General features: G+C 34.6%; 2 protein-coding genes across 2 annotated transcripts; one reads left to right on the top strand and one right to left on the bottom strand.

Moving 5' to 3' along the window:
• Positions 1–4,919: 4,919 nt before the first annotated feature.
• On the top strand, positions 4,920–36,064 carry LOC111515269 (uncharacterized). Its single transcript, XM_023171495.2, is given in 7 exon segments — positions 4,920–5,165; positions 11,601–11,894; positions 19,817–20,204; positions 20,207–20,629; positions 20,632–22,539; positions 30,248–30,549; positions 35,230–36,064. Coding segments are annotated over 7 exon segments (3,966 nt in total). The 5' UTR covers positions 4,920–5,069; the 3' UTR covers positions 35,785–36,064.
• An 18,241-nt stretch (positions 36,065–54,305) lies between these two features.
• LOC141484622 (uncharacterized) lies at positions 54,306–55,492 on the bottom strand. Its single transcript, XM_074179661.1, has 3 exons — positions 55,308–55,492; positions 55,027–55,248; positions 54,306–54,970 (listed from the first exon to the last, which is right to left on the bottom strand). The coding sequence occupies exons 1-3, from the start codon at positions 55,356–55,358 to the stop codon at positions 54,875–54,877; spliced, it is 369 nt and encodes a 122-aa protein (XP_074035762.1). The 5' UTR covers positions 55,359–55,492; the 3' UTR covers positions 54,306–54,874.
• Between the last annotated feature and the right edge of the window lie 16,597 nt (positions 55,493–72,089).

Consider the following 72,089-nt stretch of genomic DNA (forward strand, 5'->3'; position numbering starts at 1 on the left):
ATATACGGGGTGTTCCATTTGAAAAATCAAAGAAGCTGCTACTTTATAGTAGAAGCGACAACGTCGCTTCGTCTAAAATATTTTAGGCGTGTAGGTCATATTGACTTATGCATACTGTGGAATTTTCAGGTTGATCCGTTGAATAGTTTGCCAGAAACGGCTAATTAACGCTCATCATGAAAAGCCCTGTATACAGGGTGTCCATGGACTTCCTCTTTTCCTCTCGGGAATGTATAGATGGGGTCAAAATATCACCAGTACTTCATATAACTTTTTTTCCTAAAAGTCTTCGTAACCAAGTTACGGGCCCTCGAAGTTACAAAATGAAAAATGTTTTTCTTTGATAACTTTTCAAGTGAATATTCAAAATCATCCAAATTTTGGTAATTGACTAAACAAATGAATTCCGTCGATGAGCTTCCATGCAGGAGTCAGTTGTTTTGCTACAAAGTCAGGAACGGACTACCCCCGATGGTCCACACCCCAAAACTTTGAAATGACAGATATTTTTCAATATTTTTCAACAAAATAAGGTTACTTGGACAATTTTATGAATAAAAGTACTCGTGTGGAAAGTCGATCGGAGCAACGAGTCTTGATAAAAATGTAGTTCTACTCGACGACATCAAACCCGCTCGTCCACCATTATTTGAAATGAATAATTATCAAAGCAGAAATAATAATGATAACGTTAATTCAACAACATTTATAACAGGAATAATACAAAGTATGCTAAAATGAAGTCGTAAACAAAAAGTACAGTACCTATACGGAAGTTTAAGTCACAATTGTGATAGCGGATATTTTTTCAAAAGAAATATCAAGTTCTGTAGATTCGTGGTGTTTTCAAACTAACAAGCTACTCTACCATGAAATATCGAATTCATTCCATATTTTGTATGTACATAATACGTGTGGAATAATCACGTTTCGTGTTGATCAGTTATCTGAATCTCATGAAACTCAACATTCGAATGTTTCAAATTCTTCTTCACCGCTAAACTGTTGAGGAGTTTCACTGATAATTATAATTTTATGGGAGAAATTCTTTAACACGAATCTAAATTTAGCTGAAAAAACGCACATCGGAAAAAATATTTACTATACTAATAAAAAGCAAACGAATGAACTACAAAAACGGCTGCACATGATCAGGTGAAAAATATCCAGGGAATAATTATGTTCCATTTCTTTCACAGATGTTGACAAAAAAACCTTTTAGAAAGTTTTGATAAAAAATGAGAAACTGGAATGCGATTTTGTTTTGTTGAGTGGTGCGTTGTCATATGACTATCATTGTATTGTCAATATTCTATAGGATATTTTGAATTTTTTTGATACGGCCGAACAGTTTACATTCAATGAATATGCAGATATGCATGTATTTTATGGACGAGCATTTTGTAATGCTGCAGAAGCTCGTCGTCTGTATTCCGAGCATTTTCCCAATCGAACGGTACCGTCAAGAGAAACATTCGAGCGTGTCGATCGCAGCTTGAGGGAGACAGGTATGTAATAATTGATAATTAATTTGAGCACGTTGTTTTATTTCGATATTATTGTAGGTACAGTTTTGCCAAAACGAGGTGGTGAGGGCGCTCCTAGGACTGTACGTACCGTTGTATTGGAGGAAAATATTTTGGAAGCCGTCGCTGATGATCCTTCAATGAGCATCAGAAATCTATCAGAACAGTTCCATACATACAAGTCCACTATTCATAGAATAATTAGGGAACAACTGCTCCACCCATTTCACATCCAGAAGGTACATGCCATGACACCTCAAGATTTTCCAGCACGACTGGAATATGCCAATTGGTTCATGGATAGGCAAAGAGAGGATATGACTTTTATTATTCGAGTTTTATTCACTGATGAAGCAGGTTTCAGTAGAGATGGAGTTATCAACTCTCATAATCTCCATATATGGGCCGAAGAAAATCCCCATGGGATATTGTAAACCAAACACCAACGGAAATTCAACGTGAATGTTTGGGCTGGTATCATAGGAAACCATCTTATAGGACCATTCGTTCTACAGGACCGATTGACCATCGTGCGTGACCATCTGAACCATATTTTCCACAATAGATGGATTGGTAGAGGTGGGCCATATTCATGGCCATCGCGGTCTCCGGATTTAAATCCATTGGATTTCTTTCTGTGGGGGCATCTAAAAAGCCTTGTTTACGCTACACCTATTCACACAAGAGATCTTCTGTTCGTAGGGGAATCATCAAGAGGAATCATCAAGACTCTATTAGACCTTTTGGGCTCTGTAATACGAAGGAAGGTCTCGAGAAGGAACTAGACATCATCAAAAATGATCTTCAACGGAATGGCTACTCCAAAGCGATGGTAGAAAATATTATAGCTGAAAGACAACTAGTCCAGTCATTATAGTAAGTTCACCTCGGAATTCGAGATACCCAGCTGTAAGTCTGTAAATACTTGTATATTGACACCCTAAAAGTTGTCTCAAAACCTACATATGGTAGGGTGTAAGCAACTATTAAATTTCAAGGTCAAAGGTCACAAAAATCGGTTTTTTGCGCTTTTTTTGGAAATATCTCATTTCCTATGGGTTTTTTGCTATTTATATTTATTATCAATATTGTAGAATTGTTCACCATTATACGGTGAACCGTTTTCGAGATAGAGGGCGGAGAGCGCGCGGTCACAGCATCACTTCAGGTCAACGGCGCCTCCGGTCTAAAACGCGCCATATATAGTTGATGAACTATCGATAAATCAATGATTATAAATATTTGTCAATTTTTATTAACTATTATATTATATTTTATCCTAACTCATCCACTTTTTATTCAGTATTAATTTATTTAACAACACTTACCTGCCCATGTAATTGCAGAATTGTTAATGAAATTATAGGAATTATATTTCAATTTTAACCTAATTAATATTTATAACTTCTTACATGATGAAAAAAAAACAAATAAATTATGAATTAATCTTTTTATTGAAAAATATCATTGAATACATTTATTTTTATTGAAAGTAAAGAAATGGAATAAAGGGTACAAAAACTACAATTTATAATTTTAATCATCTTCCTCTTCATCGTCGTCTTCTGGCTGCTGGTAAATTTCAAACTGGTCTTCATTATCGTCTTTAACGACATTTGTCTCAAGTTCTTTCATGATTTCGGGGTCAAAGGTTCCATCTTCGTTAATGTCGCTCTGATATGGTAGAGCATTGAGACAAGCTTGCCCATTACATTGGCCACAAGCTAAAGAGCATTGCAAGCCCGCTTTCCTGCATCCGCATCGCGAACCACAACCACTCTTGCAGTTGCAGAAAATTGTATTTAGCAAATCTTCTGGAGCAGGTGGTGAAATTGTCATGATAGGCTCCAGAAAATCGTTTCGCGTTGCAAATCATGTCCTAACCAAGTTTGAACTTGATAATAAACACGGTTGAAATGTTGATGAGCAGCTGCACTTGTTGGTGGAATATTTGAAAGCTGCACAGGTTTATTAAGTTTTGTAGACTTGACGTAATACATATAACGAAGATGATTGAGACTTTTCACAGATTTCGGAGCATTATAGACTGCCAATAAGGTTTGAGTTCCACTCTCTAATAATCTCTGGGCCGAACAATTTTCTTCCTCAAATGCTGCAGCTATTTCATCCAAATTTGTCAGTTTCTCAAAAACTTTTGAAAATGATTTTTTTCCCTTTTTAAAAAGCGCAGAAGTTGTGTCACAGCCACTTAATGCGTGCAGAAATAAAATATGTTTTTTGGAATGAGGATAATTATCAAAACTTTTAGTCGAGTATACCTCCGTTTTTACATTACCTTTCCCAACTTCTTTAAAGAAAATTTCTTTTTCGTAAGACAGTGTACGCCCAATTAAAATGACAAGTAAATCAATATCTTGTCCTATTATAACTGCAGTTTTTTTAGACTTTGATTCTTCAATTGCAGTTTCAACAATAAGAACATCCGCATCATCTCTGGCTTGTTTAGTAGTAATATTTGCAGCTTGTAATTTTTCAATTAACATATTAATGAACTTATCTTTGTTATTTCGATTTGATAAGAATTATTCTTGAGTAACTGGTACAACCATTGTTTCATCGAAACATACTTCATACGTTTTTGAAAGTGCAGCAGGTCTTCTCTGCTGCTCCATAGCTTTTACGTTCTTACTGTAGTCTGAATATCCGTCAAATACAACAATTATTTTGGAACTGTAATGCCTTCGTAAATAATTCATGTATTTATCAAAAATAATAGAAAAAGTATCTTCTCTGCTCCATACAACATGATGAAGAAGAAATCCGCCATCAATAATGAACGTCACATTATTTTCATCGAGAACAAAATCAATTGGGCTCATGTTGTCATACAATGACGATTTTGAAATTATTTTTAAATTATTTTCTATTTAAAATGTCATTAGTGTAAATGGGAATGTAATTATATTATGATTTAAGTTTTTCTCTTTATTATTTTTCAATTTTAGTAAACGGTTATCAGTATTATTCAGTATATATCATCATACATACGAATAATATACAAATATCACAATACTTTTATGACAGAACAATGTTCACGATAACAAATACAATCAAACATCAAACAACTACTGTTAAAAATGGGAACAATCGTTACTCGAAGTCACACGAATTTTCTAAGTTATATAACATATATTCATCTGTGGAATGAAAACAGTGATTCAAAAAAAATGACTTCAGTTTCTGCTGTTGTTGCGATTGTAAAATGTAGTAGGATCTATTTTTATGAATTTCAATCAATGTTTCATAAATAATATATCTAATAATATTCATATATCTTATGTGCATTATGTGAGTTTTGAATTCTCAAGTTGAACTCCTGTGTTTCAGAATATTGAAGTCAACCACCTGAGAGGAATATGGCATCGAGAAGGAAGTACTCATGATGGCGCTATATGGCGCCACTTTAATACTCCTAGTTAGTCTGGTCAGCTCGACTTCACTCGCCGACCAAACCAAATGTCCTAGTCTAGCAGCCAATCCGTCTTGCCATTGCTTCAACTTCGAAAATGGGATATTTCTCGAATGCCGGCAGCTACCGCTGAATCACTCAAGTCAGCCTTGGAAATCATTGGTGGTCCAATTCAAAGCCTCAGTGTATATGACCCAGATAAAACTCTGGTGAGTCAATAATGAAAATCACAATCTATTTCTACACGCTTCACCTGTATCTATGTATGTATGTTTGTTTGTAACTCTCAAGCTCGGGATATGTATTTGAAAGAATTATCAACATTATTGATATATCGACATTATTGCTTGATATATTTGCGGGCAGATGGCGCTGTACGTAACGTCTTTGATGTGATTCGAACTCACTTCACATGTATGTCTTTATTTGAAAAAAGTATTGTTTTTTATTAACACCCACGCCTGCTGCCCTATTTGTAGCCCTCCTTTGCGCGCCTGCTGTTTTCCTTGGATTTTTGGTAGCTGATTTTCAGGTTCCCTCTCCGGAAAAGGAAAATATCAATGGTCATTTTTCTAAACAATATACGGCTGATTGATCACAAAGTTTACATTAAATATATATAAAGAGACTGAAAAACACGCTTTTATAAAATAAGAAACTGAAAAATGGAAAATAAATATATAGTGTGTCTCACTCCTCATGGAAACACCCCCGTATCTTCCGTAATATTCAAGGTGGAACGATGAAACTCTCAGGACTGATGGAAATACTCAAAATGCACCTATCACCTGAATGGGGTTGGCCTGTAACGTGCCTTTTTTGTTACGGGTTTATGCAGTCACGATTTTTATGACAAGCATTTATCGGTTCACCACAGTGGAGACGGGGTGGGTTCAAAGTATGTTGATAGCAATATTTGGGCGCCAGGTGCCGATATAGAATGCCTGAGAATGCCAATGTATCAGATAAGTATCGAACGTTTGCAAAACAAACAAAAAACTACTGGAGGTCAAATCTCCAGAATTATTGATTACCAATTTTGAACCATTAAGATCTATTGAGATGGTCTGTTCTACCTAAATTCATTAAATTTTAACGTTACCGGAATATAATAAGAAAAGCCAAAAGTGATTGAATGTTTATACTGCCCCCCGTATATAAAAACGAGACATTATGATCTATATATCGGTTACAAGTGAATTAAGAAGCTATTAATGATAGTAGCAGATCGGTCTAGATTGGAGTCCAATCATAATACTTCCGAGGTCCATCCGGTAAATTAATGCATTAGAAATAATAATAAATGGGAACGACTATAGAGGCCATTGAAATGAATTAGGTAAAGTAACTTTCTCAATAAATTCCTTAATTTTTTTTTTCATGGTAAACTAGGTAATCCTCTCATTTTCAATATATTTTATGATAAGAACACATCGGATATCCAACTATACAATAAAGTACCACCGTTTTACCAAAGCCTGATTTTGGAAATATTACTTGAAAAGAAACACAATCATGAAATTCATGTGTACAAGCAACTATCTGTCTACCAGAAAGAAGATGTTGCTTTACACTTGGAAATTCTTTGACGAGTTTATAAATTCCCTCTTTAAAGTGATTACAATAACTATGTCTAGGCAAACCGAGAGTAATTCATCATATACGTGACCTACCTTCTTTTCAGAAGAGTTGTAATATGTTTTACCGTAAAAATGGGGTGTTCCATCGCGAGTGGCGGACAGTGTATATCACTTTGGCCAACCCCATTCAGGTGGTAGGTGCATTTTGAGTATTTCCATCAGTCCTGAGAGTTTCATCGTTCCACCTCGAATATTACGGAAGATACGGGGGTGTTTCCATAAGAAGTGAGACAAATTCGGATTTTTCAGGACTGAAAGTTTTTCAGGAAAAAAGTGTAATCATAGTAAGTTGGTAGTCCTGATCACGAATCTGAAGGAATTTTGAGCCTATTTTGCCTCCTAATATGTTTTACCATAAAAATGGGGTGTTCCATCGCGAGTGGCGGACAGTGTATATCACTTTGGCCAACCCCATTCAGGTGGTAGGTGCATTTTGAGTATTTCCATCAGTCCTGAGACTTCCATCGTTCTACCTCGAATATTACGGAAAATACGGGGGTGTTTCCATAAGAAGTGAGACAAATTCGAATTTTTCAGGACTGAAAGTTTTTCAGGAGAAAAAGGTTATCGTAGTAAGTTGGTAGTCCTGATCACGAATCTGAAGGAATTTTGAGCCTATTTTGCCCCCTAATATGTTTTACCATAAAAATGGGGTGTTCCATCGCGAGTGGCGGACAGTGTATATCACTTTGGCCAACTCCATTCAGGTGGTAGGTGCATTTTGAGCATTTACATCAGTCCTGAGACTTCCACCTTTCTACCTCGAATATTACGGAAAATACGGGGGTGTTTCCATGAGAAGTGAGACACACTGTAGATCAAAAAACTAAAAAAACACCCTTTTAAAGAACATCGAATTCAATCATATAAGCTGCTGGGCAGCTTATACAGGCAAATACCTGTTCACACTATTTAAGACTGTCAAGTAGTTTTTGATTTGTTATCAGAATTCAGAATTTGATAATCATGATACCCTTTTCTTGCACAAATTAATTTTTCTCTGTATAGTTTACTGTAATATTTACTTATTTCTTTGTAGTTGTCATCCTGCTTAGCAATTGAGATATACAAAGTTACATTATGTTTCAATTTTTGCAATTCAGGTGTCATAATATAATAATTGCCCTTTCTTGTTTTTATAGTGAATATCCTTAATGGAAAGGAAATTTCAAAATAATACAATAGTATCTCTGAGAAAACATTGTAGGTCAAGTTTGAACAGTCTAGTGCATACATTTCCGACCATTTTCCGTTGAACTAGATATCATCTACAGGATTGCTACACAATATGTATATCAGTTTGAAGGTGATTGACATTGTTTCATGATGAATTTCACTAGTTCGGACTTCCATTGTCCACTATATGAAATGATTTGAAATCCCTGAAACAACTAAAAAAGAATAATTAAAAATGAATAGTTGAAAATAACAATTATATTGAGCAAAATAAACCTGAAATGACATAATAGTGAAATAAACTACAAGTAAAAATATAACAATTGAATAAATAAAAACAAAATAAAAATAAAGGAATGAAAAAAGAAAATAAAAATATAAAGTGTAGAGATTTCATGTCACGTTAGTTCACGACGTTTCGATTGTTAGTATCTACAATCGTCTTCGGGTGATGACTGGACTGATTCCTCTGAGAGATGACTATTTATAGGTCGTTGAAATACTTTCACTTATCCCTGCTTTCCATTTTCCGCTTCACTGGTTCCGTGGGAGATGACCGTTTTGGCGGGAGTTGGCCATTTTTTCGCTTGATGATGGGTTTCCATATGTTGCGTATTTCTACGCTGGCCTGGCTGAATACGTTGTTGGACAACATGTATGCGGCTTCCTTGAATTTTCTCCTAAACCAATGTTCCTCTCTGTGCAAGATCTCAGCTTGGGACCACTCGATGTTGTATTGATGGGTCCAAACATGGTCTGCTCTTCCTGATTTGCTGGTTTCCCCTCGCTGTGTGTGCTTCTTGTGCTCGGCAATGCGAACATTTCCGCACTCACAGGGTATCCGGTAAATGCAATTCTTGGAATCGCAGTCCGCGTTTGGTGGCCTGGTTTTCGTGACGCTGCTTCGGATAGTGTTACCGGATCTGAAACAGGTTCTGATGTTGTACTTGAAATCAATTCTTTTTATCCTCTCCGATGATCCTCTGATGTAGGGAAGTGCAAGCACTAGTTGTGATGGCTTCTCTTCCTTGCGAGGCTCCTGCTGTTTTTCAGCCAAAGTCTTTCCTACCATTGCTTTGGAGTAGCCATTCCGTTGAAGATCATTTTTGATGGTGTCTAGTTTCTTCTCGAGACCTTCCTTCGTATTACAGAGGCCAAGAGTACGGCAGAAGAGTTCAGATAGAAAATTAGAGAACAGCTGAATCGAGAACCAGTTCCAACATCTAACATCAGCAATGAAGAACGTATAGCTCTGAACGGCCTACGTAGATACAACACTATCAAGATCCTACATGCAGATGAAGAAAACGCTACTGTGGTAATGGATACCGTTATCTACGAACAGAAGATCGAAGCCGTTCTCCAGAAGGGACGATACACAAAGATCGTACGGGACCCTACTGCATCAATCGAAAGGAAGTTGTACCAGATTTTGAAAAAACACCAAGTCTATTTTTCGGACAAGGAAAGATCATGGCTAACACCGCACCACAGTAAACCCCCTCACTTGTATGGACTACCCAAAATCCACAAGAAGGACGTTCCGCTTAGGCTACTCAAAACTTGTCTAGATTTTTATTTCCTCAATACAACCATTACAAGGAAAAACATCGTCTTTTGTGAAGAATTCAAAGCATTTTGTCGAACTACTAGGGTCAATTGAGGTCACACAGGAAGATCAAGTAATTAGTTTCGACGTGGAAAGCCTTTACACCAACGTTCCGGTCGAAGAAACACTCCAAATCATATAGAGAAAGTTATCCGAAGACGGGAACCTGAAAGAGAGAACGAATCTACCTATAGAAGTAATTATGGAATTACTAGGATGCTGTGTACGAAACTGTTATTTCCAACTGAAGGACGAATTCTTAACCTAAGATGAGGGACTGCCAATGGGATCGCCACTTTCACCAGTCAAAGCCAACATATATATGGAGTGGTTTGAAACTCTGGCCATTGAAGAAGCCTACAAGAAACCCCGAGTCTGGTTGAGATATGTTGACGACCCCTTCATAATATGGAACCATGGGAATACTGAACTAGACGCCTTCCTGAAACACATCAACAGCGTGGGACCTTCCATCACTTTCACAATGGAGAAGGAAATCCACAACGAATTACCATTCTTAGACATTTTGGTGAAGAGGACCGACACTAACTGGGAAACATCTGTATACCTAAAACCCACTCATACGGGACAGTATCTGAACCACGAATCCAACCAGCATCAATCGACTAAAATAAGAATCATCAAGACTCCATTAGACCGTGCTTTTGGGCTCTGTAATACGAAGGAAGGTCTCGAGAAGGAACTAGACATCATCAAAAATGATCTTCAACGGAATGGCTACTCCAAAGCGAAGGTAGAAAAGGCTTTGGCTAGAAGACAGCAGGGGCCTCCTAAGGAAGAGAAACCGTCACAACCAGTGCTTGCACTTCCCTACATCAGAGGATTATCAGAAAGGATAAGAAGGATTGGGTCCAAGTATAACATCAGGACCTGCTTCAGATCTGGGAACACTATCCGTAGCAGCCTCACGAAAACCAGGCCACCAAACGCGGACTGCGATTCCAAGAATTGCATTTACCGGATACCCTGTGAGTGCGGAAAATCCTATATTGGTGAAACTAAGAGGCCATTGAATGTTCGCATTGCCGAGCACGAGAAACACACACAACGAGGGGAAACCAGCAAATCAGGAATAGCAGACCATGTTTGGACCCATCAACACAACATCGAGTGGTCCCAAGCTGAGATCTTGCACAGAGAGGAACATTGGTTTAGGAGAAAATTCAAGGAAGCCGCATACATGTTGTCCAACAACGTATTCAGCCAGGCCAGCGTAGAAATACGCAATATATGGAAACCCATCATCAAGCGAAAAAATGGCCAACTCCCGCCAAAACGGTCATCTCCCACGGAACCAGTGAAGCGGAAAATGGAAAGCAGGGATAAGTGAAAGTGAAGACGATTGTAGATACTAACAATCGAAACGTCGTGAACTAACGTGACTTGGAATCACTACACTTTTTATTTTCATTTTCTTTTTTCATTCCTTTATTTTTATTTCGTTTTTATTCATTCAATTGTTATATTTTTACTTGTAGTTTATTTCACTATTATTTCATTTCAGGTTTATTTTGCTTAGTATAATTGTTATTTTCAGCTATTCATTTTTAATTCTTCTTTTTTAGTTATTTCAGGGATTTGAAATCATTTTATATAGTAGACAATGGAAGTCCGAACTAGTGAAATATATATCAGTGTATGAAATGGTGAAATTTCACTTACTCAGAACAATGTCATCCTCAATGTCAGACATCCGATGTTTCAGATTTCTCCTCACCACCAATTTGGACCAGATTATAGGATGAAGAACTCAATTCATTCATGAAATTACGATGTGTAGAGTTTCTATGAATGGTATCTGATCCAAATGCATATCAGTTGTTTGGAAGAAAGTGATTTTCGTATGATTCATTGTTCATATTGAAGCAGTCGTTCCGAATGTATTTTTTCTTGTAACTCAAAGTTCATATGGAAGTACTCATTTGGGAGTGCTTCTCTCCAATTTTCATCTGTATCTTCGGAAGATCTTCACATCTTTGTGAAGAGTTTATTTTGAGCTTGATACTTTCTTCCTTTCTTCGGAAGTTTCGGAAAAGTAGACAGCCAAAAATCTTTCTTTTTCCGAACGATGGAGAAGAAAAACTGATGATTTATTTTCTCAATCATGGCATTTACATTCCCCAAAAAATATCGGGGATATAAAACTTTACTTCAGGAGACTACGGCGTTTAAATACTGAAAATACTTTCATTTTGTAGGTTAGACTACCGAAAAACTTCTTTCCTGAAACATCGATCATCAAGCACTTACAAATATCTCAAAGTAATATACAGGAGCTGCACGACGACTGCTTGTTTCAGTTGAAACCACAACTCGAATCTTTCAGTTTAGTTTCGGGACGCCTGAAAGAAATCCCGCAGAAAGCTTTTAAGGGTCTGAATAAGCTGATTGCACTTGATTTGGAGGCCAACGAAATAAACGACCTGCCTAGTTACAGCTTTTACGGACTTCGTTTGATCAAGTTGAATATGAAGGGAAATGAAATACAGAAGGTGAGTTGGATAGCATTTGCTCAATTGTTTTGGGAAAGAGATCAAAGAAGGCTTGATATTTCTTATATTCGATATTTTTCTTTGCAAATCATTGGGACGCAGGTTTGTTATTTCTACTTTTCATTAGAGCTTTCATGATTCAATGTATTCAATATTGACGGAGTTTCTTAAGTATAGTTTTAATCAACACATCATCAATGAAAAGGCTATGTAGGCTAACAAATTGAGATTCACCACCTTTTGGTGTGGCTGTAGAATAAATGGAACTCGTATCACGCCACTACTGAACCCACTGGCTTAAGTTAATATACAGGGTGTAACATAGGTACGTTAAAATTTTCAATTGACGTATTCCTGAGATAATTAAAAAAAAAGTCTATATAAACTTGTGTACAAAAATGCTTCGTTTCGGAGATACGGGGTGTTAAAATTAAATTTTTTTGCTCGCTTTTTCAAAATAACTCTCGCAAATGAAAAAGTTATTCGCACAAAATTCGGTACCTGGGGTTTTTTTGACGTGGGAAATCATAATTTCGTATTAATTTTCATGTAACATCTAGAGAGCACTGCGTGCGCTGTCATTATTTATTTCAAATTCCCCTTACTTTTTTGACAATGAACTTTTGGTACTTCCCATGAAAAAACCTAATTCTCACACCTTTTCCAATTAAAAAAGTACACCTCCTCAACAATGCTGGAGGTGATTGTTTTCGAGATATTTACAATTTTCTATATCGATGCATATTACTTCATAGCCAAATTTGATTTCAATAATTTTTGTCACTCTCCGCTTGCAAATTAAGTTAATTGAATCGAGTAGACTTTCTATAGTTGGACTGAATACTACTTCGTCAGTAACTTCACAGGAATTTAATATTACCAATAGCACGAACTGCATGTGTGAACTTTTCTAAATAATTTTTTGGTAGGTGTTCTGATTGAAGTGTTTCTATCAAAAAGATTTTCAATAACAGTTGTACAAAAATAATTTTTAAAGAATTTGATTTCTAGGTAGCCATAGAAATATCAAGCTTATGACAGTTTGGTGACTTTTATAAGTAATTGATAAATGGTTATTGACGGTGTTTTAAAAAATCGCCAAAGATGAATGCAATTATTGATTATTCAAATGAAGTTCTTATGAAATTATTTATTATGCACGGACAGTGTGATCAAATCATTGCCAAAACTTGTAGAAAATTCAACCAAATGTAGGTATCCTGAATTAACACCAATGAACGAGAGAAAGTTTGTAAGATTACAAAATATTTTCCTTAACTATGGCTCCATGTTAAACGCGCCTTCAACATTACCAAAACATGTTACTTCAAATGAGGACAATACTGTTATCGTTTTGGCATATTTTTATGCATATCCAGAAGCTTCCATTCGCAGTGCAGAAAAAGATTTAGGTGTATCACATGCTTCAGTACAACGAATTTTGAAAAATCACGGAATGCATCCGTATAAATTTACCAAAGTTCAAGCTCTAAAAGCAGAAGACTTTGAACGTAGAATGCATTTTTGTGAATCCCTTTTGATTCATACACAGGAAGATCGGGAATTTTTGTCAAAAATAATTTGGAGCGACGAATCAAAATTTACGAGGGATATTATTTTCAATAGAAGAAATGAACATTTTGGGGCTGATCATAATCCTCATGTTACAAAAGAAATTGGATTTCAATAAAAATTTGACCTGAATGTTTTCTGTATTCTGAAGAACAATAAAATTAGCTTTTTTATTTATGAAGACACACCGAATGCAGAGAGATATCTCCAAATATTGAGGACGACTGTAACCGGTTTTCTTGAAAATTTGCCTTTAGAGGAATATAGGAACTCATGGTTTCAACTGGACAGAGCGCCAGCTCATTCCACCCAGGAAGTTTCCAGGAAACTTGACGAACTCTTCGACGATCGTTGGTTAAGACGTTTAGGGCCGTGGGATTGGCCACCGAGATCACCCGATTTCACGCCACTTGACTTTTTTTATGGGGTGTTTTGAAAGGAAGGGTATACAGTACTCCAGTGCCTACCAAAGAAGAATTGCGACGGCGAATAGTGCGGCGTATTGAAGATCTAGATCCCCAGGAAATTGAAAAAGCAACCACAATTCGCGTACAAAAAAACATTTTGAAGTGTTTAGAATGTAATGAACAACATTTTCAGCATTTATTGTGAAAATGTGATATTTTGTTTACAATTTTGTTATTTTCAATCATCCTATTCTGTTATTGTCTGTACTTTCACATGTTTTAGCCCACAAAATCTTACTTCTTACCTAGAAATGACTGATTTTTGGTACAGTTGTTCCCTGGAAACTTTGAGCCATAGTTAAGGAAATTATTTTGTAACCTAACAAATTTCCTCTCTTCATTGGTGTTAATTCAGGATACATTTGGTTGAATTTTTTACACGTTCTGACAATGATTTGATCACTTTGTTCATGTGTATAATAAATAATTTCATAAGAACTTCGTTTGAATAATCGATATTTGCATTCATTTTGGAAGATTATTCGAAACACCATCGATAACTCTTTGTAAATTACTTATAAATGTAACCGAACTGCTATAAGCTTGATAATTCCACTGCTACCTAAATCCAAATTCTAAGAAATAATAATGTTTCTACAAGAAGCGACTTTATTGGGAAAACTTGACGATTTAGGTATAGGGACATGATATATCATCTTGAAGCATTTTTCATCATCTTTCAATTTACCAAGTAATATACAGGGGGTTTCATTTTGAAAAATGAACTTTTGACTACTTTTATGCACAATGGAAATAATAGTAATTTTAGCACGCCCTGTATGATATGGAGTCGATTTCTTTGTGTTATTTGAATATTTCGAGTTTGTCCAAACTATTATCAAAATATCAACTTTTCATGAATTAAGAGTACTGATGTACTTAATTTCAATTAAGGCTATGTTTTGGACCATATTTAGCACAATTTATTTTTTATCTCGAAAACAGATAGAGATAGGTATAGGACATTATCAACAAAAAAGTATTAAAATACTAGAGCGATTCCAAAAATGTATTAATATACGGGGTGTCCCATTTAAAAAAAATTAAGTTGCTAGGACTTTTTGATGGAAGTGGCAACGCTGTAATGCTGAAAATATTTTAGATCGATAGAACAGGTAAGGAAATATGGGAGGTTGAATTTTCAGAAAAATCATGCTTTGCATATATATATATATATATATATATATATATATATATATATATATATATATATATATATATATAAAATCTAGAAAGGTTAATGCAGTCAAGCTGCTGGAAAATAATTCCATGAAAATCAAAAAATAAATAGATAAGTACTCTTTGATCATTCCCATATTGATTTCAATATGGGAATGATCAAACACCAATAGGTGGTTCCACTTATGTTTCGCTTGCGTTTACGCAGCTATTTTTATCAAGTACTTTCTTGGTTTTTTCTCATTTTGTCTTCAATCGAGGACCGCCTGCCCGGTACTGACGATGCCCAATAGGCTGAAACAGCTGTATACCGGTGGCTCTTAAATTGAAATCAATATGGGAATGATCAAAGAGTACTTATCTATTTATATATATATATATATATATATATATATATATATATATATATATATATATATATATATATATATATAATATATATATATATAAATTCTACAAAAACGATTTGAAGCTTTATATTTTCTATTAATTATCTGCGAGCGCTTTCGACAGTTGGTAGTACTGTCATCTTCTGGCACTCCTCAAACTGAACTGATCATCCTGTTGTCTATCTCTTCTTTGTGTTAGATCTCTAAGAATGTGTATGGCTTTGTTTAATATATTGAATGTGAGGTCTTCATTTGTACTTGTTCCTCGATAAGTGATTTATGACTGTTGAATTTATGGATGTTCAAGTTTTCCCAAATGTCCATGCGGTTTCCCTTGTTGACTTGTTTTATGAGTTTTATGTTCTCTGGTGGGGGGAAATTATGTTTGTTTTGTATGGCGTGTGTTGCAAGGTTTGATTTATATACTGTTGGATTTATGTATGCCTTTTTGTGCTCATTGTACCTTTGGATCAGTTTTTTCTTGGTTTGGTCGATATAGAATGTGTTGCAGTCCGAGCATTGTATACTGTATATCCCGTTTTGGTATTTGTCTTCTTCTTTTTCATAGTTATTTATTTTTTGTGTTATCTTCGTGTTCGGCTTGTATGTGATGTTGATGTTCAGTGGTTTGAAGATGTTTGTTAGTTTTTTGGTTTGGTGTTCTACGTACGTAAATGCTGTCCATCGTTGTATTGTTTTGTCTGTTGGGGTGGCTTGATCCTTGTTCTGTATTTTTTTTAATTCTGTTTTCTAGTTTATCTATTGTCTTTGGGTGTATCCGTTTTCGTTCGCTATTTGGTATATGATTTTCCGTTCTTTGTTTCGAGCTTTTATATTTATATATATATATATATATATTATATATATATATATATATATATATATATATATATATATATATTATATATATTATGAATATATATATATATATATATATATATATATATATATATATATATATATATATATATATATACATATGGACAGCAGCTCTAGCACTATTTCCATTCTGGTAGTACAAACTCTTCATTTCAATCCGTTCTCGAAGCGAATAAACCATTGCTGCTTCTCAAGAATTCACAAAAATAGAAACATCAATTGTAACTTCAAATGGTAGGCAAAATGTGTCGCCCTGTATACTATATTGAGGTGTTTTTTTATTTTTCCTGGAAATCATCGTTCCAAAAGTTATTCAGGGTGGCTCGTTTTCAACTCAAATAAGTTGTAGCTCCCAAACCATAAGCTTCAGACCATATGTTTTATACTTTGTTGAAATATGCTCATCATGAAGCATCTGACAATGCAGAATTATATAGGGTGATACATTTGAAAAAATTGGTGACATGCTATGCGAATGCGATAGAAGTAACATCAAATGTGAATAAATGTCAAAATGAGTCCTTCTGTATATTATGGTAGACGTGTTTCTTTTTCTGCAAATCATTGTACCAAAAGTTATTCAGGAATTAAATGGAATGAACTGTATAATAGTTTCTTAAGGCTAACGGTATTGTTGTCGATGATTAAAGATAGAGTTCCAATATACAGTGTCACACATAAAGTCCGCATCAAATGGGATTTTTTTTTGTTCATCTCTCCAAGCAACTTTTGATATCTCCATTAGGTTGTGCTTTAAAAATGATGCCAAATGACATGCATATGACCGATCAAGTGATTTTTCTTTCCTGTCCAATTTGACATTTTTTCCAAAAAATATTCAGAAAAGCAGTTATTGCTCGAAATTTCGAAAATCGTTTAGGAGAAAAGATGATTGTTTTTTATTTTTCACCCATATACCAATTTTTAGCTCTCTAGTACAAATTTAGTTTTTTTACATTTTTTCGAAAATTTGACATTTGCCGATTTCCCAAATTTGACCAAACCTCAACAAAGTTAGTGCTTTATGCCTAACTTATCTTTCCAACGCATTTTTATTACCAATTGCAATTCTAAATACAACTTATTTCGCAAAAATTTAAAACACCAGAAAAATTATGCCAAAAATGATGCAAAGTTGATACAGTTTTTAAAAACAGATAAATTATTCACTTTATTTCTACTATTTGCGAAATAGCTTGATACATAAGCATAATTAAAAAACAATATCAATGAAAAGTCACTAATTTATTCTTTACTGCACTTTTCAAACAGTTAAAATTTGATTTACTAATTACGAAAAATTACAACGAAATTAAACTAAGGGTACTGTGGAAACAATTGAACTGAACTGAAAAAGCGAAATATTTTATTGTCATATGACATTTGTTGAATAACTCAAAATAGTGTTTATCAGTTTTAGATTTAAAATAGTTTATTCGTTGTCTAGTGTGTTGTTAAAAATGCTGAATCTCCAAGAGAAAATTGAAATCGTTTTAATATGCGGCGAGAATACCGGTCACCGACAAGTAACTGATATTTTCAATGCCAGACATCCTGCAAGAAATATTCATCAGTCAAGAGTTAGTAGGATAATGGCTAAGTTTAAATCTACTGGCTCGGTTGAGAGTAATTTTAGAAAAGCACATCTGCCTTCTAGACATACTGAAGAAGTGAAATTTGAAATATGTTTGGATGTCGTAGAACGTAAAAAAACAAGTATTCAAGATATTGCAGATAGAACAGATGTTAACCAAGAAATTGTACGACGTATTTTACACGAAAATAAATTTACGCCTTATAAACCGAAATTTATCAATACATTAAAGGAAAGGGACTTCGATATGCGCTTGTATTTTTCTTTTTGGTTTCAAGGGGAAAAAGAAGAAAATTATCATTTTCCTTATCAAATTTTATGGACAGATGGAGCGACCTTCTCCTCAAATAACGTTGTGAGCTCGCAAAACTGCAGGTGGTGGGCAAAAGAAAACCCACATTTCGTAATCGAATGTCGAGATCAATATTCGTTTAAGACGAATGTATGGTGTGACATATTAAACGATCAAATTATAGGACCATACTTTTTTAGACATAATTTAAATTCTGCGGACTACCTACACTTTGTGAATACCGAAGTATCTGAAGTTTTGGATAATATGCCCCTTCAAGTAAGAAATGTTGTGTGGTATCAGTGTGATGGTTCACCTATTCATAGTACAAGGGTGGTTAAAGAGCGTCTTTTGGAAATATTTAGGGGCAAAGTAATCAGTCGCAATATGGAACACTTTTGGCCGCCTAGATCTCCTGATGTAACCCCACTAGATTTCTTCTTGTGGGGTTACTTAAAACAAAAGGTGTATAAGCAAAGACCTTTTCGAGATATAAACCATTTAGAGGCAGTTATTCGAGAATGTGTTGTAAGCACGAAACCCCGTAGTATAAAGAATGCAATTAAAGATGTTTTAAAAAGGATAATTGATTGCATTGAACGTGGTGGAAGGCACACCGAAATGTGACTTTTTATTTTGTATTTCTATTGGTATTTACATGGTTTAGGCATATGTTTCGATTTGATTTAGTGTTCTTAATTTAAATTATAACTTAATTTCAACAGATGTTTGTTAGAATTTTTTACGGTTCAGTTTTCTAGGCAACAAAATCTAAATTGATTTCTGAGGTAATTTGGTTCATTCATACCTCATAAAAGATATTTAGTAAATGTGAAATTACTTTCGTATAATTCCTTCCCTTAGTTTAATTGCGTTGTAATTTTTCGTAATTGGTAAATCAAAGTTTAACTGTTTGAAAAGTGCAGTAAAGAATAAATTATTTACTTTTCATTGATATTATTTTTTAATTATGCCTATGTATCAAGCTATTTCGCAAAAAGTAGAAATGAAGTGAAATGTTTATCTGTTTTTAAAAACTGTATCAACTTTGCATCATTTTTGGCATAATTTTATCTGGTGTTTTAAATTTTTGCGAAATAAGTTGTATTTAGAATTGCAATTGGTAATAAAAATGCGTTGGAAAGATAAGTTAGGCATGAAGCACTAACTTTGTTGAGGTTTGGCTAAATTTGAGAAATCGGCAAATGTCAAATTTTCGGAAAACTGTAAAAAACACTAAATTTGTACTAGAGAGCTAAAAATTGGTATATGGGTGAAAAATGAAAAAACAATCATCTTTTCTCTTTACCGATTTTCGAAATTTCGAGCAATAACTGCTTTTCTGAACATTTTTTGGAAAAAATATCAAATTTGACAGGGAAGAAAAATCACTTGATCGGTCATATGCATGTCATTTGGCATCATTTTTAAAGCACAACCTAATGGAGATTTCAAAAGTTGCTTGAAGAGATGAACAAAAAAAAATCCCATTTGATGCGGACTTTATGTGTGACACTGTATATTCTAAAAGTATTTCTATTATTTTGCAGATTTCTGAATACGCTTTCGCCGGTCTAGAAGATTCCTTATCAGAATTGGACATGGCAGAAAACAAACTTCAGACTTTTCCAATCAAATCGCTGCGAAGACTCGAGAGATTGCGACATTTACGACTAGCCTGGAACGAAATCCGCGCCATAGACGATGACACCTACTCCAGACTACCGTCACTTTTCTACTTAGATCTGAGTTTCAATAATTTTGAAAACCTTGAAGAACATTCCTTCAGAGTCAGTCCCGCCATCCGCACCCTGTCCTTGTACTATAACGTCATCGAAAATATCCACCGTGACAGTTTCGCCATGTTGTTTGAATTGCAGTCGTTGGACTTGAGCCACAATAAAATTGTTTATTTGCACCCGTCGTCTTTTCAGAAAAACAGAAAATTCGCTCTATCGACCTGAGCCATAACCACATCCACTACATCAGCGGGCTGTTCGTCCACTTACCGGATTTGAGGGAGTTGTTCCTCTCTGAGAACAATATTCTCGAGATTCCTTCAGATGCCTTCACGGAGTCAACGAATTTGTCAGTGATTTACCTCCAGCAAAACGCTATTCGAAGTATCGATACCGAAGCTTTGACTACTTTGATTAATTTATCACAGCTACATTTGAGTTCTAACTTCTTACCGCATATCCCCCATCGCTTGTTCCAACACAACTCTAATTTGACATCGCTCAGTCTCGACAGTAATTGGTTGTCGGAGTTGGAACCCACCACCTTCGACAAGTCCCTCAACTTACGTGAGATAAGACTCCACAACAACAAACTCCAATCCGTACACCGAGGAGTGTTTGAACCCTGCCGTCGCTGCTGGAACTGCATTTACAAAACAATGAAATTGTCTCGATCGAATCTGGAGCATTCCGCACCCTGCAGAGTCTTCAACACGTGAATCTACAAGGGAATATAATCACGGAACTGGGCGATGTGTTCATGCACGACTCCCCTTCTCTTGTTTCAATACAACTGGACTCGAACCGTATAACTTCTCTCCACAACGACTCGCTAGTGGGCCAATCCAGTGTTCAAATAATATGGTTGGGGCACAACCGCATCAAGAGTATAGACCGTGCCATTTTCCGCGATCTAATGATGATACAAAGGGTTTATTTAACGAATAACAGCATTTCCCACATCGAGGAAAAGTCGTTCGAACCAATGCAAGCATTGAAGTTTCTAGATCTCAGTATGAATCGGTTGTCCCAAATAACTGTAACAAGTTTTGCCGAGCTGCACGAGCTAGAGGAGTTGTACTTGTCACGTAATTCACTGAGCAAAATTGAACCAAAAGCGATGACGAACCTCAAGAAACTGAGAATCCTCGACTTATCGCACAACCCTCTGGCGGTGCTTCATAACGATATCCTACAAGAGGGTTTACCTATAAGGACACTCAATCTTTTGAATTGTTCAATATCAACTATAGAACCGGGTACCTTCAGGAGACTCAATAATCTTAATGAGCTCAATTTGTCTGGCAACAAACTAACTTCTGCTGACTTGGAACATCTGGATATACCAGGATTGCGAGTGTTGAAGCTGTCTAATAATAATTTCAGTGATTTACACAGCTCCGTTCTCAACGATTTACCCTCACTGCAAATTATCTCCTTGAACGAGTGTGGAATACGAAAAGTTCCGGAGAATATATTTTTTGAGAACAAGAATTTATTGAAAATAGACTTGAGTGGTAATTATATCGAAGAACTAGGGTACAACATGTTTTTGAGTTTGAACGTTTTGAAGGAATTGAAGCTAAGTGGTAATTTGTTCAAAACCATTCCCTACACTGCCTTTCTCAACATATCTACTATGGAAACTTTATCCATCGCTTTTAATAGCGTGACTCACATTGACGTTGCTCGTCTGAATGGTCTACCGAATCTCAAGGAAATCGATTTCAGTAATAATATGATATCTTCTCTGACTGGATTTGCTTCGGCTAACTTGGTCCACTTGCTCGCCGTAGATTTAAGCAGTAACAGTTTAGCGGCACTGCCTGCTAATTTTTTTCACCATTCCACACTGCTGCGTAGAGTAGATCTATCGTATAATCGTTTCAAACAAATCCCGAATTCTGCGTTGGCAGAGAATACTCTCCCCGGACTGAGATGGTTGAATCTAACGGGGAATCCACTCGTGCGGATACACGATACAGCCGTAGCTCATAAATATCCCTCTTTGGAAGAAGTTCATATAAGCTCAACAAATTTAAGTATCGTAACCAGTAAGGACTTCGAAACATTCCCTGCTCTTCTCCACATACAACTCGGGCGAAATCGCATTTCCAGGGTGTCTCCGGGGGCGTTCGGCAATTTACCCCACTTGCAAACCCTCGACTTGGGAGTGAACGAGTTGGAACTGATGCCGCAAGAAAGATTGAAGGGCTTGACACACTTGCGACTGCTGAATCTCACTCACAACAAATTGAGAGAATTGGAAGAATTCTCGACCGACCTGAAATTACTTCAGATACTTGACATTTCATTTAATCAAATAGCTCGCATCAGCAAGACCACATTCCTACATCTGGAGAACTTGGCAGAGCTGTACCTTTACGGGAATTGGATATCGGCGGTGTCTGGGGACGCCTTCAAGCCTTTGAAAAAACTCAGAACGCTCGACTTGAGTAAAAATTACTTGGAAAACATTCCTTTGAATGCCTTCCGGCCACTGGAAACGCAAATACGCGATCTCCGAACTGAAGGTAAGCAATTTGTTCAGATCAAAATATTTTCAAAACGGTTTTATTGAGAGAAAAGATAATAATGATGTAGATGATATACTAAAACTTAAAATATAATTCGGAAGGTCCTAGGTAGCAGTAATCACACCACTCTCCTCAGCAGTCTACGGTATTGAATAGAAAAAAAAATAATGAAATCTCTGGACGTAGCGTAACCTGGGTATACTGTGTGACATAGACTTATGATACACCCACTTTTTCTCCTTTATTTCTCTAGCGATATTTATGAACTTCGGAACATTGAATATGCTCACTAGACAGCACTTTTTTGAATATTTGTAAAACAAATTCAACTTCCGGCTTTTCCGGAAATGACAACAACTTTTGATTTTCAAATGGGACATCCTATACAGGGTGTTCCTTAAACACATGCAAATATTTAAGGAGGTAATTCTTAGACCCATTTCAAGGAAAAAACGTCCTATGGACGTATGTCCTAAACGCCTTAACTTTTGAGATACAGGGTGGCAAAGTTTTCAAAAATAATGAGTTTTTTAATAATAACTGAGATAATTTTGTTGACATCTTTGGCATATTTGTTACATATGTTCCATGCCTCAAGGCGCATTCCCTGATGTACAATTTTCTTAATTTTCTCTGCCAGTGGCGTACGTACGAGTTCTGAAATGTATATTTTTGGCGAAAAAATTACTACGCCACTGCTTTATCTTGAATTAAAAATTATTTTTAAAATCTCCATACATTTTTGAGCACATTTGATTTGTTGGGTTTTCTTTGTCCGACGCATGGTTTTCGCTCAAAAAATTAAAAATCGCTTTACATAAGGATAAATTCCTTAAAAATCTGATGCGGTATCGTGCATCGACTGAAAGCAAACTAAGAGATCAGATTTGTTGCAAAATAATTGAGGATCTAAAAGGTATTTGTTTGTTGTTAGATGCACTGTTCTCAATTAAAATTACGTCATAACGCAGCATCGCTTAATAATTTTTGAAAACATAAATTTAGTTATCCTGGAATAACTGACGTGTAGCAGAATGTATTTACTGCACCTCTTGGAAATATGGAGTTTGTCGATATGTGATTTCTTTTAAAGATTAAAAGCAGAAAAAACAGCGTACCCACCATAGCAATAAAAAACGAATTCTCTGTATGTACAAACGTCAGTAGCTAATATTGATGTTGGTTTAAAGTAAGGTGTTGGTGTTAAAAACTGTCACAGCGCGTTTTGATTGATTTTGAAGTGTTATTGAAGTTATTTTGGTAGTCCGCTGTTCTGAATATCAGTAAATATGGTAAATTATACGAATGCGGAAATGGCGCAAATGCATTACGTATATGGCCTTGCCGATGGTAATGCAACAGAAGCCAGGCGCATTTATCAGGAAAGATATCCTAATCGTGCCTTACCAGATAGCCGAACCTTCAAATATTCATCGTCGACTTGGGGAAACAAAGAAGATCGCTAGAACTCTGGATATTTGTCATCAAATTGTTTGGCGTATTTTGGTTGATTTTTTGTTATACCCATACCATATTTCAAGAGTGCAGGCATTGCTCCCCAGAGATTTTCCACAGCGTGTGAACTTCAGTCAGTGGTATCTACAAAGTATTGCACTAAATCCGCAGTTTGAGACACAAATTTTGTTCACAGACGAAGCAAATTTTTCTCGGAATGCCATTCAAAATTTCCATAACAATCATGTGTGGGCTGAAGAAAATCCCCATGCAATAACCGAAACCCATTTCCAACACCAATTTTCGGTTAATGTATGGGCAGGAATTATAGGTGATCATCTAATAGGCCCATTTTTTCTACCAGGACGCCTTGATGGTCGTTCTTATTTACACTTTCTCGAAGAAGACTTACCTGGGTTATTGGAAGATGTGCCACTTGCGTTAAGGAATCGAATATGGTACATGCACGATGGCGCCCCTGCTCATTTCAGTGTAATTGTCCGAATCCATTTAAATACAGTTTATCCTAATCGTTGGATAGGTCGCGGAGGACCTCAGCAATGGTCAGCAAGATCCCCCGATCTCAACTGTTTAGACTTTTTTTATGGGGTCACCTTAAAACTCTTGTGTATAAAACTCCCGTTAATACTTTAGAAGATTTAAGAGAGCGAATAGTTGCCTCGTGTGAAACTATACGAAATACGCCGGGAATATTTGAACGGGTGCGTAATTCCATGCGTAGAAGGGCGGAAGCATGCATACTAAGTGCAGGTGGCCACTTCCAACAATTTTTATAATCAGTTTTGGTATTATTAATAATTAACAAATTTGTGCTATTCGTTTAGACCTATTGTCACAAAATAAAATAAAACTCGTTTTTATGTTTTATGTTTTCAAATATTAATGCGTTATGAAGCAATTTTCAGATTCTCATTCATTTCATAATTGATCTAATTTCTTAATTTGCTTTCTGTCGATTTTTATTTTTTTGAGTGAAAATCATGCATCAGACAGAGAAATACCAAAAGGTCAAATTTTCTCAAAAATGAATGAGGATTTTAAAAATGATTTCATTTTGAAAAGAAAGCATTGGCGTAGTACTTTTTCCCCAAAAATATACAATGCGAAACCCGTAGGGATGCCACTGTTTGAAAAAATACAAATTTGTGTACATCAGAAAATGCGCCTTGAGGCATGGAACATATGTACCAAATATGCCAAAGATGTCTACAAAATTATCTCAGTTATTATTAAAAAACTGATTATTTTTGAAAACTTTGCCACCCTGTATCTCAAAAGTTTAGGCGTTTAGGACATACGTCCATAAGACGTTTTTTCCTTGAAATGAGTCTAAGAATTACCTCCTTAAATATTAGCATGTGTTTAAGGAACACCCTGTATATTATCGCAAAAACGGTTAGGGAAGATTATGAGGAATCCAACGATTTCAAGTGTGATGGTGTTATCTCTAATGACTACGGAGATTTCGCCATTTATTTTATACAAAAGCTCAATGAGTAGGACAGAGAAACTTTTTTTGGAGGGTCCATCCAACTATCTGTCTCACACTCATTGAGAGTATGGATAGAATATATGGCGATATCTCCGTAGTCATTAGAGATAACACCATCGAACCTGGTATCGTTGGATGCCTCATGATCTTCCCTAATCGTTCTTGTGATAATATATAGGATGTCCTATTTGAAAATCAAAAGTTGTTGTCATTTCCGGAAAAGCCGGAAGTTGAATTTGTTTTACAAATATTTCAAAAGGTGCCGTCTAGTGAGCATATTCAATGTTCCAAGTTTCAGGAATATCGCTAGAGAAATAAAGTAGAAAAAGTGGGTGTACCATAACTCTGTGTCACACGGTATACAAATACTACGCCTAACAAATTCATTATTTTTTCATCTGATCAATACCGTAGATTTGCTGAGGATAATGGTGTGATGACTGCAATCTAGAACCTTCCGAATTATTTCTTAGTTTTTAGTAAATTATCTACATAATTATTATCTTTTTTTTTCTCAATAAAACTGTTCAACATTTTTTTTACTCATTTTAATTTCGAATTTTCAGTTCCTGGTTTTGTTACTCAATGCTTCATCATCTTGAATTCACTTCTTTTTCAAAGTGTAATACTACTGGTCAAGTTCTGTCACCATATTGAAGTATCTAGTTGCGAAAAAATATGTAGTACGTAATTTTGTAGCTGTGGCCATCTTTTTAGAGAATCGTCCAAGTCTGACAACAACTATGTAGAGGATTGTCTCATTTTGGACTCCCACAGCAGAGATATTGTTAATATTGATCATATTGGTATAGATGGTGATTTTTATATTTTTTTCAGATTTTTGCATGTCAACGTTCAAGGCTTCATAAACAATTCAAATCAAAGAAGTGATGGTTAATTATCACAATGTTGACATTTTGTGTTTGTCTGAGCACTGGATCACAAAAGACAATTTCAGTAAAGAATATTTCACTAACTATATAGTAAATTGATGGATGAAGCCGTTACTACGTGGTAGGAAATCATAATGAAGAAAAGAGAAAACATAGAAAGTTTCATTGAACGAGAAACATATGTTCAGAAAATTGAGTCAGTCATTCGAGATGAGAACCTTACTGTCATCAAGAAAGACCCAACGAAAAATAGTCAAAATGAACTGAAAAATTTCCTCTCAGATACTAAAATCATTTTTACGGAATCAGAGAAACGGAGAATCACCAACATGAACCCCTCTTGCCCTAAACTGTATGGCCTGATGAAAACACATAAAGAGGATAACCCCATAAGACCGGTAGTTTCCTATATAAATAGCCCGGTAAGAGAACTAGGAATACGTCTTAACAAGTTGTTCAAAAATATTACCAATTTCGTCCCACCTCACAACATTAAAAATTTACTGACTTTAGTAAGAAACATAAGGAACCAAACCACGCCACATAATTCAATTTTAGTTTCATTCGATGTAAAGAGTATGTTCTCCAACATACCGTTCAACGAGTGTGAGTCCCTCATTTTAGAAATATTAGATCAAGCCAAAGTGGACTATATCACTTCCTTTGAAGTTTCAACAGCTTTCAATGTGTGCCTGAATCAGAGCTACCTACAGTTCAACAACAAATTCCATAAACAGGATTCAGGTTTACCAATGGGCTCACCCCTCAGTCCACTTTTAGCAGACATATTTATAAACAACTTGGAGACCACTATAGTAAACTCCGACCTGGGTGAAAAACATATTTATTTTTGGTACAGATATGTAGACGATATTCTTGCCTGTTTCAGAGGTACTACACGATAGCTGAACCAATTCATGACAATCATGATCAATATCAATAGCAACATTCAGTTCACACTCGAAACAGAGATAGAGAAACAGATACATTTCTTAGACCTGGTCATTACACACAATCAGAATAAATTCGAGTTTAATGTTTTCAGAAAACCTAGCTATACAGACATCACCATCCCAAACGATTCTTTCCATCCAGACAGTCATAAATTAGCAGCCTACAATTCAATATTGCACAGAGCATTCTCACTGCCTTTGTCTGCAGACAATCTAGCTGGGGAAATTGATACAATTACACAGATAGGTCATAATGATGGTTTCAACGCAGATACTATCCAGAAGTTAGTCAGGAAACAAAGCCGGAAATTCACTCACAGATCAATATATCCTCAGGTCAAACAACCAGATATCAAGAAATGGGTAACGCTAACATATTTTGGAAAAAGAATAGAAATAATCGCAGGTTTCTTCAGAAAAAACAATGTGGAAATAGCATTCAGGCCACATGCCAGGTTATCTCATTTTCTTTTCAATGCCAAAGATAAGGTCGACAAGTTGGAAAAATCTGGAGTTTATAAGCTTAAGTGTCCGGAATGTAATAGTGTTTAGATAGATAGATAGATAGATAGATCTTTATTTAAAAATAGATAACCCTAATATACATATATATATATCCCAATTAAATCAACGTTGTATATATACAACATTAGACAAACACAAAAAAAGAAATACAATGCAACAATAATATACGAAAATCACAATTTTAAAAATCTGTTTTAAAATCTGTTTTTCCGTTAATCAGCTGCCACCCCCATACTTACGACAACTCTCAGAAGTTGAGAAACTTGTGCGAGCTAAGGACTAACGAGGTCTTACCTTTTAACGTGTGATTCCTAACACAGTTAGGTTAGGTTAGGTATTATATCTATTTCATCTTAATAAGTTCTTTCAATTGTTTTTTAAACAAATTCAACGATTATGATGTTTTAATGAAGTCTGGTAGTTTATTAAATTCTTGGAAACCTTTGAAAAATAAAGAGTTCATAGTACTGCGATAAGCAGTGCTGCTAATGTGAATGTCATTTTCACCCCGAGTGTTATAAGTGTGAATGTCTCTATTCAATTATCATAAATGTATGAAAGTAAACAGGAGCCAGGTTATTCAATATTTTATATACAAAAATCATTGTGAAATAATACATTCTTTTTTCGACTGAGAACCAATTAAGCGTTGCTAACATAGATCTTATGGGGGTGAGACGATTAGTTCTCAGAATTATTCTCATGCCACGATTTTGAAGTTTTTGTAGCATATTCAGCTTAGTAAGATCAAACAAAACAGGGCTGATGAGCAATGATCAAAATGCGGCTGAATAATTGAATTATATACCGTGATTTTTGTTTCGGTTGATAATTCCTGGGCTATACGAGAGAAAAAATAAAGTTTTTCTGAAATGTTTTTATGAATATAATTGAAATGGGTATTGAAGTTCAGAAAGTTATCCAACTGGAAGCCCAAATACTTGATATTAGATACAATTTCAATTTGTTCATTATTGATGTTTAGGTTAAGGCTATTAATATTAATGGTATCATATCTGTATTTACTTGTGAATATCATAGCCTGACTTTTAGACACATTCAATTTCAATTTATTCAAACTCAAATACTTGCTAATTGATTGTAAAACATTATCCATTTTTTGAATAGCCGTATCTAGGCAGACGTCACTACAAGCAATTAAGGTATCATCAGCAAAGAGGTTAATGAATTCGCATTCCACAAAGAGGTTAATATCATTAATGTATAATAGAAACAATAATGGGCCCAAAACACTTCCCTGTGGAATGCCAACATCATTATCTAACTCAGACGAAACTTCAGACTTGAAACGTACCCTTTGGCTACGTTGCTGGAGGTAGTTATTTAGCCATTGTTATACCTTGCCCCTCATCCCATATTGCTTGAGTTTAACCAACAATATTTTACGATCAATAGTTTCGAATGCTCTCTTCAGATCAAGGAACACAGTAATTACATATTTCTCATTATCCAATTGAGTTTTTATATGGCATAAAGTTAATTGTAACGCGGACTCGCATAAAAACTGTTTTCGAAATCCTGACTGATTATTCATTAAAATACAATTTGACTCAACATGATTTATGTAAGACAATGCGGACTAAATTTCCAAAAACGGTATGCTGAACATGAAAGGTCCTTCAGACTATGAAAAAATGATTTGACGTTTTCAAACCATTCGTTGGCAACCACAAGTTTCCGAATCTAAACGATACGGAAATTCTGCACTATGCAAGGAAGGGTTGCAAACCCAATTATTCAGGATCCTTGGAAATTTACAAGCATGAAAATTGCGGGCGCAACCTGTTAAATAATCAAATCGATTTAATTTACTCTCCGGTTTTTAAATTGGCACATCCGCATTATGAACTGTAAATTCAGGTACTCAATCAAGTACCTGAATGGTATATATTGGCGAATGTAATGAATCATTGTTAGTTTTGTTGTATTAGTTTGAGAATGTCCATATATGACGAAACTGCAGTAACGTTGATTACAATTATAAGTGGTAAAAAACATAGACATTTTCATTTCTCTTTTCATTATTATTATTATTATCCTCCTAGTCAATCCCTGTCATTTGATTCGCATATCGAGGTGGTTGTGTAACAATATGTAATCCGCCATTTTATAGCTGCGGTTATTTTTAATTCAGAATGATTCAGAATTTATTAAATTGTATTGTCTTCAAAACTAAATTTAGTTACCAAATTTCAGATCAATATGTCATCAGGAAGTTCAATTGCTAAATTTTTACCCACACAAATAAACAGGACGAGCTGAATAAAACCCTTTGTTTATTTGAAATCAATAAAACCAACTATCCAACGACATAATTTCCTGAAAGTCATCATTTCTCCTTCCAGAAAACCCACTATCCTGCAGCTGCGATTCGCAGGAATTATGGGAATGGCTACGTGATCATCAGAAACTGGTTGAAAGGGCCAACACTGTTGAGTTACGTTGCGAACACCCTCCCGAACTTAGGGGTAGAGTGTTTCTCGATCTCGATCCCGAACAATTTTGTGATGAACCGATGGTCATTAAACTTGGAATTCAAGATATACAGCCCTTCTCAGTGCTTGTGTCGTGGCAGAGTAGAAACCACTCAGGATTGAATGGATACCAAGTAGCATATTATTCGATGGACAGAGTGGATGAAATGGAGGTGAGTTTTTGCGTCAGAAACGTTACACAATAGTTGTTTTATCGACCTTTTTTGGGTAATTGGTACCTTCCACAATTTATAACAAAATATAAAAATTATAATGGAGAACTTTATACAAGGGTAGAAGGGCAAACTTTTAAGTTTACCCCGATAAGTTACTGCGTAAAAAATCAAAGTATTTTCCACAAAGAAAAATCTTCTATTTATCAGTAACTTGTCGTATTTAACAATTTTTCCTATCAAAAAAATTATTAAGAAATAACACTTTTACGTTTCGGAGGCCAAAATCTGCCTCCGTCTTCAGAAATGGATAAAAAATAAAAATTCGAATATATACGCAGTTATCCCTTTTTGATAGCTTATTTCTTTACTTCTTCGACAGATGTCATTGAAGTTTTGAAATATGAAATTATGTCAATGTTGTTGATTGACAACTGAAACATTCGATGTAATACAAGGTACTCTCCGATATCAGTTTGTTGCCATTTCGCCACTATCCAAAGTTTTCTTCAAGATGGGTAGCCAAGTACGGTCTATTTCTAAGGAGCTATTCGAGATACAGTTCTCTCCAGACATGAGAATATACGCTGATTCTTTTAGCTTACGTCTCTTAGAATGAGCCTCATTGGTAATCTTTCTTGTCCTATTCCATTCCACCCGATGTTCACCGTCTGATTTTAAAATGTGTTCTGATAATTTTTATCCTGTCAATTGTCTATTTTTTATATAATCTCGATGTTCATTCTCACGCACTTTCAATGGTCTTGAGGTTTCACCAATGTAACTTTTACTACAAGAACAAGGTATTTTATAAATACAATTTTTTGTTTTTTCTTCAGTGTTGTTGGGTTTTGTATGTGTGAGTATAGATCTCAGTGTATTTTTTGTTTTGAAAGTAGTTCTAACATCATATCTATTTCCAATTCGTCTTATTTTTTCAGATAGTTTTGGAATGTAAGGTATAACGTTAGTTGTAAAAGGTGTCGTTGACAGGATCAAAATTATCAGAACACATTTTAAAATCAGACGGTGAACATCCAGTGGAATGGAATAGGACAAGAAAGATTACCAATGAGCCTCATTCTAAGAGACGTAAGCTAAAAGAATCAGCGTATATTCTCTATCTGGAGAGAATTGTATCTCTAATAGCTCCTTAGAAATAGACCGTACTTGGCTACCCATCTTGAAGAAAACTTTGGATAGTGGCGAAATGACAGTTGTCAATCAACAACATTGACAAAATTTCATATTTCAAAACTTCATTGACATCTGTCGAAGAAGTAAAGAAATAAGCTATCAAAAAAGGAATTACTGCGTATATATTCGAAATTTTTTATCCATTTCTGAAGACGGAGGCAGATTTTGGCCTCCGAAACGTAAAAGAGAAGTGTTAGTTCTTAATAATTTTTTTGATAGGCAAACTTGTTGAATACGACAAATTACTGATAAATAGAAGATTTTTCTTTGTGAAAAATACTTTGATTTTTACGCAGTAACTTATCAGGATAAACTAGAAAGTTTGCCCTTCTACACTTGTATAAAGTTCTCCATTATAATTTTTATATTTTTTTCAGATTGTGGAAGGTAACAATTACCCAAAAAAGGTCGATAAAAAAACTAATTTTTTCTCCACAAAAAATTATTTTCGTTGAATACAATAGTTGTATTGTTAATAATGCCAAACTACGAGTATATCTACTGCAACTGGTTCGAATAATTAGTCTAAGTTCCGAACCTAAATTGACCTTCACCGAGCTGATAATAAAATGAAATATATTTTATAATGAATTTAGTATATTAGAAAATATGTTGAAAATGGGTTCGCTAAAAAATCCTGGGCATACTATTTTTAATTATTTTTTGAAAAATGATTTTCAATTGAATTTTGCAACATCAAGATAATAAGAAAATGTTTGTCCTTACTTAAAGTAAGAAACGTATAGAATGTGCAGCCGCTGGGTTGTCTATTATTTACTTTCTTTCTTTTCGTGAAAATAAAATCTCAAACATCAACATTAAATATAAAAAATTACTTCTAGGGGGATGTCGATACTTCTATAGCTGATGAAGGTACAGAATGCCTAGATTCTAGTGCCCATTCTAGTAAAGCAGTTACTGAGGGTAATAAAAGTCATGCTGACGTCACATTCCACACTTCTACGGATTTGGATGATTTTTTTTATTATTCACGTTATCATATTTTGAGATTACAAAGACTTGTCTATTATAGATACAGTGTGACCCATTTTTAATGGAAACACCCCCCTAAAATTTGAAGTTGTAAACCGATTTTAATATATTTTCATTTTAAATGTCAAGTCTGGAAGGTCTACCTTGGGACAAAATTTGAAATGTTTATTGAAGTTTCAGGGCATACTACGATATTTTCTCTTAGTCGAAAATCTGGATTTTTATTAGCGATATTTTTACTGAAAAAATCACTACGCCACTGGATTCAGAATGCCTCTAAACAGGTGTGACCGAAATTTCATGACAAAATATTCATTAATAACAAAGTTATGACAACTCAAAACTTCGAAAACTCACACAGCTAACAGTCACACAAAAAAACACCCTATATCAACAGATATAGCCATGAGAATATTTTTTCATGATTTCAACAATAAAGTGCCGCCAGATAAAAAAGAAAACAAATTGTGTAAATATTTTTAATGAGAATAACGGAATTACATTCAAGTTTTCACGCAAATTAACTAAAACTAAGACCTAATATTTCAATTTAAATCTTAGTTGTAATGGAAATGATATTACAGTTTAACACTTGTGAAAGATTCAAGTGTACTATTGTCAACAATATTTACCTTACAGTTCTTCGAATTATTTTGTGTCATGGCTGCAAGATTGAGCCTAAAAGAGAAAATTGAAATTGTACGCCTTTCGGGAGATGACGTTAGAAGTGCTAAAGAGGTTTGTAGAGTATTTATTGAGAGACATCCAGACCGTCCTCGTATTAGCTGCGGTACGGTAAATAAAATAAATGAAATATTCAATGACACTGCTGCAGTATCAAAAATGATGTTAAAAAGTATTCTTGTACAAAGACGAAACAGGAATGATCAAATCATTTTAGATTATTTCGGAAATAATCCTAATGCCAGTATAAGGAATGCCACTTTAGATTTGAATATTCCACGAGAAACTATTCGGAGATGTCTCAAGGCGCAGAATATTAAACCTTTCAAGCCAAAATTTTTACACGCACTTCAAGAAGGCGACAAAGCAAGACGCCTGGAATATCGTTTATGGGCCCAAGGGGAATATTTAAACAATAGAAATTTCCTAAAAAATATTTTGTATACCGACGAAGCCACTTTCACTACAAATGGAGTAGTGTCAACACAGAATTGTCGCTATTGGGCAGCGGATAATCCTAACTGGGTAATAAACTGTAAAAGCCAGTATTCCCAAAAAATCAACGTCTGGTGTGGGATATTGAACGTCCTTTCTTTTTTGAGGAAAACATTAATGCGCAGAGGTTTCTAAAATTTTTAAGCACAGAGTTTTGAGATGCTATTCACGAGCTGCCAATCAATGAACGATCAAATTTAATTGTCCAGTTAGATGGGTGTTCAGTTCATTATGCCAGAGCTGTGAGGCAATGGCTAAACGAACATTTTCCAAACCGATGGATAGGCCATGGTAGTCCGTTTATAGAGTGGCCACCCAGATCTCCAGACCTCACAGTTTTGGACTTTTTTCTCTGGGGACTTCTCACAAAAAAGGTTAACAAAAACCGCTCAAGAGATAGAAATGATTTTTGTGCAAGGATTCGACAGGTATGTGCAGATATTAGCCCTCAAGAAGTAAGGAACGTAATCAGAAACATCCGTAAGCGCTACGACACATGTATCGAAATACGTGGTGGATTAGTAGAGGCTACTAGAATATGAGTTACAATTAATCGTTGCACTGAATCGAAACATTTCAATAATTAGTTATTAGTTACGTTTATTAAAAATTTTTGATTCATTGTAAGTTGAATTGTGTGAATGTAATTCAGTTATTTTCATTAAAAATATTTACGCTATATGTTTTTTTTTCATGTGGCAGCACTTTATTGTTGAAATCATGAAAAAAATGATATATTATGACTGTTAGCTGTGTGAGTTTTCGAATTTTTGAGTTGTCATAACTTTGTTGATAATGAATATTTTTTTAATAAATTTTGATCACACCTGTTTAGAGGCACTCTGAATCCGATTTTCGACTAAGAAAAAATATCGTGGTATGCCCTGAAACTTTAACAAACATTTCAAATTTTGTCCCAAGGTAGACCTCTTAGTACTTGACATTTAAAAAAAATTAATAAAATCGATTCACAACTTCAAATTTTGGGGGGGGGGTTTCCAATAAAAATGGGACACACTGTATATACGATCGACAATATTCTTAGAAAATTCACGGGAGAATAATCAATTTATAGACATTCTATGCACATTCTTCCGGGAATAACCCTACCATTTTCATTCAAGCATATTCTATGAATATCTGGTGTTGTGGGATGTTTTTCGAAATTTTTATTGTATAACATACTGTATCAGAAAGTTTTCAAGCGTTTAGTTCATCTACGAACATTTATAGATTTTTTTTCAAAGTTATCTTTGACAATGCTTTTACACACCTCATCGATGATTGATGAATCTATCCTCTTCGTTTCAGGTCCTTGGTAGGAAGTTGGACCGCTCATCAAGATCGATGAAACTCTCCAAACTTTATCCAGACACTAGATATGTGATATGCGTCCTAGCACTCGGAAACTGGGCATTTCCTCCAAGAGAAATAGCCGAATCACGACTGGGAATTCGTGAACTCGACAACGATACGACACGGAACGATCTCGAAATCTTCAGTGATTCTATACGGCCTCTTCTTGTGGACTCGTCCACCAGCAAGTGTGCTGAAGTTAGTACTTTGGCTGCACCCGGCAGCATGCACATAGGTCTGGGAATGCTTCCCGATCACGCTTTTGGAGTACAATCCATCCTAACTAGACGATTGGGACTCATAATTGGATGCTGCATGGGATTTGTAGTATTCATAGTGTTGGTTTCTGTGTTGGGGTACCTCAAAGTGAAGAAACAAAGGAGGGCGATAAAAAGAGACCAACCGATACCTTCTGAGTATCTCTCTTACAGACATTTCTCGATACAGAGTGGGGGAACTGGGGCACATCCAAATTTCATTACGAATATAAACACTACTGCTCTTAATTAACGTTTTTTTATGAAAAGTTCATCAGTGTTCAGTCACGTTCTCGTTGTCTATTTCAATTTAAATGAATGAGCGGCTGAGAATTCACCATCACGCGTTTCGTGATTTCATTTCGTGATTCGTCATTTCATTTCATATCATTCATTATTCAAGGGATCCTCAGAATAATGTGAAGTACAGAGGATTTCAAATAGAAATAGCATTATGAATCCTGTATTTTGAAATGATGATTTTCATTAGTTCAACGTGACAATTATATGATCAGAATAATATTCTTCCTTGTTTTTTTTATTTGATCTTCATAAACTTCATTTGAAGAACATATCACATGTTTCGCTAGCACAGTAGGTTTGTCAAGTGATATGAATACTTCAAGTTATATCCAACTAAAAACATCGAATAGAAACCAGGCAGCGCAAGATGGCATAAAAACGAGAAAAATGAAATGGATGAAAAAATTGCAAGAGGGACAACGCAAATACAGGGTGTTCCTTAAACACATGCTGATATTTAAGGAGGTAATTCTTAGACCCATTTTAAGAAAAAAACTTCCTATGGACGTATCTCCTAAACGCCTTAACTTTTGAGATACAGGGTGGCAAAGTTTTCAAAAATAATCAGTTTTTCAATAATAACTGACATAATTTTGTAGACATCTTTGGCATATTTGGTACATATGTTCCATGCCTCAAGGCGCATTTTCTGATGTACACAAATTTGTATTTTTTCAAATAGTGGCATTTCTACGGGTTTCGCATTGAATATTTTTGGAGAAAAAGTACTACGCCAATGCCTTCTTTTCAAAATAAAATCATTTTTAAAATCCTCATTTATTTTTGAGAAAATTTGATCTCCTGGTATTTCTTTGTCCGACGCATGATTTTCGCTAAAAAAAATAAAAATCGACAAAAAGCAAATTAAGAAATTAGATCAATTCTAAAATGAATGAGAATCTGAAAATTGCTTCATAACGCATTACCAATTCCCTAATAATATTTGAAAACATAATCTGCAGAAAAATAAATTTTTCACAAAAACGAGTTTTTATTTTATTTTGTGACAGTAAGTCTAAACGAATAGCATAAATTTGTTAATTAGTAATAATACCAAAACTGATTACAAAAATTGTTGGAAGTGGCCACCTGCACTTAGTATGCATGCTTCCGCCCTTCTACGCATGGAATTACGCACCCGTTCAAATATTCCCGGCGTATTTCGTATAGTTTCACACAAGGCAACTATTCGCTCTCCTAAATCTTCTAAAGTATTAACGGGAGTTTTACACACAAGAGTTTTAAGGTGACCCCATAAAAAAAATCTAAACTGTTGAGATCGGGGATCTTGCTGGCCATTGCTGAGGTCCTCCGCGACCTATCCAACGATTAGGATAAACTGTATTTAAATGGTTTCGGACAATTACACTGAAATGAGCAGGGCGCCATCGTGCATGTTCCATATTCGATTCCTTAACGCAAGTGGCACATCTTCCAATAAACCAGGTAAGTCTTCTTCGAGCAAGTGTAAATAAAAACGACCATCAAGGCGTCCTGGTAGAAAAAATGGGCCTATTAGATGATCACCTATAATTGCTGCCCATACATTAACCGAAAATTGGTGTTGGAAATGGGTTTCGGTTATTGCATGGGGATTTTCTTCAGCCCACACATGATTGTTATGGAAATTTTGAATGGCATTCCGAGAAAAATTTGCTTCGTCTGTGAACAAAATTTGTGTCTCGAACTGCGGATTTAGTGCAATACTTTGTAGATACCACTGACTGAAGTTCACACGCTGTGGAAAATCTCTGGGGAGTAATGCCTGCACTCTTGAAATATGGTATGGGTATAACAAAAAATCAACCAAAATACGCCAAACAATTTGATGACAAATATCCAGAGTTCTAGCGATCTTCCTCGTACTCGTCTCAGGATGTTCCTCAATTTCTTGCAGCACCGCTTCCTCAATTTCAGGAGTTCTTACTACACGAGGTCTACCTTCCGGAGTCCCTTTCTTGAAACTACCAGTCGACGATGAATATTTGAAAAGGTTCGGCTATCTGGTAAGGCACGATTAGGGTATCTTTCCTGATAAATGCGCCTGGCTTCTATTGCATTACCATCGGCAAGGCCATATACGTAATACATTTGCGCCATTTCCGCATTCGTATAATTTATCATATTTACTGATATTCAGAAAAACAGCGGACTACCAAAATAACTTCAATAACACTTCAAAATCAATCAAAACGCGCTGTGACAGTTTTTAACACCAACACCTTACTTTAAACCAACATCAATATTAGCTACTGACGTTTGTACATACAGAGAATTCGTTTTTTATCACTATGGTGGGTACACTGGTTTTTATGCTTTTAATCTTTAAAAGAAATCACATATCGACAAACTCCATATTTCCAAGAGGTGCAGTAAATAAATCCTGCTACACGTCATTTATTCCAGGATAACTAAATTTATGTTTTCAAAAATTATTAAGCGGTGCTGCGTTATGACTTAATTTTAATTGAGAACAGTGCATCTGACAACAAACAAATACCTTTTAGATCCTCAATTATTCTGCAACAAATCTGATCTCTTAGTTTGCTTTCAGTCGATGCACGATACCGCATCAGATTTTTAAGGAATTTATCCTTAAGTAAAGCGACTTTTAATTTTTTGAGCGAAAACCATGCGTCGGACAAAGAAAACCCAGCAAATCAAATGTGCTCAAAAATGTATGGAGATTTCAAAAATAGTTTTTAATTCAAGATAAAGCAGTGGCGTAGTATTTTTTTCGCCAAAAATATACATTTCAAAACTCGTACGTACGCCACTGGCAGAGAAAATTAGGAAAATTGTACATCAGAAAATGCGCCTTGAGGCATGGAACATATGAACCAAATATGCCAAAGATGTCTACAAAATTATCTCAGTTATTATTAAAAAACTGATTATTTTTGAAAACTTTGCCACCCTGTATCTCAAAAGTTAAGGCGTTTAGGACATACGCCCATAGGACGTTTTTTCCTCAAAATGGGTCTAAGAATTACCTCCTTAAATATTAGCATGTGTTTAAGGAACACCCTGTATACAGGGTGTTAATTAAGTATGTACCATAAATTCAACAAACGATTCTTCAGGTAATTATAAGACGAAATGTTCATATAAACATGGGTCCGCAAATCCTTCGTTCTCAAGATACACGGTGTTGAAATAAAATTTAAAAAAAAGTTATTCGTAAATATCTTAAAAATCCTTCACCTAATTTTGTTGTAATTTGGCAATGGTAGTTATAACATTAAGGAGCTAATTTGACCCGAACGTCATTCAATTTATTCAGTCCAGTGGCGTCTTGAGCGGGATTTGAACGAATATTTTTGACTTAAAAATGAACGCCACTTACTGTTGTGCAATTTTTATCATTTCTTTGGATTGAGCAATTAAAATACAACTTTTTGGTCCCCTGAATTTTTTTCGTATGTTGCTTAGTTTTTAAGAAAATAAAGTCGACCTAATTACATCCCTGGACCTCACAATGAATAATATGAGGAATCAAATGTTTCTTTTGGAAATTATAATTTTTACAATTTTTCATTACTAATCATGTAACAATTACAACAAATATTGAATAACATCAACACCTAGATTGACAAATTGCACTAAATTAAGTGTTGGAAATGGCCTCCTTCGGCTTCAAAACAACCGTCCAGCCATTGAATTTTTTATTATGTCACATGAATTAATGATTTTATTCCGTAAATCCTCTTCACTTTGAATAGCAGTTTTGTATACCAACGCTTCAAGGTGTCCCCAGAGAAAATAATCTAAGGGATTCATCTCGGGCGAGCGAGGTGGCCATGATGATGATAATGAACTGACCGAATCGACTATGTCAACAAAACCCCTGATTTCTTGCATTTACAAAATTTTGAAATGCTGAAACGTGATCCAACTAATTATTTCCAAAGACAAGTGGAATTAACGTTGATGAACCCCCAAGTGCTCAAATTATATTCATTCATAAAACTGCACAGAGTTATACAATTAGACCAGTAGTTTCCTTTGTCACTGCACCACTAGTGAAATTATCGGTTAGTAAAAATTATCGAATATTAACAGCCAATTCTTCAGTTCACGTGGAGTAGTTAACAGCGGCTTTATTTCTCTATATTGTTTCATGTGGCCTTTGAGAGCGCCGACACTTTAAGTATGCACAATACCAGTTACTTCGACTATACCGATGCTGGTAAATATTGCAAAACCAGAAAATAATATATTGGCTTCAAAATACAAATTAACTACTCGATATTAATTGGAAAAACAAATCAACCACCCATCAGCTAAGAACTATCCAGTCTTTTTCGTTTTTATTTATTTATTATAACAGAAGTATTGATGAACAATATTAAATTCGAATATTATCACGAAATATTATATGCATACATTTTCTCATATATTACTTCGGGGATATATGGAACAGTTACTATATTATTCAATCTTCAATCTACTTTAATTCTATGAAACAACAAAGGATATAAATTATCAATGAAATTCTCCAACTGGCTCATTAAAAAGAGTAGCACCAGAAAACTTCAAACGCTTCGCAACCATCGTACAACCTCATCATAACGAAACGAAAACATGAATTACTCGTAACCGAAAAAACCAAGGCGAAAGCAAGACCTTCTTCAAATTGACCTCATTAGTGCTCTTTGTGTTGAAATTATTCAGAAGTGGGGCTGTTTTAGAGTTTTTGGTGATGATGAAATATTCACATAAAGCCGAAGTAACAAAAGACTGGGACAAATATTAAAACCAGCAGTCCTGAAAGAATACTCTTTCTTGCATTTCATTAGTTGTGACTTCCATTATTTGATATGATATAAAATGATTTGAAATCCCTGAAAGAATCATCAAAAATATAACAAGTATAGAAAGCAAAAAAGCTAAAACAATGAAATAAAATACAAGCAATAATTGAAATCTCGAAAATAAACAAGAAATGAAAATTAAAATTGGAAGTCAAGTCACTTCAAGCTTGATATCTTTCAATTCCAATTTCTTGTTACTTGGTTAATTTTCAATCATTTATTGAATCTTTCACAGATTTCAAATCATTTTATATCATTTCAGACAATGGAAGTCCGAACTAATGAAATTCATCATGAAACAGTGTCAACCACTAGTTGGGACTTCCATCGTCTGATATTATATAAAATGATTTGAAATCCCATTTCCACGACAGATTCTCTTTTGATGTATGGGTAGGCATAATTGAGATTATATTATTGGAATATTTTCTCCCCTTAGGTTGAATGGAGATGCTTACCTACATTTTTTGGAACATGAGCTTCCCCAACTTATGAAAGGTGTTCCCATTGGTCTCCGAAATCACTCTTGGTTTATGCACGATGGAGCTCCTCCTCATTTTAGTTTAATAACAAGACATTTTTTAGACGTAGCATACCCCCAACGATGGACACCTGAAATCACTAGTTTATGCTATCCCCATTGAAAATGAGGAAATGTTGAGGGATCGCATCATAGCTTGCTGCGAAACGATAAGAAACACTCCGGGCATTTTCCAACGGGTGCGAAATTCTCTGATGAGGAGAGCAGAAGCTTGTATTACTGTTGGGGGTCGTCACTTTGAACAGTTGTTGTAATAGTTGTTTTGTTCAATTTTCATATGTTTATTTTCCTAATGACATAGTACTTCTCCGAATTGTTTTTTTAACAAACTCCGAAATGTAGCACTTTCTAATTGAATAATTGAACCTGACAATTTTTTTTAATTTGGATTGAATAAGCAGTTCGATAATGCTCAGTTTAGAAGAAGTCTGTACGGGTAAAACTGCGTATAAAGTTTGATGAAAATAACTAAAATTGTAAAAAATTTATGACAAAAACCCACCATGTTTTGAAAAATTTCAACAATCTGTATTTCGAAAACGAACCAAATATCAATTATATGTCATCTGCTCATCAAAGTATTCATTTATAACCAGCAACTAAAATGGAAATTGAACAAGTTATCAAAAAAGTTTGTAAGAAAAAATCATCCGGTATTGATGAAATTCCTGGTCATGTTATTAAAAAGGTTGCCAATGTGATTTCTGAACCTTTGACACATATAGTTAACTCCACTTTCATTGAGGGGAGGTTTCCTGATATACTGAAAATGTTAAAAGTTTTGCCAATATACAAAAATAAGGGCTCTCGATCTGACTGTGCATCTTACAGGCCTATATCGCTACTTAGTCAGTTTTCTAAGGTTATTGAATAGTGTTTCTATCAAAGATCATATAATTACTTTGAATCATTCAGATTATTTTCTTCTAGTCGGAATGCTTATAGAAGAAATAAATCTACAGTTGATGCAATTGATCAACTCATTGAACATTCCCTGGAAATTTTGGAAAACAAACAGTAGACTTTAGGATTATTTACACAAAGTGCAGTTTTGTGGTATACGTGGCTCTGCATTGAATTGTATATCAATGTATATCAAGAAGGGTACCTCAAGGCTCTGTTTTAGAACCCCTTCTATTTTGGAAATGTTGTTCAAAAGCTTCGATTACTGTTATTTTTGCGGACGATACTAACATCTTGGTATCTGCGAGAACTATGTCCGAAGTAATTGTCAAAGCTAATGAAGTACCTGATCAAATTTCTGAGTGGTGTTCTATAAATGGTCTGCTGTGTTGATATTGATATCAAACTTCCCTGGAAGTTCCATGTTGATAGTGTCAAACTGAAGCTCAGTAAACATATATATTATTTACTTCTTCGGTTAAAACAAACAGTCTCTCTTGATGTTCTCAAGATTTTATACCACAGTTCAATTCAGTCAGTAATTTTCTATGGTCTTCTATGTTATTCAGAAGAAGGTTATCAGAATTCTGGCTGATGTATTTTCAAGTGCAGGCGATTATTCATTCGTTATAGTTTATTTACAATGCTTAGTTTTCATATCTACCAAATAAATACTGATATATATATATATATATATATATATATATATATATATATATTTATTTGTTTGTATATATATATATATATATATATATATATATTATATATATATATATATATATATATATAACATATAACATATATAATATATATAACAGAATAATTAGTGACTGGATTAACTATAAATCGATTTAATTCGTGAGGTTGCAGTCAATAGCTGGGCTGTTACAAAGAAAACTCTTTGTTATATGTCAAGCTTTCAGTATATTTCACACCTTCGTCAGGACAACTGACACCACACACAAAATTAATTGATGTATTCCGAAATAATAACCTCAAAATATCTGAAACAAATGTGACTTCTATATCCAAATCATACAGTAAACCAAAAGCTCCAATTTCAAATAAACAAAAATCCAATTTAGTATACAGAATTTCTTGTATGGATTGTTCTAAAACATATATAGGACAAACATCTAGACCTCTAAGTAGTCGCATCACTTCCCATAAGAGTGACTGTAGACGAAATGTTAATTCTTGTGCATTAACAGAACATGTTAATTCGGAGGATCATAAAATGAATTCTGAAAATCCAAATATTTTAGATAGAGAAACCAATACAACTAAAAGAATATTTTTGGAAATGATACATATTAATAACGAAGAACATTCAATGAATAAACGAACTGATAGACTTGATAGACTTAGCAAAATTTACACGTACCTACTGAAGTTTGATAAAGAAAATAAAAGATCTAATAATTCGAGTATCATTCAGAATTTTCCCACTTGACATTGTCAGTCAACTTTTATCAACTGTCATTTATTAATGTTTTTCTATCTGTTTTTGACCCATTTTATTCTCACGTTAGTAAGTTCTCCATATTTATATATTTTTTACAAGATATATAATTTTATTATTGTAGTTGTCCTGACGAAGGTGTGAAATATACCGAAAGCTTCACATATAACAAAGAGTTTTTTTTGTAACAGCCCAGCTATTTACTGCAACCTCACGAATTAAATCGATTTATATATATATATATATAATATATATATATATTATATATATATATATATATATATATATATATATATATATATATATATATATATATATATATATATATTATATATATATATATATATATATCAAGAATGAAATAATTCGTGGACACAACACTCAAAAAATAGGGGCAAACTACGGACATGTGTTTCTGGCTATTGGCCTCATCAGCGTGGTGCAGCCAAGTGTAAAGATGGGCAACACTTGTTTGCCGAAAGCAGGAAACAACACGTACGCACGGAGTCAACAGCAGAAGCCAACCGCACATTTATAGTTCCAGTTAGAAGACCTAGAATTCCCAGGCTACATCTAACATGACCACGTAGGCAGCTATAGCTACCTGCGTGACATCCGGGTCCAGGATATAAATGCAGATAGAGATTTTATCGAGTGTGTATGATACAAATCAAGAATGGAATAATTCGTGGACACAACACTCAAAAAATAGGGGCAAACCACGGACACCTGTTTCTGGCTATTGGCCTCATCAGCGTGGTGCAGCCAAGTGTAAAGATGGGCAACACTTGTTTGCCGAAAGCAGAAAACAACACATATGCACGGAGTCAACAGCAGAAGCCAACCGCACATTTGTGGTTCCAGTTAGAAGACCTAGAATTCCTAGGCTACATGTAACATGACCACGTAGGCAGCTATAGCTACCTGCGTGACATCCGGGTCCAGGATATAGAAACATTCTTGATTTGTATCATACACACTCGATAAAATCTCTATCTGTATTTATATCCTGGACCCGGATGTCACGCAGGTAGCTATAGCATATATAATATATATATATATATATATATATTATATATATAATATATATATATATATATATATATATATATATAATTAATATATATATACATCAACCGTATAGTAGATTGACAATTTCAAAGAATCACCCCATATGCATTGGGGTTAAGCTATATAATAAGCTCAGTGAGGATATTAAATCCTCAAATATCATATCTTTAAAAGGCGACCCAAGATTTTTCTATTGCATTTCAGAAAGTACAATAAGAGCATAAATAATTTCATTACTTCAAGTGGTATGCTTTGAAGAGAGAAATTCTCTGGACAAATGTAACGTGACGTTTGGAGCATTTCATAGATTTGCACGAACGTGCGAGTTATTTACTGGTTGTGCATTTACATTTTTGTTCATTTTATTTCGCCAACGTGTGTTTGTGCGATATATAAGCTGTATTTTTATTTACAACGATAACTGGGGTATAAGTTACAGCTGTTTCCGTTTTGTGACCATATTCGTTTCTGGTAAATATGATTTAATTGGACACTGAATATCTGCATCTGTGTAAAATTTTAAAGAGAAACAGGGCTTTTGTACGAGAGCGTTGAAGAGCCACACAAAAAATTTTTTTTCGATTTGTATAATTCTGACTTTCATCTCAGGATTCTGACTTGTGAGTCAGAATTCTGACTTGTATCTCAGAATTCTGGCTTGCAAGTCAGAATTCTAACTTGCAACTCAGAATTCTCAGATGAAAGTCAGAATTATACAAATCGAAAAAAATATTTTTGTGCGGCCCTTCAACGCTTTTGTAGTTTTCAGTTGGACAAAGTGCGCAAAAATTGAAAAAGTTATTTAAGTGATCAGTTTGTGTATTATCTGTGTCCAAGCAAAAACAATTGGTGAAGATCAAAGGGTTGTCTAATACGACTTTCTTAATTGTAGTAAGTGTCGCTCAGCGATCAGCAGAACGAGACTCAGCATTTCTTGTGAAGGCTGTAAAAACTTGTTTCACGCTATCTGCATCACAAAAACCGACAACCTGATAAAATTTTGCTGTACCGGGGCTATCCTGGAAATGCTCGAGTTGCATGAACTCATGTATTGTAATAAATGAAGTGCGTTTGCATAAAGTTATCGAAGCCAAACTAGATACTGCTGTTTCTTCAATAAAGAGTCATGTTACATCTGTGAAATCTGAAATAGATACAAACGTGTCTACTTCTCAGCCACGCAGGTACTCAGAGATACTGAAAAATAAATCAAACACAGCTGTAATCATTCGCCCTAAAACTAATCAGGAAGTATCAAAAACAAAGGCCGACATTTTGCATCATATTGATCCAACTTCCGAAAATCTTCAACTGGCTAAGGTCAAGACGATTAAAGATGGAGGAATCCTCATCAGTTGCTGTAATCCTTCTGATAATGAAAAAATTAGAAAAGTGGTTGAAGGGAAAATGGCTGACTCCTATGATGTTGAAGAAGTCGCTGGCATGCATCGTCGACTACGAGTGGTAGGTATGGCGTAAAATTATCCAGAACATGAGCTTAAGAAACTTCTGGTAAATGGTAACTCCGAAATTTTTTCACATGATTCAGAATGTAAAAATATTGAAAATATTTCACACGAAAAAAACTCTAATATCTGGCAGTCAATTATTCAGGTAAATAAGGTAGCCTATGAGCGGACTCTCAACTCTAGAAATGTGTTCATTGGTTATGATAACTGTGCTGTTTATGACGGCATTGATGTGTACCGCTGTTACAAGTGTAACGACTTCAATCACTCCCCTCGCAACTGTCATAAATCAATTTCCTGTCCGGTTTGTGGGGGTGTCCATGAATTAAATCAGTGTCAATCATCCGTTAAAAAATGCTCTAACTGCATGAAACTAACTAACAAAGATGTGAATATTGATCATGCAGTCTGTGGAAAAAAAAATAAATGCGTCTCGTACGCAGAAACTTTGAAAATATTCGTGAATAGTCTCTTAAATTATCAATAGCAACTACAGGGTAATTGTCCTATTCCCTCGTAGCTTCAAAGGCAGGTGTTAGTGATGATACGAACACTTCATCAAATTTTTACCAAAATACTTGGGGATGGAAGACAAAAACTGGTCAGATACCGAATTATGTATTTCAAAGCGACTATCGAGTTTTTGCACTAACCGAAACCTAGCTCAACTCATCTATCACTAATTTCAAATTATTTCCAGATAGCTTCAACATATATATAATGGATCGCAATTTTAAACATACTTCCTTAACAAGAGGTGGATGTGTCCTTATTGGAGTACATGAAGACTTTATTGCTTCAGAAATCAATCTATCGGATTCTAACTTCCCCTCGCACAAACTGATTGATATAGTTGTTGTTAAAATAACCTATCACATAAACATATTTTTCTGCTGAACGTTTACATACCTCCTCAGACTCCCCTAGCTGAGTTTGAACAACTCTTTGAAGCTCTGGAATTACTACACATATTACAAAATAGTGCAGTTCTCATTGTAGGAAATTTTAATATTAGCGATTATGCTAGCCATCTTAATCATGGTACAACTAATAGGGAAATTTCTTTGAAGGTGATTGACAATGTTTCGTGATGAATTTCACTAGTTCGGACTTCCATTGTCTACAATATAAAATGATTTGGAATCCTTGAAGAAGAATTGAAAATGAATAGCTGAAAATAACAATTATATTAACCAAAATAAACCTGAAATGGAATAATAGTGAAATAAAATACAAGTAAAAATAGAACAATTGAATGAATAAAAATTAATGAATGAAAAAAAAAAATAAAAATAGAGAGTGGAGAGATTCTAAGTCACATTAATTCACGACGTTTCGATTGTTAGTATCTACAATCGTCTTCGGGTGATGACTGGACTGACTCCTCCAAGAGATGACTATTTATAGGTCGTTCGAGTACTTTCACTTATCCCCGCTTTCCATATTCCGCTTCACTGGTTCCGTGGGAGATGACCGTTTTGGCGGGAGTTGGCCATTTTTCGCTTGATGATGGGTTTCCATATGTTGCGTATTTCTACGCTGACTGACTGGCTGAATACGTTGTTGGACAACATGTATGCGGCTTGAGACCGCTTGATGTTGTGTTGATGGGTCCAAACATGGTCTGCTATTCCTGATTTGCTGGTTTCCCCTCGCTGTGTGTGTTTCTTGTGCTCGGCAATGCGAACATTCAATGGCCTCTTAGTTTCACCAATATAGGATTTTCCGCACTCACAGGGTATCCGGTAAATGCAATTCTTGGAATCGTAGTCTGCGTTTGGTGGCCTGGTTTTCGTGAGGCTGCTACGGATAGTGTTACCGGATCTGAAGCAGGTTCTGATGTTGTACTTGGAACCAATTCTTCCTATTCTCTCCGATAATCCTCTGATGTAGGGAAGTGCAAGCACTGGTTGTGACGGCTTCTCTTCTTCGCGAGGCTCCTGATGTCTTCTAGCCGAAGTCTTTTCTACCATCGCTATGGAGTAGCCATTCCGTTGAAGATCATTTTTGATGATGTCTAGTTCCTTCTCGAGACCTTCCTTCGTATTACAGAGCCCAAAAGCACGGTCTAATAGAGTCTTGATGATTCCTCTTTTAGTCGATTGATGGTGGTTGGATTCGTGGTTCAGATACTGTCCCGTATGAGTGGGTTTTCGGTATACAGATGTTTCCCACTTAGTGTCGGCCCTCTTCATCAAAACGTCTAAGAATGGCAATTCGTTGTGGATTTCCTTCTCCATTATGAAATTGATGGAAGGTCTCACGCTGTTGATGTGTTTCAGGAAGGCGTATGAGTGGGCTCGGCTACTCAAGGCATTTTGTCGAACTACTAGGGTCAATTGAGGTCACACAGAAATATCAACTAATTAGTTTCGACGTGGAAAGCTTTCACACCAACGTTCCGGTCGAAGAAGCACTCCAAATCATACAGAGAAAGCTTTCCGGAAACGGGAATCTGAAAGAGAGAACGAATCTACCTATGGAAGTAATCATGGAATTACTAGGATTCTGTGTACGGAACTGTTATTTTCAACTGAAGGACGAATTCTTTACACGAGATGAGGGACTTCCAATGGGATCGCCACTTTCATCAGTCATAGCCAACATATATATGGAGTGGTTTGAAACTCTGGCCATTGAAGAAGCCACAAGAAACCGCGAGTCTGGTTGAGATATGTTGACGACACCTTCATAATATGGAACCATGGGAATACTGAACTAGACGCCTTCCTGAAACACATCAACAGCGTGAGACCTTCCATCACTTTCACAATGGAGAAGAAAATCCACAATGGATTGCCATTCTTAGACGTTCTGGTGAAGAGGACCGACACTAAGTGGGAAACATCTGTATACCGAAAACCCACTCATACGGGACAGTATCTGAACCACGAATCCAACCACCATCAATCAACTAAAAGAGGAATCATCAAGTCTCTATTAGACCGTGCTTTCGGGCTCTGTAATACGAAGGATGGTCTCGAGAAGGAACTAGACATCATCAAAAATGATCTTCAACGGAATAGCTACTCCAAAGCGATGGAAGAAAAGACCTTGGCTGAAAGACAGCAGGAGCTTCGCAAGGAAGAGAAGCCGTCACAACCAGTGCTTGCACTTCCCTACATCAGAGGATTATCGGAGAGGATGAGAAGAATTGGTTTCAAGTACAAACCTGCTTCAGATCCGGTAACACTATCCGTAGCAGCCTCACGAAAACCAGGCCACCAAACGCGGACTGCGATTCCAAGAATTGCATTTACCGGATTCCCTGTGAGTGCGGAAAATCCTATATTGGTGAAAGTAAGAGGCCATTAAATTTTTGCATTGCCGAGCACAAGAAACACACACAGCGAGGGGAAACCAGCAAATCAGGAATAGCAGACCATGTTTGGACCTATCAACACAACATCGAGTGGTCCCAAGCTGAGATCTTGCACAGAGAGGAACATTGGTTCAGGAGAAAATTCAAGGAAGCCGCATACATGTTGTCCAACAACGTATTCAGCCAAGTCAGCGTAGAAATACGCAACATATGGAAACCCATCATCAAGCGAAAAATGGTCAACTCCCGCCAAAACGGTCATCTCCTACGGAACCAGTGAAGCGGAAAATGGAAAGCGGGGATAAGTGAAAGTACTCGAACGACCTATAAATAGTCATCTCTCGGAGGAATCAGTCCAGTCATCACCCGAAGACGATTGTAGATACTAACAATCGAAACGTCGTGAACTAACGTGACTTGGAATCTCTCCACTTTTTATTTTTATTTTCTTTTTCATTTCTTTATTTTTATTCATTCAATTGTTCTATTTTTACTTGTATTTTATTTCACTATTATTTCATTTCAGGTTTATTTTGGTTAATATAATTGTTATTTTCAGCTATTCATTTTCAATTTTTCTTTTTTAGTTGTTTCAGAGATTTCAAATCATTTTATATAGTAGACAATGGAAGTCCGAACTAGTGAAATTAATAGGGAAATTACTATTGATTTGAAAGGGTTATATTTTTAGGAGTGATTAATTTTTTGGGAAAGAAAGTTTTTGGCTTTCTACTACTCCATCTGATACAGATGGAGTAGTAGAAAGCCAAAAACTTTCTTTCCCTAAAAATTAATCACTCCTAAAAATATAACCCTTTCAAATCAAATAAGATTCCTCATGGCTGGGATTAAATCAAATAGGTGAATGAATGTCATTACGATGTCATCGATGACATAAGCAGATCAAGCTTATTCCGTGACATTCAAAATCGTAATTCATGAATGAAGTGTGTGTATTTTCTATAATGTTATCCAATTTGGTACTGAAGAGCCTTAGGGCAAGTGTCTTAAGGCGAAACACGTGTATACCAGTTAGGGTGACAGTGTTCCATGTGAGTACAATTTATTACCATTCATTCAAAGTAGAACTCATGTGAATGATATCTGATTCTTATTCCTCCACGAATGTTCGATATACAAACTGAATAGAGAAAAGTATCTTCTTTATAATTCAGTGTTCATATAAAATTATTTGTTTCGAAAGAATTTTTTCTTTCGTGTAATTCAATGTTTATATGAAAGTAGCTGTTTCAGGAGAACTTTCTTTCAGTTTGTGTCTGTAAGTTACTTCTTTGCATGATCTACACATCCATGTAAAGAGTTACTTATTTTCAAATTGATTAATCCTTTCCTTGAAAGATTCTCTCATCCATTTTTTGTATCAGATGGAGTAGTAGAAAGCCAAAAACTTTCTTTCCCAAGAACTTACTATTCTTAATAACTTTTTACAAATTCTTGACCTATCTCAAAATAACTTTGTATATAATAAACTCAATAGACTTCTTCACCTGGTATTTTTTAATGGAGAGTGTCATGTGGAGAAATCAATGGATCCTTTCGTAGTCGAAGATCAGTATTATCCTGCCTTGGATATTACTCGTGTACTTGAGACGAAGGCTAACTACAAAAATAAACTGCATTCCTGTTTCCAGAATAATTATAATTTCAAAAGAGCCAACTATTCACAACTGTAAAATCAAATATCTCATATTGATTGGACCTTCTTGGAAGTTCTTGATGACTCAGAAGATGCATCCGCATATTTCTATGAAAAACTTTATAATGTTTTTGATCGCTGCTGCCCCAAGTATACAGTTGAATCCAAAATAAATATCCTCCTTGGTATGATAGAAGCATTATTAGAGATTTGCAGGCTAAAAGCAGAATCTAGTTTCAAATCTACCGAATATAGTGCTTCTTCCGGTATTCCACAAGGTTCAAATCTGGGACCGTTACTCTTCAATATATTCATTAATGATATTGCAGATGTTATAGATGTGTATTTCCTTTTATATGCAGATGATCTAAAACTATACTGCCTCGTTGAGAACATAGATGATTGTGTGAACCTCTCAGCAAACGTAGGACGAGTTGTAGAATGGTGTTATCGAAATAACTTGCCACTGAACCCGGATAAATGTAAGGTTATGTCCTACAGTTTGAAAACAAATATCTTGATCTTTGATTATTCAATGGAAAACGTTTCCCTGGTGAGACCAGAAACATTTACTGATCTTGGCGTCACATTTGACACTGCACTATTATTTAATAGGCATATCGATAATGTTGTAACCTCCTCCTGTCGTTTGTACGGATTAATTGCACGTCACAGTAGTGATTTCAAAGAAACTTCGACCTTTGAAACTTCATTCTATGCTTTCATAAGATCAAAGTTAGAATACGCGTCAGTTGTGTGGAGCCTCTTTTTATCAATATCACATTGATAGAATAGAAGCAATTCAACGACGATTTTTAAAAGTGCTAAGTCTAAAGACCGATGGCATTTATCCTCCAATAGGAACAACCCACTCTGAACTGCTACAAAAACATAACTTTTGCAGTCTCGAAAAAAGGCGTGAATATTATAGTGTTACACTAACCTATAAAATTATCAAAAGCATAGTTGACTGCCCAACATTACTAGAAAAGTTTAATATTTGCATTCTGTTATGTTCTGTAATGGATATGATAAACTCAAAACACAGAATACGTTAAATAATAACTCAGTGACGCTCAAATAAACCCAGGATTGAGACTTACCCCTTTCTCGTTTTTTGCTGTTGAATCCAAACTGCTTCAGGGAAACTATTATGGCAAAGTAGGGAGGGATCAAGGAGTTTTAGGAGAAGCAGTGTTGAAGAAAACTTATTTAAACAAAGGATCAATGCACACATTAGTCTATACTATACAATAGAATCACCAGCGCGTATCTTATTTCTTTTCCGATCCAGTCTTTCCGAATATTTCTTATTTCAAAACTAAACTACTCAACTAAGTAGATTTATTCTATCAAATCCGAGAACGGTGTTGCCGAAACTTAAATTGATTTTCCTTAAATATATACATGCCAAAACACATTCCTAGAATCTGTTCCAGACACCCGAGTGATTTCTGTATAAAAACACCTCGCACAAATGTTCTGGAAAATCCTCCGATCCATACCATGTGTAAAGTGACAAATTCTGTTAGCGATAATTTAGATATATTTAGTTGCAAATTGTCAAATATAAAATCCCACTTCCTAAACTAATTGTTTTGTCACCTATAATAAATATAAAATGTGTAGTCTTTATAGTCACTTGTTTGTATTGTTTGTGGTGTTTGTAGACTTTAAAGTCACTTGTTTGTGATGTATTTATTATACTCTGTTATTACCTGCTCTTTAATTGGGCTATGTCTTGAAGAGTATTGTATTACAAATAAATAAAAATATGGCACAAAGGGCCCAAAATTATTTTTAACTTTTTAGTCTGTTGTTTTTCAAAGCGTGTTCATTAGTTCTTAAAACTATATTTATTTTTCATTTTTTAGTTTCGTATGCTATAAAAGCGTGTTTTTTAGTATTCTCAAACAATTTGACTGTATTTCATTATGACTATAGACTAGCATTATAAATGAAATCGGAATTGTTTGTTGATCGTGTCAGAACATACAACACATTACCAAATTTTCCTGATTCTATGCTTTGAAACGTTCAAGGTGCACAATTGTTACGATTAATTTCCATCTGAACTGATAAAGTCAATGACGTAAGTGTTTGACATTTAGTTTTGAATCGTTTATCTTCCATATCGAATCACGATATCCATTTTCCAACAACATTTATCTGAGAGATTATTTTTACAATGAATATAAGATGACTTTCAAGTTATCTTATTTTTATGAACCAGATACCGCGAAGCGAATTTTATAATTTCATGTCGCGAACGTTTTTCCGTCGCCATTCATCTCAATTCCATCGTCAGCGTTTCATCAAAACAGCTATCATTTCCAACTATCGTTTTTCATTTCTATCAACACTAGAGGGTAGTTTTATTGGAAGACACTTTATTGTGTAATTCTTACAATAAACAATTAATATAACCCTCTAACACATGATAGGTTCACAAAAGAAAAACGTACAATACAGAAAATAGCAGCCACTAACGGTTTCCCGAGGGGTATTGTAGATGACATAATTAGGAAAAAGAAGTTTAGGTTACGAATGAACGAAATCTCGACTTTCAGAAAGGACAAAAACCAAGATAAATACATCTCAGTTCCATACCACCAATATACGAAGAACTTTGGAAAGATTCTCAAAGAACTAGGTATGAAGGTGGTTTTTAAAACAAGTCATATAGTACAGAGCCTTTTGGGAAGTCCAAAAGACAAAGTCGAGAATTCGGAAAAGTCTGGAATTTACGAAATTGAATGTAAGGACTTTGATGCAAAATATTATGGACAGACAAAAAGATCTATAAAAGTAAGATATAAGGAACACATAGCACACTTAAAATATGGAAGACCTGAAAAATCAGCAGTCGCTCATCATATTTTGCAACAAAACCATTCCATAGACTTCAGTTCATTAAGATTAGTTAGACAAGTTAATAACAACAGGCAACTAGATGCCTATGAGAATGTAGAAATAAGTAAACATAATAATATTATGAATAACGATAACGGACCAATACCAAATAGCATACTATATAGCTTGTTGAAATAATATTGTTGGGTTTACTGATTACTACATAAGGACACATTGCAAAAATAAATTTATTTCTGATCGGGATATCATAAGCTTATATCGTCATAGTTACGCTATCAATAAAGAGGGTCATAACTCCCTTGGGACATTATAGATTTTATAATTCCCTCTACCTTTCACAAGTAAAAATAAATAGAAATGAAAACTGAACCATATTTTATTTATTCACGTCATTACAAATAATAAATGTACAACTTTGAAATGTTCCCTGAAAATTACTTCCGCCACTGGAAACATTTTTTTCTTTTGTATGGCTGGAGCTTCTGTTCACTACAGTCGAGGTACCTGCCTCTTCTGATGACAAAGTAGACAACATACGCGCCGTTTTATTTCTCAATTCGATGCTATCCTCCAAATACCCCTCCGCCACCGTGGAACTTTTCCAACCTCCGTGTCTTTTTAAGTTAGTCATAGTTGCTCCTGCATTGGCTAGAGCAGTAGCAGAAGTGCGACGAAGGCAATGTCCCGTATAGGAAGATGAGTTTGGCAATCCTAAATACATTGCGATTTTGCTGGGGATTTTCCCAAACATGTTTTTTCCAACTGGCTGAGATGTATATTTATTTTGTCGGAAGCTCAAAAAAAATCGTTCAATACCTTTAGGACGCAAAGACATATAAAGTCTTAATAAAGGCAAAGCGGAGAACTCTTTTTCATCCACAACTGTAAATTTCTTCGATACACCAGTTTTACTTTCCGGTACGTTCACTACCATAACGGAATCCCGTCCTCTATATCCGATATCTTCATATTCAAAAGTTCCTGACTTCTGCATCCTCCAAAATAACCCATAATCAAAACAACCTATAACAAAAAAAGGAAATAAATACACACAAAAAGGAAAATGAGAAAAAAATTACCTTATGCAATAAATGAATATCATTAGGAGCGTCCTTTAGGAATCTGATAACATCTTTAGGAGATAAAACAGCAGACTTTTTCGGCTTATAACTCTTACTCTTCCGTTTCAAAAAAGCCTGTAGTTCATTGAACTTGGTGATATCTCGTTTCTCATGTATAGTCACCATCGATTTTAGCATTGACCATTTAGTCCATAAAGAATTCGGACTATACGTTTCTGACTGAAACGAATAAACACAATTACTACCAAATCTACCGAAAAACATAGAAAATTCCTTACCAGTTCTTGAAAATATGCCAGAAATACAGTTTCAGTGACATCTTTTGGCATAACATTTTTCCGTGTCAGCCAGTCCAGATATATCTTGTATTCTTTTTGGTATACGGCTTCACTTTTCGATGGAATTAATGATTCTCTTGCTTGTTAAGTTTTTTTTCAAAATATCCTCCATTATATTTGGGGTAGAAAACACGTTTTCACCGCAAACACAGCTTGATAACAATGTACTGTTTATAAACAAGTAACATAGCAGCAACCTAGCAACAAGAAAACTCTACTATAATCAACGGTACCTGATTCAAATATACCGAGAAGGTAATGAATTGGTACATTTTTTCCGTTTCAAAAATGAACAAAATTTTATTGAAATCGGTCAGAAATAAAATTATCTATGTACCACGGGAATTAATGAGCCTTAATAACCTCAGGCAATTGCTGTCCCTCGGGCCAGAGGCCCTCGGGACGCAAACTTTGCCATCGGTAATTAAGGCCCTCCTAATTCCCTTGATACATAAATAACTATTGGATAGGCAATATTATGAAATTGAATTTTATATAGCTGAAAATTGTTTTATATAAACATATATTGTAAAATAATAGGTAAGGCAAAATTGTAAAATTAATTTAGATTGGTATACCTGTATGGTTGGTACGCCTGGATGGTTTACCTGTATGGGTTACCTTTGTAGCATAAATAGGATTAGCTCGCACTAGTTTCTAGTTTTAATCTTCCTCTGAAACTGTTGTACGCCTTTCGGGAGATGACGTTAGAAGTGCTAGAGAGGTTTGTAGAGTATTTAATGAGAGACACCCAGATCGTCCTCGTATTAGCTGCGGTACGGTAAATAAAATAAATAAAATATTCAATGAAACTGGTGCAGTATCAAAAATGATGTTGAAAAGTAATCCTGTACAAAGACGAAACAGGAATGACAGGAATCATCAAATCATATTAGATTATTTCGGAAATAATCCTGATGCCAGTATAAGGAATGCCATTTTAGATTTGAATATTCCAAGAGAAACTATTCGGAGATGTCTCAAGGCGAAAAATATTAAACCTTTCAAGCCAAAATTTTTACACACACTTCAAGAAGGCGACGAAGCAAGACGCCTGGAATATTGTTTATGGGCCCAAGGGGAATATTTAAACAATACAAATTTCCTATGAAATATTTTATATACCGACGAAGCCACTTTCACTACAAATGGAGTAGTGTCATCACAGAATTGTCGCTATTGGGCAGCGGATAATCCTATAATATATAATAATAATAATGTTTATTGTGCAAAAACAGGTTTTATACACAAAGGGAAAAGGGTTAGCCGGAGGCTATCTTCCACCCGTCCCATAATTAGGAAAAAAAAATAAGCATACAGTAAGAAAGACTACCTATAACAATAACAATTACAATAGACACAAAAATAATATAAAACAAACTATTATGAGATTATAAAGATAACATAAAAGATTACAATCGTTTTTGAACATCTAAGAAATTAATTTTCAAAGTACTTTTGAATTGATATATAGACAAATGCATATACGGTAATAAATTATTTAGATACTTTGGTGCAAAGTAAGAAAAACATCCCTCAAATTTGGTGGTAACATGATATGGAATGGTAAATGTATCTTTTCTTAAATTGATAGAATGATTATCAGATCGCTTACTAAGTAATCTGAACAAGTAATTAGGAGTTTTGCTTTCCAATAGTTTATATAAGAATACAGATATGAGATAACGAATTCTAAACTCAATAGTCAGCTGATCTAATTTCAATAAATATGGAGTTACATGATTACGGTAGTTTATGCAGCACACAAATCTCATACAAGCATTTTGTATACGTTGAAGTTTGTGTTTATTATAGTCTGGTAAGAAGTTGTAATACACTGAGCTGCAATATTCAATATGAGGATAAATCAATGATTGAACTAATTTCAGCTTTGTTTCTTGAGAAAGCTGGAACTTAAACTTGTATAAGGATTTCAGTTTAAAAAAACAAGTTTTGTAAATGTGTTTAACGTGCTCGTTGAACGAGAGATTGTTATCAATATATACCCCTAAATTTTTTGCTGAACTCACCCAGTCAATCGGTTCATTGTCAAGAAAAAGATGAAAATTTGTTTCAACTTCATTTCTTTGTAGATCAGATCCCAAACATAGGGCTACTGTTTTATTTGGATTAATTCGAAGGCCATGATTTTTGGAAAATAGAAATGTATTTTCTAAATCCAAGTTCATCCTGGTGATAGCATGGTAAATATTATTTGATTGACTTGACAGATATAATTGAAAATCATCAGCATATAAATGTACGTCGCACTGGGATAACGTGGCAGGAAAGTCAAAAATGAAAAGAGAGAACAATAATGGACCTAGAATGCTACCTTGTGGTACACCAGAAGAAGTTTCCTGAAGAGATGAGCATAATTGACCATTATCCAGTATAACCCGTTGAGCCCTTCCTGTGAGATAGCTTCTCACCCAATCTAAAGAACTGCATTCAAACCCAATGTATTTTAGTTTACTCAGCAATAGTTTGAAGTTTACCAGATCGAATGCTTGCTTTGATCAAGCATAACTAAAAATGAAACCATCGATTTGTCCCGAGAAGTAGTGATATCATTGATAACCTTCAACAGAGCAGTGTTGGTACCGTGTTTCTGTCGGAATCCAGATTGCACTTCTGGAAGTATGTTAGCTGTATCCAAATATACTTTGATTTGTTGTGTTATTATTTTTTCAAAAATTTTTGAGAATGCTGGTAAAATACTTATTGGACGTAACTCGTTGAAACAGGTGGGTGTAGGTATTTTGGAAGTGGGTAAAATATTAGCAATTTTCCAAAGATCAGGAAAAATGCCTTGCCTCAGAGACTCATTAAAAATATGTTTTACTTCATCTATGCAATATGGAATAATGAATGAAATCATTTTAATATTGATATTATCGATACCGAAAGCATTTGATTTTATTTTATTGATAGCTTCATAGATATCCTTATTGGATATTTCCATAAACGAGAAACTTGCATTGACATTGAATCTGTTATTACTATAGAATAATAAAGTATCACTGTTAATTGTAGATTTTCCAGTGACATTAAGAAAAAAGTTATTGATTTCTTCTGGATTACGCAGTTCTTGCGGTAGTCTGTTGATTTGTGAAGAACTCTTTGTATTCACACCCCAATATGACAAATTTTTCCAAATTGCTTTAGAGTTTTTTTTATTTTTGTTTAAAATATATTGCATATATGCTGTTTTTTTCACGTTTCAGAGCGTCATTAACGTAATTCCGTAGGGTTACATAATACTTCCTTGAAGCCGGTGTTCTCAAAGTTAAATATGTTTTATGAGCTTTATCCCTGGTTTGCATCATGAGCTTGAGGTTGTATGTGACGTAAGGCAGAATTTCTTTTTACAATTCAACCTGCGGATAGGAGCATGTTTATCAAATAAATGTATTATACAATCATTTAAAAAGTTTACTTTAGAGTTCATGTTTTGTAAATCAACAATATTGCCTCATGGCATGTTCGCAGCGTCGTTATGAAAATTAGTGAAATCGAAGTTTTTGTAACTTCTGAAGTATATTGAATCAGTAGGTAATTGTTCATGTTGAAAGCTGGTTACACAGCTGACCATTAAGTGGTCTGTAATACCATTCATATCAATAGTATTAAAACTTCTTACCAGTAATTCCTTATTTATACAGATGACATCTATGAGGCTTTCAGATGTATTAGTAATACGAGTGGGATTCTCTACAATTTGACACAAATCAAAACAGAAAGCAAATTAATGAACGATTGAGTATCGTTAGAATTTGGATTCAGGAGATTAATATATAATCACCCACTAAAATTATAACTGTCGTTTCTAAGTAGATTTGTTCTAAAATTTCACATAAATCATTGAGACATAAATCAACCCTTGTTCCTGGTGGACGATATACAGTTCCGAAAGCAATTTTATATTCATTTAAGTGAACGATGATCCACAACTGTTCCAAGCCATTAGCAGTGATGCCTGAGTGATACACTTTATATTTGAGAGAGGACTTTAGATAAATACAAAACCTCCGCCTCTACTATTGCGATCTAGCCGTACCAAGTTGAATTGAGGAATTGAAACAAACTTATCTGGGAATTCTGGGTTGAGCCATCCTAACTGGGTAATAAACTGTAAAAGCCAGTATTCTCAAAAAATCAACGTCTGGTGTGGAATATTGAACGAAGGAATTATTGGTCCTTTCTTTTTTGAGGAAACATTAATGCGCAGAGGTTTCTAGAATTTTTAAACACAGAGTTTTGGGATGCTATTCACGAGCTGCCAATCAATAACAATCAAATTCAATGGTCCAGTTAGATGGGTGTTCAGTTCATTATGCCAGAGCTGTGAGGCAATGGCTTAACGAACATTTTCCAAACCGATGGATAGGCCGTGGTAGTCCGTTTATAGAGTGGCCACCCAGATCTCCAGACCTCACAGTTTTGGCCTTTTTTCTCTGGGTACTTCTCACACAAAAGGTTTACAAAAACCGCTCAAGAGATAGAAATGAACTTTGTGCAAGAATTCGACAGGTATGTGCAGATATTAGCCCTCAAGAACTAAGGAACGTAATCAGAAACATTCGTAAGCGCTACGACACTTGTATCGAAATACGTGGTGGATTAGTAGAGGCTACTAGAATATGAGTTAGAATTAATTGTTGCACTGAATCGAATCATTTCAATAATTAGTTATTATTTACGTTTATTAAAATTTTTTGCTTCATTGTTGGTTGAATTGTGTGAATGTAATTCCGTAATTCTCATTAAAAATATTTACGCTATTCGTTTTTTTTTCATGTGGCGGCACTTTATTGTTGAAATCATAAAAAAAATGACATATTGTGACTGTTAGCTGTGTGAGTTTTCGAATTTTCGAGTTGTCATAACTTTGTTAATAATGAATATTTTTTCATGAAATTTTGGTCACACCTGTTTAGAGGCACTCTGAATCCAGTGGCTTAGTGATTTTTTCAGGAAAAATATCGTAGTATGCCCTGAAACTTTAATAAACATTTCAAATTTTGTCCCGAAGTAGACCTTTTAGTACTTGACATTTGAAAAAAAAATATTAAAATCGATTTACAACTCAAATTTTAGGGGGGTGTTTCCATTAAAAATGGGTCACACTGCATATGATCTTTCGAACGTGTCCATTCGCAAAATCGTGATCAAAAATTTGTATTTGGAATTACTCCTCATTTCATAAAAAATCGTCGAGTCATTGAATGTAATCTCATGGTTGAATTACCACTTTCATCTGTGATATCTAGTGTGAATGTACTTATTTGAGATTACAGAGACGTATCACAGGAACTTTTTTGAAACACCTCACAGAAAGTATTATCAACATTTTTCTGTTAATACTGCGGATACTATCATTAAATCTTTACCTCCTCAGATGGACATGGATTATTTAATTAATGTCGAAGAATTTCCAGTACCTTGTAGCTCCTTTTTTCTCGGTCCCGTCACCGAACAGGATATTATGAGCGCGATTGATTGTTTGAAACCATCAACCTGTTCAGATGCCCAAAATTTGAACGTACGTATCATCAGGGAAACGCTACATATTATAATTTCGCCTTTTACAGGACTGGTCAACCTCATATTTGAGACGTTTTCAAATACGCGAAAGAAATTCCAGTTTCAAGAAGGGAACCCATGTTCCCTGGACAATACAGGTCCATTTCTATCATTTCTATTTTTTTCCAAAGTTGTTGAAATAATAATGAAGAAGCGTCTGTATGATTACTTCGAGAGCAACAGCTTCTTTTCTCAGGGTCAATATGGGTTTCGCAAAAATCGTTCTATTTCTCTAGCTGTCTTTAATGTTGTTGGATCTATTGCTGCATGATTCGAGAAGGGTGTGCACACTGCCATACCGCTTTTTGACTTGTCTAAGGCTTTTGATTGTGTATCACACGGTATACTTCTTAAAAAATTGAATTATTATGGAGTTAGCGTATAATAGCGTTGCATCAAATTTTGAACCTGTTGAACACGGTGTTCCACAAGGTTCAATATTTCGTTCCCTGTTTTTTGTTATTTATTATAATGACATAATATGTAATTTCATGTCTCCCTATAAGTCCATTCTCTATGCAGATGACACAACTTTAATATACAGAGTGTAACATAAGTACGTTGAAATATTCAAGTGACGTGTTACTGAGACAATTTTAAGAGAAAAAGTCTATTTGAACTTGTGTCCGAAAATGCTTCATTTCCGGAGATCCTACACACATGCGAAAAAAGGGAAAATGATGAATATGTTGGAATGTATGGAAATAAACAGGTCAAAGAAAAATCACAATTCTATTGTCCTCAACGAACAACTTGATTTAAATAATAGTCCTCTCCTGAACCTATAATCCAGATCCCACAACCTACATTATATTGAAAGCTTTGTTATGTTCATGGATTTTACAGGTATGTGAAACGCAGGTACCGGGTATCAGGTATATCAAATCATTTATGATAGAATAAGCAACATAGGTATAAATTACTCAGATTTAAATGTAATCAGTTAGTTTTGAAATTGGTGTAATAGCCGAAACCGGTCAACAATAAAGAAATATAGTGGAAAATAGACAAAAGTGTGTTTTGTAGTGTATCCTCAGTGAACATGAATTTCCACAAAATAAACAAGTCGTCAATCGAAGAAGTCAGCTATATCTACACGAGATGAAACATACTCATCGGTATCGATTATACTGTGGTAGTTTGTAAATACCTCTATTATCATAGGTGAATATTTATTTGTTTATATATGTACATAGGCAACCCCTGCGTTGCTTAATATTTTTACATTTTCACAATTTACTTCTTTGTTTTATATGGTTATTTAAGAATACCTATACACCTGACTTGCTACAAACATGAAATGTAACGTAGTTAATAACCTATTCTATTCAATTCTATATAAATGAAATTAAACTATCAAAATGTCAGCATATATTTATGTTAATGTTTGTGAATAAATGTTTATAATAATACTGCTTCATATGGATTTTTTATCACTATCAGCGTTAGGATGGCCATAACGCATACAAGAAATATTCTCATTGCTTCCGTATTGCCGCTTTTTATCACATTTATACTTTTTTATGTGATTTTTTTTTATGAATAAACATTATTATTGTTATTATTATTATTAATCATCCATTATGCATTATTCATCATTCACAATACATTATTCATTATACAAAAAGATAGTGAGAACAAAGTGTTTCAAAAATATGATGACTCATGTAGGGAGCTGTTTACCGATTTGGATATTTCAACCATTACTTCACTATATATATTCAACGGTGTTGTTTATGTCAAAACTCACTCGACAAATTTCAATCAAGAGATAATCTTCGGCTCGCCACAGGATATACATTAAGATCAAACTATAACTTTATTGTTCCCCACCATAAATTGACGAAAGCAGCAAACAGCCCTCTAATTATTCCCATCAAATTATTCAACATACTACCATTTCTTCAAAAAAAATGTTAAAGAATTGTTACATAACAATTCATTTTATACCTTTCACATATAGTCAGTGGGCATACTTGAAGACTGGCTATAAATCAATCTATTGCGGCAGTTATATCGCCAACAGCATATGCAGGAATAACTTCTGTGAAGAATCCTGCACTGACACCTGTCAGATATAATCCAACCCCCTTCGTGGTATTAGCCAGGGGAGTAGTTGTTTCCTGAGAGGTGTCAGTCCATTAACCTACTGTGTAGGGAGTTGGGACTGACCTGAACGAATTGTTCTTAGATAATTTCATTTTATACCCTAAAGAATACTTCCAGGCTGATTTGGAAATACGAGTATTGATCACTTGATTGCAACAGTTTCAATTGTACTATTTTCATTTGTCATATTTTCAATTAATATTACCGGAGTTTTTTCCCAACACCAAATCGTTATTTTCACACCACGACACGTGTTTCGATCACCAAGTGATCTTCTTCAAGAGGAAGATAAAACTAATAACTACTCAAAACTAAAGCTACTTATACTAATCAGGTACATCATACAGGTAGGTAATCAGTAATACCACCCATACAAGTGTACCACCCTAAATTAATTTTACAATTGACCTTTCTATTATTTACAATATGTCCTTATGTATGTTTAAATGTTACAGCTATATATAGAACAATTTTCAGCTATATAAAATTAGTTTCACAATATTGCCACATTGTGAATATATTTAGATAGGCAATATTGTGAAACTAATTTTATATAGCTGAAAATTGTTCTATATATAGCTGTAACATTTAAACATACATAAGGACATATTGTAAATAATAGAAAGGCCCATTGTAAACTTAATTTAGGGTGTACACTTGTATGGGTGGTATTACTGATTACCTACCTGTATGATGTACCTGATTAGTATAAGTAGCTTTAGTTTTGAGTTAGTTTATTAGTTTATCTTCCTCTTGAAGATGATCACTTGGTGATCGAAACACGTGTCGAGGTATAAAAATAACGATTTGGTGTTGGGAAAAAACTCCGGTAATATTCATTACTACACCAAAGGTTCCAAACAGTATATCACTAGTATATTTTTCAATAGTCATATTTTCAATTTTATATTATTATGTATTTATATTCTCAACTTCCATATTAAATAGTATTAGTGTTCAAACTCAACTGTTCATATTTTTTTATACTTCTGTTTGATATTTTCATATCTTTACTCTTTTCTGTTCGAAGATGGTCAAATGGAGGCAAAGTTGCGCATTTACTTGGCCAACAATATGCCGTTGAGAAAGTTCTGAAATTCCGAGTATATCCGGAGATATCCGGAAAAACAGAAATTTCGGAAAATGGTTTTTATTTTTTCTGGCTTCATTTTTCGAAGAATTGGAAAATAAATTTCACTTCCACGTTACCACCTTCTCCCTGCTACATAATGGTGTTTTCAGATTTGGTATCCGACGTTTCGTCTTCCGGCCACCATCATCAACTTCATTTTTTCTTATGGGCGCTACATTGAATTATTTCTGTTTTGAATAGAACCAGATTTTACCTTTTGAATGATGCATCATACGTTATCATTATATATTGAAAAAAACTAATTTTAGCATAATAAGCTTTAACTTTGATGTTTCTAAATTTGACTTTCAATTTGTTACAGTCAATGACATTTTGTTATTGTACAAGTCATTGAGTTTTGGCGAAACATGGCTTTCACGAATGAAGAAAACAGAGATATGATACAAATTCATTACAAATACAATAGAAACAGTGTTAGGACATCGGAAATGTATTTGAATTGGTATCCCAAAGACGACAACCACATCGAACTATGTTCAAGTTATTGGATCAAAATCTCACCAAGTTTGGTTCGTTTGAAAAGCCAATGAAAAAATACGGAGCCAGAATCAACAAGCAAATTTTGATAAATGAGGTGTGTATGAGGTAAATTAGATATTGTGTCCTTTTCAATGAAAATATAACTTTGAACAAATAACAATAATTGAGTGAAATGTAAAGACAAAAGAAAACCACAGGAAATGCTCAAAATGCTGGCCTTGTTCATGATAACAAAACTGTGCCCTTCTTCGAATATTACTCACTGCACGATTGATTTCCCTCCCACTCTATCTTCCGAACTCTAAGAATGCTGTGTTGAAGGTCCTCAACATTTTGATATTCCCTCTGACCATAAACTCAATGTACCTTATAGAAATGTATCCATAACACCTATGTCTGGAGACCTTGCTGGCCACCTCACCGGCCCATTACTCCCTATCCATTTATCACCAAACCTTTCAGTCAGGTAATAATAATAATAATAATGTTATTTATAAATATACAACAGCACAAGATAGTAACATGTAAACAAAGAAATACAAACAACATGGGGAAACCCACTAAAACCGAAGTTCTTCAGTTGCGCAATGCATAAGATGTGCAGAATTGATTTTACATTTGAACAAGGCGATGAAAAAATTTAATATTAAACTAAGACTAAAAGACACAAATGAATGATTAATTTTTTAAAAAGAAAGGTGTGTTATATATATAAATGAAAATACATTCAGCAGTAAACGAGTATGAACGAACAATGACAACGTAGATATTTTATTTTGAAGTACAAACGAGAATTATTCATTTATTCATGAGTATATCAGGAACAATGTCTCTATTAGTATGTTTTGTACAGATAAGGTAAGTAATTAAAAATTTTTGCACTGTGGTATTTGTAAGAGTGTTGCCCAATTGACTTTTTTGTTGCGTTTAGCTGTACATTACCTCTTGTTTTAGTGCGAGTATTATGATCATGACCGATTTGCTGAAGAGATGTTTTATTTTTGAAGATATACAATATTATTTTATCCATATATAACGGTCGTACATCAAGTAGCATTGAATTCTCTAAATCTCTAAGGCTAAGGTAATTGAATACTTGTCTGGTAGTGTGCGGTGGACCACCAATATGTTGAAAACAGATATTGTTCTAGTTAGCCAAAGGTAGATCATCCAAATAGTCTTCGAAAATCGACATTAAAAACTGGTGATAGGTTTCTTCATTCATAATTCTATCCAAAATTGTATTTTTGTAAATTCCTGCCCACACGTTAATACTAAATCGCACTTGACGTTGAATTTCTCGGAACTGCCTGGTGTTTTTATGATCCAAATGGGTTCGTTATTTCGTTTGAATATCCCACAATTCGTAAAAGTGCTTTTATCTGTCCAAATTACATTTTCCAGGAAAACAGGACAAACAGGTCTTCTCATTAGCCAATTACAAAATTCTAATCGCCTTTCGGGATCACTTGTTGCAATTTTTGAGTTATGTGTATTTTGTAACATCTTAAACCGCTTTTTTGAGATGTTTCCAAGCAATGGTATGATAAATATTCATTTCAGAGGAAATTTGACGTGTAGATTTCCCCGGTTCATGTTCATCTGCGAATTATTATTTTTCTAACTTTCCTTATACATAACTCATTTATCAAATTTCTTTAGTTTCATGGTCCATTCTGTCTCCGTATTTTTCCTCGGCTTTTCGTCTTTCGGGATACAAGTTTGATTACATTTCCGATGACCTAACACAGTTTCTATCGTATTTGTAATAAATTTGTATCATACCTCTTTTTTCTTCATTCGTGAAAGCCATTTTTTACCAAAAATCCAATGACTTGTACAATAACAGAATGTCATTGACTGGAACAAATTGAAAGTCAAATTTAGAAACATCAAAGTCAAAGCCTATTATGATAAGAATACATTTTTTTTTCAATATTTTCAATTTCTCGAAAAGAATGATAACTTATGATACATCATTGAGAAGGTAAAATCTAGTTCTATTCAAAACAGAAAGAATCCAATGTAGCGTCCATTAGAAAAAATAAAGTTGATAATGGTGGCCGGAAGACGAAACGTCGTATAGCAAATCTGAAAACACTATTATGTAGCAGGAAAAAAGTGTGCAGCAATGTGAAAGTGCAATTTATTTTAGAATCCTTCGAAATCCAGAAAATTATATGATGATGTTGTTAAATTATTTTAAATTTGATTTGGGTTTTGAAAAATCTAAAAATTTTTAAATTTTTATCATTATTATTATTTTTTATGAAAATTTCAATCGGCTAGACTCTTATGTCTAGTTTAAATCCTATACCTCAGTGTATAGAGATTTTTCTCAACCTCTCAGGTGGATTCAGGCACAAACACAATAATTACTTACCAAACTTTGATTTTTCTAGTAGATTTCACCTGTGAAGAAATTTGGAAAAAGACACAATTGATCTTAGAAAATATAGAACAGTTTCAATTATAAGAGTCAAAATATGTGGAATTCAAAAAATATATGAATTTATCAATTGCCAAAAGAGAAAATTCTTCAAATCTAAGAATGTCCTTAAATCTACAACGAACAACGAACTTTTCAAAGTGAATAATACACCGAACAAATTTGGTAAATGTCAGTTTATAATTGCAGATCACTGTAATTCAGCAGACTTAAATATTTGGTTCAAACTTCTATTTATATGGTCGTTTTGAGTTCTTGGGTATTTTCATTAATATATATCAATATATTATTTAAAATGGTATAGGTAAATACCTTACTTTCCTCCAACGCTGGTGTGTGTGTAGTGTGATATTTCTGCGAAGCTGGAACTCATGGATATCTTACTACACTTGGCTGAACAGGTAGATTTTTTCACTGAATTTATTATTACAAATCAGTATTGACTACTATTCTGTTAACTTCTTAATTTATGTACTATATATTTCAAATTTTAAAGAGAGAAAAATTTAGCGTGACGTCTCTTTCGTTGCCTCCAGAAGAATCCCCTTGTTGATGAAAAAATTGAAAATCTATCTCGTTCCCCTAGTTACCATCTATCAATTTTTACATATACAAATTTTCAACTTCTTTATCAGGAAAATTTTCTATTCTACTAATTTACCATTGGCTCTTAAATTTAGATACATTTTCATTTTATAGTTTCGTACAAAAATAGTTAACCTCACTTTTATGTAAATATAAATATGTTCCAAAAGCATCACTTGATGTCAGTTTCTAAGGAAGTGATTCACAACAAATTTTGAATTTTGCATCATTCCTAAATAATAACAATTAGTTTATTATGCCTTTTTCGTTTTTTCATCACAGATGTTAATTTAATGTTATCTGACATTTTTTTCTAACCTATATTGGTTATCAGTTTTTCGTATTTCGATGCATTTTGATGTGAGAATTTTAATATTTGAATTTCCCACTCTCATTTGCTTGTTTCCGGTCAAAGCTGTGGGTTTCTATATATGTACCTGAATATATGTATTGTATCTGAATTCCATATATATAATAATAATAATAATAATAATGAGTTTATTCACCTTAATGATCACAACAAAAATATCATAAAATAGGGATGAACAAACAAAGGCATCACAAAAGAAACATTTTCTAAAAAGATGTTTCTTGTGCGTGATATCGCCTAGTATAACATGAATAATGAATGAATAAATATACAATACATAGATATACACGAATATCGTAAAAACATGAATAAATACACAATACATGAATAAATACACAATACATAAATAAATCCACAATACATAAATAAATCCACAATATATAGATAAATAAACGAATAAAATGAATAATTAACTTGACAATATATATACATATATATATAATATACACACAAATATATACATATATACACATATGCACATACATACGTATATACATACATCCACATACACATATATACAGACATATATGACAATGAACAATATAATATAATATACAATTAACCGGGAGTCGATTATGATGATTTTGATACAAAAAGTAGGAGGCATGATTTAGGTAAATTCAGACCGACTGTGAGTATTATTTATCTAACAATTCAGTTATCACATTTCTCGGGTTGCTATTTATGAAGCATTTCAGTCGTTTTTTGAACATATTAGTGCTCTTCAGAGATTTAATCTCTGAATGTGATTGTGAATGTGATTATAGTATTTTGGTGCAAGGTAAGAAAACGATCTTTGTGTTGTTGTTTTAGTCATAGAAGGAGATTTGTAATAGTTTTTATTTCGTGTGATATAGTTATGAACAGGGAGTTGGTTGGAGTATTTTGAAGTATGATATTTAATACTTGTGATGAAGAAGTATAACTGCTTCAGGTCTAAGATCTGTAATTCAGAATAAAGTTTGTTAAAAGGATATCTGAGGTTTTCAGAGCCTTATGAATCTCCTCTGTATCACTTCTAATTGGTTTATGTGCGTCCTCAAAAGTTGAAATATAATTGTAACTTTGACTTAAATTTTGTATTTCTGATTTTTTGTTTAAATTATTATTATGTTCACTTATGTGAACCATTTCTAGAAAAAGCCTTTTGAATTAATTATTTTCAACTGTTAAAATTTTAGTATTTTGATATTGACTGAAATACCCAGCTCAAAAATAATCTATACTTATATAATAACCAGTCAACTAAATTTGACCTTTCAATATATATATACACACATCGGAAAAGTCTAGGGATATTTTTATAACATACTAAATATCATAAAAATAAATGCATGAGGTCGTTTAATTTCGATTAAATTGGTACACTCGACCACCCTGTAGATTTCTATGGGTTGAACAAAGCCTGCAAAAACGGTAACTAATTTTTTATCAAGTTTTTTACAAACTGTAGGTTTTCGGCTAAAATGAATAATCTGAAAGTGTCGAGTTTGTACATTCTATGCAGTTCTTGCTCAGCAATTTAAACTGGAAATATCGTGCTTTAACATGGAACGCCATCACTTACCATTGGCTGAGATGAATAGAGCTGTAGGGCTTCTTCAAGGTGTCATGCGACAAAATGATGTAGCTCTTCGTTTGGGGTCTCCCAAAGTGTTATCAGTCGATTGTGGCGGCGTTTCCGTGAAACTGGCAGTCCAGCCGAACAACATCCAGGGCGAGGACGCGCTACAACTGCAGTTCAAGACCGATTTTTGGTCTTAACCGCAAGAAGACAACCGACAATCACAGCACCTGAGTTGGTTAACGTGTTGCAGCAGACGCACCAGGTAACCATTGGTCGTGATATTGTCAGAAATCGACTGCATGAAGCAGATCTCCACAACAGAAGGCCACTTAGATGTCCACCTTTGTCGAGAGGCAATCGCGGTAGAAGATTAGAGTGGTGTCAAGAACATCAAAACTGGGATGCAAATGATTGGGCCACAGTTTTGTTTACAGACGAATCCAGATTTGGATTTCATCCAGATTCTCGTCGAGTAAGACTGTAGAGACGACCTGAAAATAATGAACGTTTGAGACACGTCCAGGAAGTCCACACATACAGAGGTGGTACAGTAATGCTATGGGGCGGAATCATGATCGGTGGCAGAACCGATCTCGTTTTTCCAAATCGCTCCCTCACAGCTCGACAGTACCTCGACACCATTCTTCTACCTATCGTCCGTCCGTTTGCTGGTGCTGTTGGTGAAAACTTCCACCTAATGCACGATAATGCTCGCCCACATGTCGCGCGTCTAGTGACTGACTGGTCACTAATGAAGGAGTTGATGTATTGCCATGGCCAGCACATCACCGGACCTGAATCCCATCGAGCATGTGTGGGACATGCTTCAACGAAGATATTACTCCGCATATGGGGAACATTCACACAACGTTTCAATTGAGAGAGCTTTTAATCGCTGAATGGGCAAATGTACCTCAACAAGACATTGACAATCTCATTTTGTCGATGCACGATAGATGTAGGGCCGTAATAAACCAGGTGGAGGCCATACTTTGTACTGATTCCAATTTTTTTTGTATTATGATTTTTTTTCGGGGGTGCCAAAGAAGAGCCATATTTTATTTTGGTTTTGCTTATATGCGCACTCAGTATTTTTGACCATTTAATAAATTTTGTTGTAAGTTACATTCGTTTGACAATCACCCGTCAACTTTTTTTTTCCCTAAAGCGATCTAAAAAAAAATATTGCCATTTTTTTAAAATATCCCTAGACGTTTCCGATGTGTATATATATATATATATATATAATATATATATATATATATATATATATATATATATACAAATATGAAAGTTATTGAGTGTCTTGATATATAAACAGAAGTTAATATCGGACATAGCACTCATGAAAGTGGCAAACCATAGACACGTGTTTCGGGCTTTTGGCCCATCATCAGTATGGTGCAGCCAAGTGTAAGGATGGGCAACACTTGGTTACCAAAAGATAGAAATACAAATGCACGGAGCCACCAACAGGAGCCAACCGCACATTTGTGGTTTCAGTTGATAGATCTCGTGTTCACAAGACATCCTGGACCGGATGTCACGCAGGTAGCTATAGCTGCCTCCGTGGTGATTTTGATAGTTTTCTTGTGAACACGAGATCTATCAACTGAAACCACAAATGTGCGGTTGGCTCCTGTTGGTGGCTCCGTGCATTTGTATTTCTATCTTTTGGTAACCAAGTGTTGCCCATCCTTACACTTGGCTGCACCATACTGATGATGGGCCAAAAGCCCGAAACACGTGTCTATGGTTTGCCACTTTCATGAGTGCTATGTCCGATATTAACTTCTGTTTATATATCAAGACACTCAATAACTTTCATATTTGTATAATTTCCTGGACCCGGATGTCACGCAGGTAGCTATAGCTGCCTCCGTGGTGATTTTGATAGTTTTCTTGTGAACACGAGATCTATCAACTGAAACCACAAATGTGCGGTTGGCTCCTGTTGGTGGCTCCGTGCATTTGTATTTCTATCTTTTGGTAACCAAGTGTTGCCCATCCTTACACTTGGCTGCACCATACTGATGATGGGCCAAAAGCCCGAAACACGTGTCTATGGTTTTCCACTTTCATGAGTGCTATGTCCGATATTAACTTCTGTTTTTATATATATATATATATATATATATATATATATATATATATATATATATATACATATATATATATATATATATATTTGTATTGTAAATTTTTATATGTTAGTATAATTGACTTACTTTTTAAATGCTGTAGAGTGGAAATAAACTGATTTGATTTGAATTGATCCAATATCGGAAATCTATGATCTATTTTCCATTGTGCATTTTTCCTTTTCCATTTTATAGTCTCCATTTTTTATTTTCCATCTTTAATGCAACAAAAATAATACAACAGATGTTGTTTTTGAAATCATTCGTATCATTTTTCAGCAG

Source organism: Leptinotarsa decemlineata, unplaced genomic scaffold, assembly GCF_025532065.1.
Source record: "Leptinotarsa decemlineata unplaced genomic scaffold, Ldec_3_MD MMD2_P_RNA_scaffold_14, whole genome shotgun sequence".
In the NCBI taxonomy this organism is placed as follows: Eukaryota; Metazoa; Arthropoda; class Insecta; order Coleoptera; family Chrysomelidae; genus Leptinotarsa; species Leptinotarsa decemlineata.

What these genes read in the sequence shown, in the direction of transcription:
- LOC141484622 (XM_074179661.1), bottom strand. Translation starts at nt 55,358, where the DNA reads ATGCCAAAAGATGTCACTGAAACTGTATTTCTGGCATATTTTCAAGAA. An exon ending in TGGCATATTTTCAAGAACTG is followed by an intron (nt 55,249 to 55,307) that starts GTAAGGAATTTT and finishes TATTCGTTTCAG; the next exon opens with TCAGAAACGTATAGTCCGAA. An exon ending in ATATTCATTTATTGCATAAG is followed by an intron (nt 54,971 to 55,026) that starts GTAATTTTTTTC and finishes TTTTTGTTATAG; the next exon opens with GTTGTTTTGATTATGGGTTA.